Source organism: Tachyglossus aculeatus, chromosome 6 (assembly GCF_015852505.1).
Source record: "Tachyglossus aculeatus isolate mTacAcu1 chromosome 6, mTacAcu1.pri, whole genome shotgun sequence".
NCBI classification, from domain to species: domain Eukaryota; kingdom Metazoa; phylum Chordata; class Mammalia; order Monotremata; family Tachyglossidae; genus Tachyglossus; species Tachyglossus aculeatus.
The window spans coordinates 40,034,385-40,095,332 of NC_052071.1; the positions used below are offsets into that span (position 1 = coordinate 40,034,385).

The 60,948-nt window shown below is 44.9% G+C and overlaps 4 protein-coding genes across 4 annotated transcripts; all 4 read right to left on the reverse strand.

The window, feature by feature from the left end:
* Window positions 1-9,177: 9,177 nt before the first annotated feature.
* Window positions 9,178-10,116, reverse strand: LOC119929495 (olfactory receptor 13H1-like). The gene has a single exon (XM_038747664.1). It carries the CDS (start codon window positions 10,114-10,116, stop codon window positions 9,178-9,180), a length of 939 nt encoding a protein of 312 aa, XP_038603592.1.
* Window positions 10,117-23,353: 13,237 nt separating this feature from the next.
* On the reverse strand, window positions 23,354-24,310 carry LOC119929571 (olfactory receptor 13H1-like). The gene has a single exon (XM_038747744.1). It carries the CDS (start codon window positions 24,308-24,310, stop codon window positions 23,354-23,356), a length of 957 nt encoding a protein of 318 aa, XP_038603672.1.
* An 11,893-nt stretch (window positions 24,311-36,203) lies between these two features.
* Window positions 36,204-37,160, reverse strand: LOC119929572 (olfactory receptor 13H1-like). Its single transcript, XM_038747745.1, has one exon. It carries the CDS (start codon window positions 37,158-37,160, stop codon window positions 36,204-36,206), a length of 957 nt encoding a protein of 318 aa, XP_038603673.1.
* A 13,382-nt stretch (window positions 37,161-50,542) lies between these two features.
* On the reverse strand, window positions 50,543-51,499 carry LOC119929573 (olfactory receptor 13H1-like). Its single transcript, XM_038747746.1, has one exon. The coding sequence runs from the start codon at window positions 51,497-51,499 to the stop codon at window positions 50,543-50,545; it is 957 nt and encodes a 318-aa protein (XP_038603674.1).
* Between the last annotated feature and the right edge of the window lie 9,449 nt (window positions 51,500-60,948).

Below are 60,948 nucleotides of genomic sequence, written 5' to 3' on the forward strand. Positions count from 1 at the left end.
CCTAGAAACCTTCTCAGCCTTCTAAGTTAGACTCAAACAGATTTTCCATCTTGGAGACCATTTCTGGAGGATGAATTTTCCTAAACCCAGTGTTTTTAACTCTTTCGAAAATTGATGGTTACATCTGCTGATGGAAAGATGCCCCCACTGCAGAAACTAAAATGACAAATACAGAGGGAGAGAAGGTTTTTCTAATCACCAATCTCATACCCTCCTAGACTAAAAATGAATTCTACGTTGGGTTGTTTTTGGGGGTGGGGGTAGGGAAGGACTCTACTCTGCCTCTGCACTGATAAAGTAAAATATGTTCTCATTCGATGAAATCTAAGCTGCTCAATGGGTTATTGGCTGAACTCCTTTGGACCTCATTCTAATCCCAGCTTCTCCACTTGAGCAAATCACTAAACTTTTCTGTGCTTCAGTTCCCTCATTCTCAAAAAGGGGATTCAATATCCATTCTCCCTCCCACTTAGACTGTGAGCCCATGTGGGAGTGTTGAGTACAGTGCTTGGCACATAGTAAGCACTTAAGAAATGCCACAGTTAATATTATTAATAGTTTTCTTGGGTATTTGATGTTCTTTCACTCCTTAGAAGCCCAGAGATACAGGATGAATGTAATAATTTCACTAACTCTTTTGGGGGCTGGGGGGAGGGGACGTGAAGAGAAGGCTGTTTTCTAAGCTCAGCCAACATAGTTGTCTCTCAAAATAACATCCCATTTATATTAAGTGATATTTAGCCAGAAAATACATTTAAATGTTATACAAAAATGTACCTGAAGTTAGAGTATGTCAAAAGTTTGAAAGATAGCTGTGCCTATTTGGGAAGCCACAGATTTGGTCTGACTTCAGAAGCTGGAGCTCTCAGCCACCAAGGAACTACCGACTTTCCAGTGAGTCAGCCAAATGGAATTCCAGGGGTGACTGTAGGAAATACAAGATAATGCAGATATTTTTATTCCCGATGGTTACCATCTAGAATTAAAATGTAAAGTCCTCCATTAGTTTAAGAGGTAGGAAGGAAATGAATTAGATCCTTTTTAAAAATAATCAAAAAGCTGGAATGGGCCTTCAGGTTGTGAAGGAGACCAAACACTCACTGAATTCTATAGCTTCCAAGGTAACTGCTGCTGAAAATGTAGTCCTTTCAAAGTAACAATAAAATCCACAGATAGCCTTTGGTCAGAGATTGGTCACCAAAGCATCTAGCCCAGCCTGGTTTAAGGGTGGTAAAATTGGTTGGTTTTTCTTTGGTTCCTCACAAACCCAGCGGGAGAAAAGGCATCTTTGCATGTCCATTGATGAATTTGCTTGCCTGTATTAAATCCCTGAAGTAACCCTAAGAAACAAATTGAATTACTTAGAATGTCATTTTCTTATTTTATAAGCTGACTCCATATTTGTAGGGCACTTAGAAGGAATCAATCAATCAGTGATATTTATTGAGCCCTTACTATGTGCAGAGTATTGTACTAAGTACGTGAGAGAGTACAACAGAGTTAGCAGACACATTTCCTGCTCACAATGAGTTTATAGTCTAGTATGTAATAACATCAAATCCCAATTTGATAGAAATTCAAGCAGTACATTCAACATTGTATCATGGTCATTTTTTTAAGGGAGGGTGGCTAATATAAATGTATCTCTTACCTTGACTTCAAAATTTTGAATGATATGAGGCCAGATCTGCTCTCTAAGGCTGGCTGATGCATTACACTCTCCAAGGCAAACAACAAAGAAGATTTAATATAATATAGCTTAGATCAACTGGCAAGAGGGATACGATACTGGTTCTTGCACTCACCTTGAGAGAAAAACCTGCATATCACTGAAATCCAAATCCACTACCTAGAACAGGAAGACATTAAATATCTCAAGACCCCAGAGCTCATGATTTCAGGCTACAGGAGACTCCAGGGATCATATCCCCAATAGGCAGTGTAATTCCACCAATGGGAAGTGGATTGAAGGGACCAGCAATGTGTTGACGTGCCCTCTGAGAAAATGATACTTTTTTTCAGTTGTAGATCATTAAAGCCAAGGAGAGTCTTTTTTTTCTCTTGTAATGAGTCTCTGATACATGCAAGTGAAACTTTTTACAGAGACTCGGTTACTAGATGCAAGTGAGGGTGGACAATTACGTGAGCTATAGTTAGAAAATAACTTTTCGATAATGGTCTGAGCCTATGGAGACCATTTTTCATTTGGAGTATGGGGCTGGAAAGGGATCAGGGATTTTGTGGGAGATGAGGATTGGGAGAGGAAAGTCTCTAAATACCTAAAAAGCCAGAAGGCCACCATTTTCCACACTACTATGAAGACAGGAATTGATCACGAAATAAAGTCTGGCAGAGTCTCACAGTTCCTCAAGCCCCGGCATTCAATTCCCTTCACAATTCCCAAGTATTTTTGAAAACTTGGAGAGGGAAATCAGAAATGAGCTTTGAGATTAATGAAGATTTTAAAGTTTGACAAAACCCTTTATATTTCCTGTTGCTGGGCTACCCAGAGAGGTTGAACTTGAGTAATTGTCCAGTGAACTTGATCAGAGTGGATAACCAAGCTGGAGAACTACAAGTCTTAATTTACCTTTGTTCTGTGTAGACAGAGACAGACTGTAGCTGGGCAGAAGATTCCCGGGTTAGTGGTGGGAACAGTAGGACATTTGGAAAGAGAAAGTGGCCCTGCCCCTGTTCTGGGAGGGACTGCTGCTGCTGGGGACATCATTCTTATTATTATTATTATCGTCATCTTCATCATATTTGTTAAGTGCTTACATTGTGTCAAGCATTGTTCTTAGTGCTGGGGTAGATACAGGTTAATCTGATTGGACACAGTCCCTGTCCCACTTGGGGCTCACAGTCTAACTAAGAGGGAGAACAGGCATTGAATTCCCATTTCACAGATGAGGAAACTGAGGCACAGAGAAGTTAAGTGACCTGCCCAAAATCACACAGGAAGCAGGAGCTGGAGCTGGGATTAGAACCCAGGTCCTCTGACTCCCAAGCCCGGGCTCTTTCCACTGACCCGTGCTGATTGAGAATGTGAGCCCATTGTGGGACAGGGACTGTGACCAACCTGATTAATCTGTATCTACTCCAGAGCTTAGCAAAGTGCCTGGCACATGGTAAAAGTGCTTGACAAAAACCAAAAAAAAAAAAAAAAAGGAGCAAAAAGTAGAGTATTTCCCTGGCAGAAGACATGACTCTTCCTAAAGGTACCTGTGAAGAAGGGTAATTTATGAGTGCTAACCTATTCCCAGTCATATTAGCAAAGTGATTATCACCTGAGTAAGGGCTTTCTTTTGTTGTGATTTAATGTTATCTGATATGCTAAAAGACAGGGGTGTGAGAAACTCTGAGAAACAGTAATAGTGAGCAGAGTTGTGTATGGCTTGACTCCACAGTTTTCAGTTTTAATGTGATAGGAATACTTTGGGTTTGTTTTCCAGCATGGAATATTTATATGCTCCATAAAAATATATATCAAAATGGTAAAATTAATCGCTGTAATGAAAATGAATTTTTAAAAGGTTAATAACTAAGTGAAAAATATAAGCTCATGTCATTAATTTCTCAGGGGTTCTAGAAAAAGTCAGCCTTCAATAATCTTATAGATGGCTTATTATCCATAACTCTTTAAATGAAAGATTAATTTTCCCATGGTAAAATAAAAATATACTAAAATATCAAAAGGACTCGGCATGCATTCTTACGATATAAGCACACGTGAAATCCAGCATTTAGTGTGAACAGCACAGGGCAGTTAACTTTAGCCATATCTCCCCTTCTAGACTGGAAGCTTCTTGAGGGCAGGAATCATGTTTCCCAACTCTGTTGTATACAATAAATACTTTTAATGAATTGATATAGGATTCTGGCAAGGAATTTTTCATTTGAAAGGGAGACTGCAAGCTCGTTATGGACAAGGAACATGTGTGCTAATTCAGTTGCATTGCTCTCTCCCAAGTGCTTTCTAAGATGCTCTGCTGACAGTAAGTGCTCAATAAATACGATTGATTAAATAAGATTGATTTCCTTTGAAATTCTAGTAGCTCCTGTCGGCTTCCTGGCTGAAGTTCAATAAAGCATTTCTTGTTTGTGCTGCATACCTGCTCATAAAAATCATTAGAGTCACCTGAAAAAAATCCATAACATGAAATAGTAAATAGAACATGTGCAAGCAATAAAGAAACACATAAAAATAAAAAGGGTCTCTGATCGAGGATTGTAGGTAATGTAATGTCTGCTGGTCTGGGGGCCGGGACAGAGTTGAGGCAGAGTCATAAAGGAAAGGAAATCTGTTTTTCTCCCCGGGCTACATCACATCCCCCACAACTTCCCTTTGATTCCTGACTGCACCTCATCTTCTCCCAGAACAGGTAGTAACGAATACAAGCTACTTTTTATTCGGCTTCTTCGGCACCTGAGGCCTTTGGTTAGTGAATGATGAGGGCCTGACTATTCTCCCCATCCCCTTCTCTTTTTCACCCCTTTGCCTTCCATACCCCTTTTCCTGAAGGTAGGCTGAGATGAAGGGCAGCCAAGGGCTACCAACCGACACCCCACTTTCCTCCTCCTGGAACCCAGCTCTATCCCTGGGGAAGGGTGACCTCCTAAATAATAATAATGACAGTGCTAGAATTTGTTAAACGCTTACTCTGTGCCAAGTACTGTGCTAAACCCCGAGGTAGATATAGACTAACCAGATAGTACTCTGATCAGACTTGAGAAGGAATGTAGCCTGGTGGATAAAGCACAGACCTGGGAATCAGGAGGATCTGGGTTCCAATCCCCACTCTGCCACTTGTCTGCTGTGTGACCTTGGGCAAGTCACTTTCCTTCTCTGGGCTTCAGTTACCTCATTTATAAAATGGGGATTAATACTGTAAGCCCCACGTGGGATATGGACCTTTTCCAGGCTGACTAGCTTTTGTCTACCCCAGCGTTTTGAACGGTGCCTAGCACATAGTAAGTGCTTAACAAATACCAACCCTCTCTTCTCCCCTCACCCCCAGAAAAAAAAAAAAAACAACCCTAAGAAGACCTGACTCAATCCATATCCCACACAGGGCTCATAGACTAAGCTATATTGAATCATCATTTTACAGATGAGGAAACTGAGGCCCGGAGAAGTGAAATGACTTGTCCAAGGTCACCGCAAACAAGTGACAGATTTGGGATTAGAACCCAGGTCCCCTGATTCTCAACCCTGTGCTCTTTCATCATCATCAATCGTATTTATTGAGCGTTTACTATGTGCAGAGCACTGTACTAAGCGCTTGGGAAGTACAAATTGGCAACATATAGAGACAGTCCCTACCCAACAGTGGGCTCACAGTCTAAAAGGGGGAGACAGAACAAAACCAAACATACTAACAAAATAAAATAAATAGAATAGATATGTACAAGTAAAATAAATAAATAAATAGAGTAATAAATATGTACAAACATATATACATATATACAGGTGCTGTGGGGAAGGGAAGGAGGTAAGATGGGGGGATGGAGAGGGGGACGAGGGGGAGAGGAAGGAAGGGGCTCAGTCTGGGAAGGCCTCCTGGAGGAGGTGAGCTCTCAGCAGGGCCTTGAAGGGAGGAAGAGAGCTAGCTTGGCGGATGGGCAGAGGGAGGGCATTCCAGGCCCGGGGGATGACGTGGGCCGGGTGTCGATGGCAGGACAGGCGAGAGCGAGGTACGGTGAGGAGATTAGCGGCGGAGGAGCGGAGGGTGTGGGCTGGGCTGTAGAAGGAGAGAAGGGAGGTGAGGTAGGAGGGGGTGAGGGGATGGACAGCCTTGAAGCCCAGGGTGAGGAGTTTCTGCCTGATGCGCAGATTGATGCTCTTTCCATTAGACCATGCTGTTGCTTTGAGTGGACATTTTGTGGGGGATCTTCAGTCAGCTGGTTTGGGGTGAGGCAGGGGTGCGGAGGGAGCGGTGAGAGCTCCCTCCTCCCCCATCGATGTAAAGGACCCCGCTCCCTAGTCCACCCCTGCCCCATCCCCCAGGCTTTTCCCAGCCACTGTATCAGGCGAGAGGTCCGGGGCATAGACTGGACCAAGAAAAAAGGGGATAAGAGTCACCAGCAGAACGGGGCCAGGGGCAAGTTCAGGGTACCAAGAGGAATTGTATTCTCCCAAGCGCTTAGTACAGTGTTCCGCATTGCAAGCGCTCCATAAATATTGATGATGATGATGATATTCATTCATTCATTCAATCGCATTTATTGAGCGCTTATTGCGTGCAGAGCTCTGTACTAAGCTCTTGGGAAGCACAAGTTGGCAGCATGGAGAGATGATCCCTACCCAACAACGGGCTCTCAGTCTAGAAGGGGGAGACACACAACAAAACAAAACATGTACAGTGCTATGCACACAGTAAGCGTTCAATAAATACGATTGAATGAATGAATGTAGACAGGCGTCAAAACCATCAGAGTAAATAGAATTTTAGCTATATGCACATCATTAACAAAATATGTACAAGTAAAATAAATACAGTAATAAATCTGTACAAATATATACAAGTGAGGTAGGGAGGGGAAGGAGGTAGGGCAGAGGTTGTGGTGGGGCTGGGAAATGGTCTAGTGGATAGAACAGGGGCTTGGGAGTAAGAAGGGCCTGGGTCCTAATTCCAACTCCACCACTATGTTTCCACTAAGTGACCTTGGGCAAGTCACTGAACTTCTCTGTGTCTGAGTTACCTCATATTTAAAATGAGGCTAAGACTGTGAGCCCCATGTGGGACAAGGACTATGTCCGACCTGATTAACTTGTCACATAAGAAATGATTAACAAATACTATTATAATTATCATTATTATTATTATAAAAAAGATTAAAGCATCTACCGAAGGGTACAGTGAAGAGGGGCTGATGTTAGGGACCTCGGAGGGGATAGGGCCAATGTGAGCTCGCTGTGGGCTGGGAATGTGTTTGATGTTATATTGTATTCTCCTAAGCCCTTAGTACAGTGCTTTGCACATAGTAAGAGCTCAATAAATACGATTAATAGTTATAATGATGCAATGGGGTTCTCAGGCAGAGTGAGCCTCAGCCTAGTAGGTTTTCAGAACCATCTCCAGAGCTGGGTTTCCTGGCCTTTCCTCCATTCCATTGCACTGACTCGCTCTCGTCCTAGCTGTTGCATTTCCTTTGTTTCTTTGATACAGATGCCAACTCCTACTGGCAGAGGGCAGGGAGGAAGGGGGAGACCCAGCCTCAAAAGTTAGCGCAGAGCCCAGGAGGGGTGAAATATTGTGAAGCTGAGGCCAAGTCTCCGTGGGAAACTCCGCATGCACCTCGTCCCCCACCAGAGAGTGTCTCTCAGATGATGTGAGAACATTGGGTTGAGGGTCGTCAGCGACGGAGTGGGGGTGGCTCTGAGGCTCAGGGCTGGGGAGGGGAGGTTACCATGCTGAAGGCCATCAAATGGAAATCTTGGGGTTAATCCAATGGCTTTACTGGAACAGAACTAAAGCCGGGGGATAGGGCTCTCAACCAACCTCTCTTTGCCTCAGTTCCCTCAGCGCCTTGCCCTAAGTCGCATTGCAAAACTGGGACTAGAATCTGAGCCTTCTGACTCTCCCTCTTTCCACTCTGCCTCCCTGGAATAAAACCTGACCCCTTGGCTGGATAGCTTCAGGATGACCTCTTGTCACCCCCCATCCACACTCCAAACTGCAAAGAACCACTGGATGAGTCACAGAAGACTGGCCCTTCTGCAAGAAGGCTTGCAGTTGGGATGAAACGTAAGTCTGGTGGAGAAGTTTCCTGCTGGGCTAGGTGTGTTTTTTTCTTCCCCAAATCAGGTACCAGAGGGCCTGCAGAACAGAAATGCCTCCTGTTTCCTTTATGCATCTATCTCTCCACAGCTCAACTCCCTGCAGGAACATTTGGAGAGCTTCATGCGGCACTGAAGGGGTGGGAGTGGCCCTGGCCTAGGCCAAGATGACTTCAGAGTTTTTCTTCTAGTTGGTGTTGTGGGTATCCCTTGGACTGAAGCTGAGAGGAAATGTGGCTGGGTTTACACTTGGTTGTCTCCCCTTCCCACCTTCCCCACAAACCTACCCCAGATCCTGAAAGATTTAAAAGGGGAAAAACCCCAATTCTTTGGACTTGGTTAACCTGAGAGGACTCACCCGAGAGATTATTTCTGAAATAAAATTTCACTGTTCTTATCGCTAATCAGGTCCTTCCTATTTAGATCTGTGGGTAACTTCCAGCATCTCTGAGTTTCCCTTCTTTGGAGTTAGGTTCTCTAATTCCCCTAATCAGGGGCATTATAAGATCTGTTCCTCCTTCCTCGGGGCCCCCCCAAAAGGGAGAATTGCCCCATCTTCCTATTTTCATTGGCCGCTAGACAGGTTCCAGCTCCGGAATCCCCTAGTCTTCTGGGGACTAGGAATAGAGGAGGATTTTAAGGAAAAACAAAGAGGAAGAGGGAGGTGGGTAGTGGGCTCCAGGGACAGGAGGTAGCCCTCAGTTACCTTGTTCTTTTCTGTCTAGGTGGAGGGCACTCTTTCCAACTCACTAGGTGTCTCTGCTTTTGCTAGGTCTTATGTTTCTGCTGCTCCATGCTGAATGAAAACACACACACACAGACACACAGAATACCACCCTCCCACCCCCCAGCTCCCCTCTGCCCAACCCCTTCCTACACTGGGAAGAATAACAAGAGTGGTATTGAAGCACTTACTATAGATTGAGCACTGTGGGCTAAGTGCTTGGGAGCATATGATGCAACAGAGTTGGCAGCACGTTCCTTTCTTAGAACAAGCTTATATTCCAGAGTGGGAGAGAGACATTAATATAACTATGTAATTTATAATATATCATTTCATCATAATAATTGTATTTGTTACACGCTTATGGGCAAAGTAGTGTATTAAGCACTGGAGTAATCAAGTCTCTGACCAACATTGGGCTCACACTCTAAGAAGGACAGAGAATAGGTATGGAATCCCCATTTTGCAGATAAGGAAACTGTGTCACAGATGAATTCAGGTACTTGCACAAGGCCCCACAGCAAGGGGAGGAGCCAGACTTAGAGTGGCAGCCCTCCAAATGCCCTTATGGATCAATTCTAGTTCATTTCTCTCCTGTACTGAATTATACCTGTTTCTCAAGTCAGCCTCAACTCAGAGTTACATGTCACAGAATTCACACCGACAGACTAACTTACTTGGTTTTCCCAGCTGCCTTTCTCAAGGCTCCTATCATGTCCTTATTTTTCAGCGTATAAATGAGAGGGTTGATCATGGGGATCACTATTCCATAAATTATAGAGATGATTTTGTCCTGGTCCTTGCTGTCTTCGTTCTGAGGTTTGAGATACATGGAGATGAGGGTCCCGTAGTAGATGGTCACCACGGTCAGGTGCGATCCACAGGTGGAGAAAGCTTTCCTCCGCCCAGCTGTGGAGCGGATTTTCAAGATGGCCACCAAGATCCGGATATAAGAGAGGAGGATGAACAGAAAGGGGAGGGGCAAGACGAAGAATGTGATTATCCACATCAGGATCTCACTGACAGTGGTGTCTGAGCAGACCAGCTTTAAGATGGCTTCTGCTTCACATACAAAATGGTTCACTACATTGTGCCCTGCACAAAACCGAAGCGGTATGGTGACCACAGGAAGTAGGGCCAGCAGGAAGCTACTTATCCACATGGTAACGGCAATCTGGAAACATGCCCTCATTGTCATGATCAGTGTGTAACGCAAAGGGCTCGATATGGCGACGAATCGGTCGTAAGCCATGACGGCCAGTAGGCAGCACTCGGTGATGCTCCAGAAGATGGAGATCGTCATTTGGGCGTAGCAGTCATTGTAGGTGATAGTGGGACAGTCTCTCAGGCAGTTCACAAGGATCAGAGGCACCGCAGTGGTGGTGGAACACAGGTCAACAAAGGACAGATTACAAAGGAAGAAATACATGGGGGTGTGAAGTCGTGGCTCTTTCCACACTACCGTGATGATGAAGATATTTCCCATGATGGTTCCCAGATAGAGATGGAGGAAGATACAGAAGAAAATAATTTGACTTTTGGGCTGATTGGAAAGTCCAACCAGGATGAATTCTGTGACCTCAGTGTAGTTGGTTCCTCTCAGCTTATTCATTTTCTCTTACCTGTGGAACCAAGACAAAGGAAAGAGAGCTTGAATTTTAGGAAGTACAAGCCCAGTGAGTTCTGACTCTAAGGGGGATGGATGGGAGTTAGTTGGTGTCTTCCCCAGGATACCTGGTAATTAGTCATCATCTGGCAAGGAGCAGATGGTATAATTTCCAGGAGGTACCCAACACAAAACTTTTTATTCCTCAGAGCTGGGATCTGTGGATGACCTTGTCTCTAGTCTGAGGTCATTAGGTTACTGAGGGCAGCTCAAATTAGGGTGGAATTAGCTTTTGTTGATCAGGAAAGGTAAGTGAAGTCTCTGCTTTTTTTGTAGTCAGTGGAACTTCAATTGTCACTACTGTTTCCTCCTGTTTTTATTTTCTTTATTCCAAATGAGGAAATCCCCTGCTAGGATAGTGGTACCTCCGGGTAGCCTACAAGATTCAAAGTTTTGAAGGAAATTGGTGCCAGATGAGTTATCTTAATTTAGCCTTTCACTTTTCATGGATAATCAAATAAGCCAAATCTCTATCCAGTGATGGGGAAGGAGCTGACAGAATTTGCTCGAAGAGTGAACATCCTAGAACACTTCTCAGCCTTTTTAAGTTAAACTTGAATGGATTCTCCATCTTTGAGATGGAGGATGAATTTTCCTAAATCCAGTGTTTTTAACCCTTTTGAGAATTGATGGTTATATCTTCTGATGGAGCAGATGCCCCCAGTGCAGAAACTAAGGTCATAAAGACAGAGAGAGAGACGATTTTTCTAACTAGCGATTTCATCCCCTCCTAAACTAAAAATGAGTTCTATGTTGGGATTTTTTTGGGGGGTGGGGAGGGGAGGAAGACTCTACTCTGGCTCTGACTGCACTGGTAGATTTCATCGAATGGGAATATATTTTTCTTTATCTAGTCTCTCAGTGGGTTATTAGCCCCTCAAAAATCTCCAGTGGCTACCAATCAACCTATGCATCAGGCAAAAACCCCTCACTCTCGACTTCAAGGCTTTCCATCACCCCGCCCCCTCCTACCTCACCTCCCTTCTTTCCTTCTACAGCCCAGCCCGCACCCTCCGCTCCTCTGCCGCCGCAAACCTCACTGTGCCTCGTTCTCGCCTGTCCCGCCGTCGATCCCCAGCCCACGTCCTCCCCCGGGCTTGGAATGCCCTCCCTCCACACATCCGCCAAGCTAGCTCTCTTCCTCCCTTCAAAGCCATACTGAGAGCTCACCTCCTCCAGGAGGCCTTCCCAGACTGAGCACCCTCCTTCCTCTCCCCCTCCCCATCCCCCCATCCTACCTCCTTCCCCTCCCCACAGCACCTGTATATACATTTGTATTTATTTTACTTATACATATTTACTATTCTATTTATTTTATTTTGTTAATGTTTTGTTTTGTTGTCTGTCTCCCCCACCTAGACTGTGAGCCCGCTGTTGGGTAGGGACCATCTCTATATGTTGCCAACTTGTACATCCCAAGCGCTTAGTACAGTGCTCTGCACACAGTAAGCGCTCAATAAATATGATTGAATGAATGAATGAATGAACTACTTTGGACCTGGGTTCTAATCCCAGCTTCTCCACTTGTCTGGTGGGTGACATTTGGCAAATCAGTAAACTTCTCTGGGCTTTAGTCCCTTATTCTCAAAAAGGGGATTCAATACTCATTCTCCCTCCTACTTAGACTGTGAGCCCATGTGGGACTTGATTTTCTTATATCTAGCCTAGTGCTGAGTACAGTGCTTCGCACATAGTAAGCACTTAACAAATACCATATTTTATTAAGGCACTTGCTGTTCCTTCACTCCTTAGAGGCCCAGAAATACAAGATGAATGCAATATCTTAATTTCACTAACTCTTTTAGCGGCAGGAGGGAGAGAACATGAAGAGAAGGCTACTTTCTAACCTCAGCCAACATAGTTCTCTCACAGAATAACTACCCATTTATCTTGTGATATTTAGCCGGAAAATATGTTTAAATTTTATGCAAAAAATGTACCTGGATTTAGAGTATTTCAAAAGTTTGGAGGATAGCTGTGCCTATTTGGGAAGGTACAGATTTGGTCTGACTTCCCCAGCTGGAGCTCTCAAGCACCCACCACCTTCATTTCAAAGGAACTACCGACTCTCCAGTGAGTCAGCCCAATGGAATTCCAGTGGTGACTGTAGGAAATACAAGATAATGCAGATATTTTTATTCCCAATGGTTACCATCTAGAATTGAAATGCAAAGTCCGCCATTAATTTAAGAGGTCGGAGGACATGAATTAGATCCTTTTTTAAAATAATCAATAAGCTGGAATGGGCCATCAGGTTGTGAAGGAGACCAGATACTGACTGAATTCTATAGTTTCCAAGGTAACTTCTGCTGGAAATGTAGTCCTTTCAAAGTAACAGTGAAATCCACAGGTAGCCTTTGGTCAGCAATGGGTCACCAAAGCATTCAGCCCAGCCTGGTTTAAGGGTGGTCAAATTGATTGGTATTCCTTTGGTTCCTCACAAACCCAGCGGGAGAAAAGGCATCTTTACACATCCAGTGATGAATTTGCTTGCCTGTAATTGAATCTTTGAATTAACCCTAAGAAACAAAACTAATTATTTGGAACATCATTTTCTTATTTAAAATCTGACTCCATATTTGTAGGGCACTTAGAGGGACTCAATCAATGATGTTTATTGAGCCCTTACTATGTGCAGAGTCCTGTACTAAGTACTTGGGAGAGTACAATACAACAGTTAGCAGACATGTTTCCTGATCACAGTGAGTTTATAGTCTAGAATAGTACATGAAATCCTGAGTTGATAGAATTTCAAGCAGAACATTCAACACTGTACCAAAGCCATTTTTCTAAGGGCTGTTAGCTAGTATAAAAATGTCTCTTACCTTGCCTTCAAAATATTAAATGATTTGAGGCCAGATCTGCTCTCTCTGAGTGGCTGATACATTACACTCTCCAAGGCAAACAACAAAGATGATTTAGTATGATATAGTTTAGATCAACAGGCAAGGATATGATAGTGGTTAGATAGCTTAGATCAACAGGATATGACAGTGGTTCTTGCACTCACCTTGAGAGAAAAAACTGCATATCACTGATATTCAGAACACTACCAAGAACAGGAAGACATTAAATATTTCAAGAAGACTCCAGGGTTCATATCTCTAATAGGCAGTGAAATTCCACCAATGGGAAGTGGATTGAAGGGACCAGCAATGTGCTGACGTGCCCTCTAAGGAAAAGATACTTTTTTTCAGTTGTAGATTATTAAAGCCAAGCAGAGTCTTTTTTTTCCCTCTTGCAATGAGTCTCTGATAGGAACAAGTGAAACTGTTTACAGAGACTCACTTGGTTACTAGACACAAGGGAGGGTGGAGATTTACGTGAGCTATAGTTAGAAAATAAGTTTTCGATAATGGTCTGAGCCTATGGAGACAATTTTTCATTTGGAGTATCGGGCTGGAAAGAGAGCCGAGATTTTACGGCGGATGAGGATTGGGAGAGGAAAGTCTTTAAAGACCTAAAAAGCCAGAAGGCCACCATTTCCACTCTACTGTGATGACAGGAATGGATCACAAAATCAAGTCTGGCAGAGTCCCACAGTCCCTCGAGCCCTGGCATTCAAGTCCCTTCAGAATTCCCAAGTTATTTTTGAAAACTCGGAGAGGGAAATCAGAAATGAGCTTTGAGATTAATGAAGATTTTAAAGTTTGAGGAAAGCCCTTTTATTTCCTTTTGCTGGGCTACCCAGAGATGTAGAACTTGAGTAATTATCCATTGAAGTTGTTCAGAGTGGCTAATGAAGCTGGAGAACTCCAAGTCTTAATTGACCTTTGTGCTGCTTAGACAGAGCCAGATGTAGCTGGGCAAAAATACTCCCGGGTGAGCGGTGGTGACAGTAGGACAGCTGGAAAGAGAAAGCAGCCCTGCCCCTTTTCTGGGAGGGACTGCTGCTGCTGGGGACATTATTATCATCGTCATCATCATCATCATTATATTTGTTAAGCGCTTACATTGTGTCAAGCATTGTTCTGAGTGCTGGGGTAGATACAGGTTAAGCTGATCGGACACAGTCCCTGTCCCACCTGGGGCTCACACTCTAAGAGGGAGAACAGGCATTGAATTCCCATTTCACAGATGAGGAAATGGAGGCACAGAGAAGTTAAGTGATTTGCCCCAAATCACACAGGAAGCAGGGGCCGGAGCTGGGGTTAGAACCCAGGTCCTCTGATTCCCAGTCCCAGGCTCTTTACACTACCTCATGCTGCTCCTTTTCCTTGGGGACTTTGAAGATGTGAAAAGAGGAGAAAGAAAAACATTCCCCCAATAAACTGAACCAAAAAAGCAGTAAACAAGTCTCTCAGCAGAGCTGAACTCCCTGAGACAGACACCCAAACCCGCCTCGTGATTGCCTGTGTCTCCCAGATAAAATTTAAAGGCCAAATCTCCTTTCCAAATGAGCATTTATGAGGGCACCACTGACAGCTGCCACATCCCAGGGGACGAAACCCAACTGTCACCTTCTTGACCTGATGGAATTGAGCCGTCTCCTTTGTAGCCCACTTGCACCGAGTGCAGGCCACCATGAAAATAAACACCAGCCCAAATGCCCAGGATCTCAAAGAATCAATGTGGACCCCAGGAGTATCCAGCAGCTTGTCTAAACGTAATTGCTTCCCCATGGACTCTGCTTCTTTTTCCCAGTTCAATTTTGTTAATGTTATTTGTAAAGCCTTACTATGTGCCTGACTCTGTACTAAGCACTGGGATAGACACGAGCAGTCTCTTTTCTGCATAGGGTTCACAGTCTTAATACCCATTTTGCAGATGAGGGAAATGAGATACAGAGAAGTTAAGAGAGTTTCCCCAGGCCACACAGCAGTCACGTGGCAGAGCTGAGATTAGAACCCAGATCCTTCTGTTTCCCAGGCCCATACACCTCTATTCACTAGGCCACACCTTCTCATATTCTCCTCCTCCTCCTCCCACTAATTTCAAACCATTTCCAACCATCCATCACCCCCATTAGATTGAAACTCCTACAGGGCAGGTGACATGTTGTCCTCTACTAAATACTTAGTACGGTGCATTAGCTACTATTGATTGCCTTGTCCCCGAGCTGCAGGGAGAGACATGGGATCCCTTGAGCTAGTAGGGTGGGGGGATAGAGAAAGAGGTGAGGGTACCGAGGAGGGGAAGACGTAACCGTGGCAGAAGGAACACCGGCACAACCAATCAGCTCCAGCAGGACCCAGGCCATCCGGCCGCTGGATCGGCTGCCCTGGCTACTGTTCTGAGGACCATCTTGCCGAAGGATTTTAATGTGTCCTACCCAGATCGATGGAGCCCCTAAAATAAAGCACCGGGGGAAATAACACAGTGACTAGGTGGGAATGGGCCCGTGACAATCTTTACAACACCAAAATCCTCCTCAATCGTGGGCACCGTCTCACTGAGCCCGACTCGAGGCCCACAATCCAAGTGGCTCTGAGAGGTCTCGTCCCACCTCCTGAGACTACCCACATTCAATATGCTCATCCCCTTTGAAATATTCTCAATCGCTTCCTCGGACCGGGGTCAGAGGTCCGAGGCCACCTGTCAGTATCTCCAGAGAGGAGAGCAATCTATGACCTGAATGGCAAAGGAGTCTATTCCTTCTCTGAAGCTATACCTGGCAGATATTAGTTGTTCAAGCATTTACAATTTGTCAGGTAGCGGAATGGATACAAGATAATCTGGTTGGACACAGTTCCTGTCCCATGCGGGGTTCTCAGACTAGGTGTGAGGGAGAACGGCTAATGAATCCCCATCCTACAGATGAGGAACCCGAGGTACAGAGAAGTTAAGTGACTTGCCCAGCGTCACACAGCAAAGAAGTAGCAGAGTGGGATTAGAACCCAAATCCCCTCATTCTCAGCCCCATCCTCTTTCCACTAAGCCACACTGCTTCTTACACACACCCACACCCCCCACACTCATCCTCCCCCACTCACCCCCCCTCACTCACCCCCACAACACACAAACTTGAAAGCCATGCATATACTCACCAGGTGCTTCATCTTTGCGGCTAGTTGCAGCAGGCCACCCCCAATTCACTCTAATGTCAAAGAGGTGTTCGGGACCTTGTTCCAGAAGTAGCTAATTCTGAGCTGTCTGGGGGCTGGCGGTGTTGCCTGGTGGGAGGGGCACCTTTAAAATGCTCAGCCAGCCATCCACCCCCATGTTATAGAGCTTCCTCACCGTTGCCTGCCTGGTTTCATAGAAAGAGCATGGGCTTGGGAGTCAGAGCTCCTGGGTTCTAATCCCAGCCCTGTCACTTGTAAGTTGTGTGACTTTGGACAAATGGCTTAACTTCTCTTGGCCTCGGTTACCTCACCTGTGAAATGGGGACTAAGACTGTGAGGCTTATGTGGGACTACCTGATTACCTTGTATCTACCCCATTTCTTAGAACAGTGTTTGGCACATAGTAAGTCACCATCATCATCATCAATCATATTTATTGAGCACTTACTATGTGCAGAGCACTGTACTAAGCGCTTAACAAATACCATCATTATTATTATTATCGTGGCCTGCTAAAGGAAGAAGGAGGAGTTAGAGCTGTTGATGATGGTTCAGTAATTATAGAGGTTGGATCTATTTTCTCACCCACACTTAACCCAAGCACACTCAGCTTGGCCAGAATGCACAATTTCCCTCCAAGTTTTGGCCAGACTGTGATGATGGAAATAGTGAAGGACCTAACAAAACAGGCTCTGTCCTGCTCTGATATCTGTACCTGTGAGATCTTGGTCTCTGCCTTTGGTGGGTTTATTCTACTAAGTTCTCTGTCGATTGTACTGATCTCCTACCTATTCATTATCATCACCATCCTGCAGATCCGGTGTCCTGACGGGAAACTCAAAAGCTTCTCTACCTGTGCCTCACACTTGGGTGTGGTCAGCTTATTTTGTGGGATGCTTATATTCATCTACCTACGACCTACCTCAAAGCTACTCCCTGGATCAGGATTTAGTGGTCTCTGAAATTTACACAACAGTCATCCCCATGCTGAATCCCCTATCAACAGCTTGAGGAATTGGGAAGTGAAGGAGGCGCTGAAGAAACCTGTATATAAAGGCTCTTGAGGAGCTTGTAGAGGGGTAGCAGGCTTTAAAGACAATACAGGGTGACTGATTCAGAAATCAGAAGCAGGCTAGGGAGTTGGGAGGTAGCATTAGATTTGGGGTGCCTGGGGATGGGGCAAAGGGGAAGGGAGACCCTCACTCATGTCTGAAAAGTGGGTGATCTGAAATTATGATAACTAGAAGGAAAAGAACTCAAAAAGCACAGGTTGGGAATTTTGGGGGAAGAGATGTATCATGGCTTAGTGGACAGAGCACGGGCCTGAGAGTCAGAAGGACCTGGGCTCTGATTTGGCTCTGCCACTTTTTTGCTGTGTTTCCTTGTGCAAGTCACTTAACTTCTCTGGGCCTCAATTACCTCATCGGTAAAATGGGGATTATTAATAATACTAAAAATAATGATGGTATTTATTAAGTGCTTACTATATGCCAAGCACTGTTCTAAGCACTGGTGGGGGGGGGGGAATAAAATCTGATCAAGGTTGTCCAACATGGGTCACAGTCTTAATCCCCATTTTATAGATGAGGAAACTGAGGCACAGAGAAGTGAAGTGACTTGCTCAAAGTCACACAACTGACAAGTGGTGGAGCAGGGATTAGAACCCATGCCCTCTGACTCCTGAGCCCGGGCTCTTTCCACTGAGCCACGCTGATTACGACTGTGAGCCCCATATGGGACAGGGACTGTGAACAACCTGATTAATTTGTATCTAGTCCAGCACTTAGCACAGTGCCTTGCACATGGTAAAGTGCTTAACAAATACCAAAAAAAAAAGGCGAGTAGAGTATTTCCATGGCAGAAGACATGACTCCACCTAAAGGTACCTGTGAAGAAGGGTAGTTAACCTATTCCCAGTCATATTAGCGAAGCGATTATCACCTGAGCAAGGGCTTTCTATTGTTGTGATATAATGTTATCCGATATGCTAAAAGACAGGGTGTGAGAAACTCTGACACAGTAATAGTGAGCAGAGTTGCGTATGGCTTGACTCCACAGTTGTCAGTTTTAATGTGATAGGAATACTTTGGGTTTGTTTTCCAGCCTGGAATATTTAAAAGCTCCATAAAAATATTAGTAAAATGGGAAAATTAATCGCTGTAATGAAAATTAATTTTTAAAACGGGAATAGCTAAGTGAAAAATATAAGCACATGTCATTAATTTCTCAGGTGTTCTAGAAAAAATCTGCCTTCAATAATCTTATAGGTGGCTTATTATCCATAGCTCTTCAAATTAAAGGTTAATTTTGCCATGGTAAAATAAAAATATACTAAAATATTAAGAGGACACGGCACGCATTCTTGCAATAATAACACACCTGAAATCCATTATTTAGTGTGAACTGCACAGGGCAGTTAACTTTAGGCATAGCTCCCCTCCTAGACTGAAAGCTTCTCGAGGGCAGAAATCATGTTTCCCGACTCTATTGTATGCAATAAATTCTTTTAATGAATTGATATAGGATTCTGGCAAGGAATTTTTCATTTGAAAGGGAGACTGTAAGCTCGTTATGGTCAGGGAACGTGTGTGCTAATTCAGTTGCAGTGTTCTCTCCCAAGTGCTCTGTAAGATGCTCTGCACATAGTAAGTGCTGAATACATACGATTGATTAAATAAGATTGATTTCCTCTGAAATTCTAGTAGCTCCTGTCGGCTTCATGGCTGAAGTTCAATAAAGCATTTCTTGTTTATGCTGCATACCTGCTCATTAAAATCATTAGAGTCAAATGAAAATAAATCCATACCATGAGACAGCAAATAGAACATGTGCAAGCAATAACTAAATGTATAAAAATAAAAAGGGGCCCTGATTGAGGATTCTGGGTAATGTCTGCTGGTCTGGGGGCCGGGACAGGGTTGAGGCAGAGTCATAAATGAAAAGAAATCCGTTTTTCTTCCCGGGCTACATCGCATCCCCCACAACTTCCCTGGGATTCCTGACTGCACCTCATCTTCTCCTGGAACAGGTAGAGACGAAACCGAGCCACTTTTTATTCGGCTTCTTCGACGCCCGAGGCGTTTGGTTAGTGAATGATGAGGGCCCGACTAGTCTCCCCATCCGCTTCTCTTTTTTGCCCCTTTGCCTTCTGTACCCCTTTTCTTGGAGGTAGGCTGAGATGAAGGGCAGCCAAGGGCTACCAACTGACACCCCACTTCCCTCCTCCTGGAACCCAGCTCTATTACTGGGGAAGGGTGACCTCCTTAATAATAATAATAATGATGGTGTTAGAATTTGTTAAACGCTTACTCTGTGCCATGCACTGTGCTAAATCCCAAGGTAGATATAGAATAACCAGATAGTACTCTGATCAGACTTGAGAAAGAATGTGGCCTGGTGGATAAAGCACAGACCTGGAAATCAGGAGGATCTGGGTTCCAATCTCCACTCTGCCACTTGTCTGCTGTGTGACCTTGGGCAAGTCACTTTCCTTCTCTGGGCTCAGTTACCTCATTTGTAAAATGGGGATTAATACTGTAAGCCCCGTGTGGGATATGGACCGTATCCAACCTTTTGTAGCTTTTGTCTTCCCCAGCGTTTTGAACAGTGCCTAGCACATAGTAAGTGCTTAACAAAGACCAACCCTCTCCTTCCGCCTCCCCCCCACCCCCCACCCCAAAAAAGCCTAGGAAAACCTGACTCAATCCATATCCCACACAGGGCTCATAGACTAAGCAATATTGAATCATCATTTTACAGACGAGGAAACTGAGGCCCAGAGAAGTGAAATTACTTGTCCAAGGTCACCGCAAACAAGTGACAGATCGGGATTAAAATCCAGGTCCCCTGATTCCCAGCCCCGTGCACTTTCCATTAGAGCACAATGTTGCTTTAAGAGTGGACATTTTGGGTGGGTCTTCAGCTGGTTTGGGGTGAGGCAGAGGTGCGGAGGGAGAGCTCCCTCCCTCCCTTCCTCCCCTGTCCCTGTAAAGGCCCCCGCCCCCCCCCCCCCCCCCCGGCTCTACTGTCGCTCCCTAGTCCATCCCTTCCCCACCTACCAGGTTTTTCCCAGCCACCTTATCAGCCGAGAGGTCCAGGGCACAGACTGGACCTAGAAAAAAGGGAACAAAAGTCACCAGCAGAACGGGGACAGGGACGAGTTTAGGGTGAGGAGAGGTATTGTACTCTCCCAAGCACTTAGTACATTGTTCTCCATGGCAAGCGCTCAATAAATATTGATGATGATGATGATGATGATATTCATTCATTCAATCGTATTTATTGAGCTCTTACTGTGTGCAGAACACTGTACTAAGCGCTTGGGAAGTACAAGTCGGCAGAAGGTAGAGACGGTCCCTACCCAACAACCGGCTCACAGTCTAGAAGGGGGAGACACACAACAAAACACAACTTGTAGACAGGTATTAAAAATGTCAGAATAAATAGAATTTTAGCTATATGCATGTCATTAACTAAACAAAATAGTAAATATGTACAAGTAAAATAACTAGAGTAATAAATCTGTACAAATATATACAGGTGCTGTGGGGAGGGGAAGGAGGTAGGGCAGAGGTGGGAGTTGGGGGTGGGGAATGGTCTAGTGGACAAAACGAGGGCCTGGGAGTGAGAAGGGCCCTGAGTCCTAATTCCAACTCCACCACTATTTGCTATGTGACCTTGGGCAAGTCACTGAACTTCTCTGTGTCTCAGTTACCTCTCCAGTAAAATGAGGCGAAGACTGTGAGCCCCATGTGGGACAAGGACTGTGTCTGACATGATTAACTAGCCACATAAGAAATGCTTAACAAATACTATTATTATTATTATCATTATTATTACAAAAAACATAAAAGCATCCACAGAAAGGCAAAGTGAAGGGGGGCTGATGTTAGGGACCTTAAAAGGAATTGGGGCCAATGCGAGCTCCTTGTGGGCAGGGAATGTGCTTGATGTTATGTTGTATTCTCCTAAGCCCTTAGTACAGTGCTTTGTACATAGTAAATGCTCAATAAATACGATTCATAATTACAATGATGCAATGGGGTTCTCAGACAGAGTGAGCCTCAGCCTAGTTGGTTTTCAGGACAATCTCCGGAGCCGAGTTTCCTGGCTTTTCCTCCATTTCGTTGCACTGACTCGCTGTCGTTCTAGGTGTTGCATTTCCTTCCTCTCTTTGAGACAAATGCCAACTCCTACTGGCCGAGGGCAGGGAGCAAGAATTTTTGAGACTCAGCCTCAAAAATTAACACAGAGCCAGGAAGGGGTGAAATATCGTGAAGCTGAAGCCAAGTCTCCGCGTGCACCTCGACCCCCTCCAGAGAAGTGCCTCTCAGATGATGTGAGAAAATGGGGGTTGGGGGTCATTGTGGAGGGAGTGGGGATGGTAGCTCTGAGGATCAGAGATGGGGAGGAGAGATTACCACAATGAAGGCTATCGATTGGGAATCCTGGGGTTAATCGAAAGGCCTTACTGGAATAGAACTAAAGCGGGAGGGGGGGGGGGGACAGGGCTCTCAACCAACCTCTCTGTGCCTCAGTTCCCTCAGCGCCTTGCCCCAAGTCACGTTGCAGAACTGGGACTAGAATCTGAGTCTTCTGAATCTCCCTCTTTCCACTCTGCCTCCCTGGAATAAAACCTGACCCCTTGGCTGGATAACTTCAGGATGGCCCCTTGTCACCCCCATCCACACTCCAAACTGCAAAGAACCACTGGATGAGTCACAGAAGACTGACCCTAGGCTTGCAGTTGGGATGAAACGTAGGTCTGGTGGAGAAGTTTCCTGCTGGGCTAGATGTTTCCCCCCACCCCGCATCCCCAATCAGGTACCAGAGGGCCAGCAGAAATGCCTTCTGTTTCCTCTGTGCATCTATCTCTCCACAGCTCAACTCCCTGAAGGAACAGTTGGAGAACTTCATGCAGCAGTGAAGGGGTGGGAGGGGACCTGGCCTAGGCCAAAATGATTTCAGCATTATTCTCCCAGTAGGTGTAATGGGTATCCCTTGGACTGAAGCTGAGAGCAAATGTGGCTGGGTTTACACTTGGTTGTTGCCCCTTCCCATCTTCCCCACAACCTACTCCAGATCCTGAAAGACTTAAAAGGGGAAAACCCCTAATTCTTCAGACTTGGTAAACCTGAGAGGACTCACCTGAGAGATTATCTCTGAAATGAAATTTCACTGTTCTTATCGCTAGTCAGGTCCCTTGTATTTAGATGTGTGGGTAACCATCCAGCCTCTCTGAGTTTCCCTCCTTTGGGGTTAGCTTCTCTAATTTCCCTAATATGGGGAATTGTAAGATCTGCTCCTCTGTCGTAGGGGCCCCCCACAAAGGGAGAATTGCCCATCTTCCTATTTTCAAGAGAGCTCGGCCATTGGCCGCTAGACAGGTTCCAGCTCCGGAAGCCCCGAGTCTGCTGGGTACTAGGAATGGAGGAGAATTTTGAAGAAAAGCAAAGAGGCGGAGCTATGGGGCTAGTGGGCTCCAGGGACAGGAGGTAGACCTCAATTTCCTTGTTCCTTTCTGTCCAGTTGTAGGGTACTCTTTCCAACTCACTAGGTGTCTTTGGTTTTGCTAGGGCTCATGTTTCTGCTGCTCCATGCTAAGTGAAAACACACACACACACAGACACAATACCCTCTCCCCCCTACTCACCTCTGTCTAACCCCTCTCTACACTGGGAAGAATAACAACAGTGGTACTGAAGCACTTACTATTGAGCACTGCGGGCTAAGTGCTTGGGAGCATATGATGCAACAGAGTTGGCAGCAAGTTCCCTGCTTAGAACAAGCTTACATTCCAGAGTGGGAGAGAGACATTAATATAACTATGTAATTTATAATATATCATTTCATTGTAATAATTGTATTTGTTACGCGTTTATGGGCCAAGTAGTGTACTAGGCACTGGAGTAATCAAGTCTCTGTCCCACACTGGGCTCACAGTCTAAGAAGGACAGAGAATAGGTATGGAATCCCCATTTTACAGATAAGGAAACTGAGGTACAGAAGAATTCAGGTACTTGCACAAGGCCCCCACAGCAGGTGGAAGAGGCAGACTTAGAGTGGGAGCCCTCCAAATGTCCTTATGGATCAATTCTAGTTCATTTCTCCCCTATAATGAATTATATGAGTTATACCTTTTTCTCGTCAGTCTCAACTCGAACTGTATGTCATAGAATTCACACCGACAGACTAACTTGCTTGGTTTTCCCAGCTGCCTTCCTCAAGGCTCCTAACATATCTTTGTTTCTCAATGTATAAATGAGAGGGTTCATCATGGGGATCACTATTCCATAAAATATAGAGATGACTTTGTCCTGGTCCTTACTGTCTTTGTTCTGAGGCTTGAGATACATGGAGATGAGGGTCCCATAGTAGATGGTCACCACGGTCAGGTGCGATCCACAGGTGGAGAAAGCTTTCCTCCTCCCAGATGAGGAGCGGATTTTCAAGATGGCCACCACAATCCGGATATAAGACAGGAGGATGAACAGAAAAGGGACGGGCAAGATGAAGATCGCGTCTATCCACATCAGGATCTCACTGACAGTGGTGTCTGAGCAGACAAGCTTCAAGACGGCTTCCACTTCACATGCAAAATGGTTCACTACATTGTGGCCTGCACAAAACCGCACCGGTATGGTGACCACAGGAAGTAGGGCCAGCAGGAAGTTACTTATCCACATGGTAGCGGCAATCTGGACACAAGTCCTCATTGTCATGATCAGCGTGTAACGCAAGGGGTTCGATATGGCGACGAATCGGTCGTAAGCCATGACGGCCAACAGCCAGCACTCGGTGATGCTCCAGAAGATGGAGATGGTCATTTGGGTGTAGCAGTCATTGTAGGGGATAGTGGGGCAGTCTCTCAGGCAGTTGACAAGGGCCAGAGGCACAGTGGTGGTGGTGGAACACAGGTCAAGAAGGGACAGATTACAGAGGAAAAAATACATTGGGGTGTGAAGTCGAGGCTCTTTCCACACTATCATGATGATGAGGATATTTCCTACAACGGTTCCCAGATAGAGATGGAGGAAGATACAGAAGAAAATGATTTGACTTTTGGGCTGATTGGAAAATCCAACCAGGATGAATTCTGTGACCTCAGTGTAGTTGGTCCCTCTCAGTTTATTCATTTTCTCCTACCTGTGGAACCAAGACAAAGGAAAGAGAGCTTGAATTTTAGAAAGTACAAGCCCAATGAGTCCTGGCTCTAAGGGGGCTGGATGGGAATTATTTGGTGTGTTCCCCAGGATTCCTGGTCATTAGCCATCATCTGGCAAGGAGCAGATGGTATAATTTCCAGGAGGCACCCAACACAAAACTGTGTATTCCTCAGAGCTGGGATCTGTGGGTAACCTGGTCTGTAGCCTGAGGGCTTTAGGTTACTGAGGGCAGTTCAAATTGGGGTGGAATTAGCTTTTGTTCAACAGGCAAAGTCAGTGAGTTCTCTGCTTTTTTTGTAGTGGGTGGAACTGAAGTTCTCACTACTGTTATCTCCTGTTTTAATTTTCTTTCTTCCAAATGAGGAAATCTACTACTAGGAAAGTGGTACCTCTGGGTAGCCTACAGTATTCAAAGTTCTGAAGGAAATTGTTGCCAAAGAAGTTATCTTAATTTAGCCTTTGACTTTTCATGGATAATCAAATAAGCCAAATCTCTATCCAGTGATGGGGAAGGAGCTGACAAAATTTGCTCGAAGAGTGAACATCCTAGAACCTTTCTCAGCCTTCTAAGTTAAACTTGAACGGATTCTCCACCTTTGAGACGGAGGATGAATTTTCCTAAATCCAATGCTTTTAACCCTTTTGAGAATTGATGGCTACATTTGCTGATGGAGCAGACGCCCCCAATGCAGAAACTAAGGTCATAAAGGCAGAGAGAGAGAGAAGATTTTTCTAATTAACAATCTCATCCCCTCCTAAACTAAAAATGAGTTCTCTGTTGGGATTTTTTGGGGGGTGGGGAGGGGAGGAAGACTCTACTCTGGCTCTGACTGCACCGATAGATTTCATCAAATGGGAATATATTTTTCTTTATCTAGTCTCTCAGTGGGTTATTAGCCCCTCAAAAATCTCCAGTGGCTACCAATCAACCTATGCATCAGGCAAAAACTCCTCACTCTTGGCTTCAAGGCTCTCCATCACCTCGCCCCCTCCTACCTCACCTCCCTTCTTTCCTTCTCCAGCCCAGCCCTCACGCTCCGCTCCTCTGCCGCCGCTAACCTCCTCCTGTGCCTCGTTGTCACCCGTCCCGCCTTCGACCCCAAGCCCAGGTCCTTCCCCTGGCCTGGAATGCCCTCCCTCCGCACATCCGCCAAGCTAGCTCTCTTCCTCCCTTCAAAGCACTACTGAGAGCACACCTCCTCCAGGAGGCCTTCCCAGGCTAAGTGCCCTCCTTCCTCTCCCCCTCCCCATCCCCCCACTCTACCTCCTTCCCCTCCCCACAGCACCTGCATATATGTTTGTACAGATTTATTACTCTATTTTACTTGTACATATTTACTATTCTATTTATTTTATTTTGTTAATATGTTTTGTTTTGTTGTCTGTCTCACCCACCTAGACTGTGAGCCTGCTGTTGGGTAGGGACCGTCTCTAAATGTTGCCAACTTGTACTTCCCAAGCGCTTAGTACAGTGCTCTGCACACAGTAAGCGCTCAATAAATATGATTGAATGAATGAATGAATGAACTACTTTGGACCTGGGTTCTAATGCCAGCCTCTCCACTTGTCTGGTGGGTGGCATTTGACATATCACTAAACTTCTCTGGGCTTTAGTCCCTTATTCTCAAAAAGGGGATTCAATACTTGTTCTCCCTCCTACTTAGACTGTGAGCCCATGTGGGACTAGATTTTCTTATATCTACCCTAGTGCTGAGTACAGTGCTTTGCACATAGTAAGCACTTAACAAATACCATATTTTATTAAGGCACTTGCTGTTCCTTCACTCCTTAGAGGTCCAGAGATACAAGATGAATGCAATATCTTAATTTCACTAACTCTTTTGGGGGCAGGAGGGAGAGGACATGAAGAGAAGACTACTTTCTAACCTCAGCTAACATAGTTCTCTCACAAAATAACATCCCATTTCTCTTGTGATATTTGGCCGGAAAATACGTTTAAATTTTATGCAAAAATGTACCTGGATTTAGAGTATTTCAGAAGTTTGGAGGATAGCTGTGCCTATTTGGGAAGCTACAGATTTGGTCTGACTTCACCAGCTGGAGCTCTCAGGCACCCATCACCTTCATTTCAAAGGAACTACCGACTCTCCAGTGAGTCAGCCCAATGGAATTCCAGGGGTGACTGTAGGAAATACAAGATAATGCAGATATTTTTATTCCCGATGGTTACCATCTAGAATTAAAATGCGAAGTCCTCCATTAATTTAAGAGGTGGGAAGGACATGGATTAGATCCTTTTTTAAAATGATCAAAAAGCTGAAATGGGCCAACAGGTTGTGAAGGAGACCAGATACTGACTGAATTCTATAGTTTCCAAGGTAACTCCTGCTGGAAATATAGTCCTTTCAAAGTAACAGTGAAATCCACGGATAGCCTTTGGTCAGCGATGGGTCACCAAAGCATCCAGCCCAGCCTGGTTTAAGGATGGTCAAATTGATTGGTATTCCTTTGGTTCCTCACAAACCCAGCATGAGAAAAGGCACCGTTGTACGTTCAGTGATGAATTTGCTTGCCTGTAATTGAATCTCTGAATTAACCCAAAGAAACAAAACTAATTATTTGGAACATCATTTTCTTATTTTAAAATCTGACTCCATATTTGTAGGGCACTTAGAGGGACTCAATCAATGATATTTATTGAGCCCTTACTATGTGCAGAGTCCTGTACTAAGTACTTGGGAGAGTACAACAGTTAACAGATTCGTTTCCTGCTCACAGTGAGTTTATAGTCTAGAATAGTACATCAAATCCTGAGTTGACAGAATTTCAAGCAGTACATTCAACACTATACCACAGCCATTTTTTTAAGTGATGTTAGCTAGTATAAACATGTCTCTTACCTTGCCTTCAAAATATTAAATGATTTGAGGGCAGATCTGCTCTCTCTGAGTGGCTGATACATTACACTCTCCAAGGCAAACAGCAAAGATGATTTAGTATGATATAGCTTAGATCAACAGGCAAGAGGGATACGATAGTGGTTCTTGCACTCACCTTGAGAGAAAGACCTGCATATCACTGATATTCAGACCACTACCAAGAACAGGAAGACATTAAATATTTCAAGAAGACTCCAGGGATCATATCCCTAATAGGCAGTGAAATTCCACCAATGGGAAGTGGATTGAAGGGACCAGCAATGTGTTGACGTGTCCTCTAAGGAAAAGATAACTTTTTTTCAGTTGTAGATTATTAAAGCCAAGCAGAGTCTTTTTTTTTCCTCTTGCAATGAGTCTCTGATAGGAGCAAGTGAAACTGTTTACAGAGACTCTCTTGGTTACTAGGTAAAAGGGATGGTGGACAATTACGTGAGCTATAGTTAGAAAATAACTTTTTGATAATGGTCTGAGCCTATAGAGAAAATTTTTCATTTGGAGTATGGGGCTGGAAGGGAGCAGAGATTTTCCGGGGGATGAGGATTGTGAGAGGAAAGTCTTTAAAGACCTAAAAGCCACTCTACTATGATGATGGGAATGGATCACAAAATAAAGCTTGGCAGAGTCCCACAGTCCCTCGAGCCCCGGCATTCAAGTCCCTTCAGAATTCCCAAGTTATTTTTGCAAACTCGGAGAGGGAAATCAGAAATGAGCTTTGAGATTAATGAAGATTTTAAAGTTTGAGGATAGCCCTTTTCTTTCCTTTTGCTGGGTTACCCAGAGATGTAGAACTTGAGTAATTATCCAGTGAAGTTGATCAGAGTGGATAGCGATGAAGAATTCCAAGTCTTAATTTACCTTTGTGCTGCTTAGACAGACTAGCTGGGCAAAAATACTCCTGGGTGAGCGGTGGTAACAGTAGGACAGCTGGAAAGAGAAAGCAGCCCTGCCCCTGTTCTGGGAGGGACTGCTGCTGCTGTGGACATTATTATCATCATCATCATATTTGTTAAGCGCTTACATTGTGTCAAGCATTGTTCTGAGTGCTGGGGTAGATACAGGTTAAGCTGATCGGACACAGTCCCTGTCCCACCTGGGGCTCACACTCTAACTAAGAGGGAGAACAGGCATTGAATTCCCATTTCACAGATGAGGAAATGGAGGCACAGAGAAGTTAAGTGACTTGCCCCAAAATCTCACAGGAAGCAGGGGCCGGAGCTGGGGTTAGAACCCAGGTCCTCTGATTCCAAGTCCCAGGCTCTTTCTGCTACCCCATGCTGCTCCTTTTCCTTGGGGACTTTAAAGATGTGAAAAGAGGAGAAAGAAAAACATTCCTCCAATAAACTGAACCTAAAAAGCAGTAAACAAGTCTCTCAGCGGAGCTGAACTCCCTGAGACAGACACCCAAACCTGCCTCGTGATTGCCTGTGTCTCCCAGATCAAATTTAAAGGTCAAATCTCCTTTCCAAATGAGCATTTATGAGGGCACCACTGACAGCTGCCCAATCCCAGGGGCTGAAACCCAACTGTCACCTTCTTGACCTGATGGAATTGAGCTGTCTCCTTTGCAGCCCACTTGCAACAAGTGCAGGCCACCATGAAAATAAACACCAGCCCAAATGCCCAGGATCTCAAAGACTCAATGTGGACCCCAGGAGTATCCAGCAGCTCATCTAAACCTAATTGCTTCCCCGTGGACTCTGCTTCCTCTTCCCAATTCAATTTTGTTAATGGCATTTGTAAAGTCCTTACTATGTGCCCGGCTCTGTACCAAGCACTGGCATAGATACGAGCAGTCTCTTTTCTGCACAGGGTTCACAGTCTTAATCCCCTATTTGCAGATGAGGGAAATGAAGCACAGAGAAGTTAAGAGAGTTTCCCAAGGCCACACAGCAGTCATGTGGCAGAGCTGGGATTAGAACCCAGGTCCTTCTGTTTCCTAAGCCCATACTCCTCTATTCACTAGGCCATGCTGCTTCTCATATTCTCCTCCTCCTCCTCCCACTAATTTCAAACCATTTCCAACCATCCATCACCCCCATTAGATTGAAACTCCTAGAGGGCAGGGGACATGTTGTACTCTCCTAAATAGTATGGTGCATTAGCTACTACTGATTGACTGGTCCCTGAGCTGCAGGGAGAAACATGGGATCCCTTGATCTAGTAGGGTGGGGGGCTAGAGAAAGAGGTGAGGGTACCGCGGAAGGGAAGACATAACCGTGGCAGAAGGAACACTGGCACAACCAATCAGCTCCAGCAGGACTCAGGCCACTCAGCCGCTGGATCGGCTGCCCCGGTTACCGTTCTGAGGACCATCTTGCCGAAGGATTTTAATGTGTCCTACCCTGATCGACGGAGGCCCTAAAATGAAGCACCGGGGAAAATAACGCAGTGACTAGTTGGGAATGGGAACATGACAATCATTGCAACACCAAAATCCTCCTCAATCGTGGGCACCGTCTCACTGAGCCCAACTCGAGGCCCACAATCCAAGTGGCTCTGAGAGGTCTCGTCCCACCTCCTGAGACCGCCCCACATTCAATATGCTCATCCCCTTTGAAATATTCTCAATCGCTTCCTCGGACCAGGGTCAGGGGTCCGAGGCCACCTGTCAGTATTTCCAGAGACGAGAGCAATCTGTGACCTGAATGGTAAAGGAGTCTATTCCTTCTCTGAGCTATACCTGGCAGACGTTAGTTGTTCAAGCACTTACAATTTGTCAGGTAGGGGAATGGATACAAAATAATCTGGTTGGACACAGTTCCTGTCCCATGCGGGGCTCTCAGACTAAGTGTGAGGGAGAACAGCTAATGAATCCCCATCCTACAGATGAGGAACCCGAGGTACAGAGAGGTTAAGTGACTTGCCCAGTGTCACACAGCAGAGAAGTAGCAGAGTGGGATTAGAACCCAAGTCCCCTCATTCTCAGCCCCATCCTCTTTCCACTAAGCCACACTGCTTCTTACACACACCCACACCCACCTACTCACTCCCCACACCCAAACTTGAAAGCCATGCATATGCTCACCAGGTGCTTCATCTTTGCAGCTAGTTGCAGCAGACCACCCCCAATTCACTCTAAAGACAAGGAGGTATTGGGGACCTCGTTCCAGAAGTAGCTAATTCTGAGCTGTCTGGGCGCTGGAGGTGTTGCTTGGTGGGATGGGCACCTTTAAAACGCTCAGACAGCCATCTGCCTCCATGATATAGAGCGTCCTCACCGTTGACTGCCTGGTTTCGTAGAAGGAGCACGGGCTTGGGAGTCAGAGCTCCTGGGTTCTAATCCCAGCTCTGCCATTCGTCAGCTGTGTGACTTTGGCCAAATGGCTTAACTTCTCTTGGCCTCGGTTACCTCACCTGTGAAATGGGGACTAAGACTGTGAGGCTCATGTGGGACTACCTGATTATCTTGTATCTACCCCATTTCTTAGAACAGTGTTTGGCCCATAGTAAGTGCTTAACAAATACCATCATCATTATTATTATCATTGCCTGCTAAAGGAAGAAGGAGGAGTTAGAGCTGTTGATACTGGTTCAGTAATTATAGAGGTTGGATCTATTTTCTCACCCACGCTTAACCCAAGCACACTCGGCTTGGCCAGAATGCACAATTTCCCTCCAAGTTTTGGCCAAACTGTGATGATGGAAATAGTGAAGGACCTAACAAAACAGGCTCTATCCTGCTCTGTTGCCTGTACCTGTGAGATCTTGGTCTCTGCCTTTGGAGGGTTTATTCTACTAAGTTCTCTGTCAATCGTACTGATCTCCTACCTATTCATCATTATCACCATCCTGCAGATCCGGTGTCCTGATGGGAAACTCAAAAGCTTCTCTACCTGTGCCTCACACCTGGGTGTTGTCAGCTTATTTTATGGGATGCTTATATTCATCTACCTACGACCTACCTCGATTTACTTCCTAGATTAGGATTTAGTGGTCTCTGAAATTTACACAACAGTCATCCCCATGCTGAATCCCCTGTCTACAGCTTGAGGAATTGGGAAGTGAAGGAGGCAGTGAAGAGAACTGTATATAAAGGCTCTTGAGGAGCTTGTAGAGGGGTAGCAGGCTTCAAAGACAATACAGGGTGACTGATTCAGAAATCAGAAGCAGGCAAGGGAGTTGGGAGGTAGCATTAGATTTGGGGGTGCCTGGGGATGGGGCAAAGGGGAAGGGAGACCCTCAGTCATGTCTGAAAAGTGGATGATCTGAAATTATGATAACTAGAAGGAAAAGAACTCAAAAAGCACAGGTTGGGAATTTTGGAGGAAGAGATGTAACATGGCTTAGTGGACAGAACACAGGCCTGAGAGTCAGAAGGACCTGGGCTCTGATTTGGCTCTGCCACTTTTTTGCTGTGTTTCCTTGTGCAAGTCACTTAACTTCTCTGGGCCTCAATTACCTCATTTGTAAAATGGGGATTATTAATAATACTAAAAATAAAGATGGTATTTGTTAAGTGCTTACTATGTGCCAAGCACTGTTCTAAGCACTGGGCGGTGGGCAGGGGAGAACAAGGTAATCAAGGTTGTCCCACATTGGTCACAGTCTTATTCCTCATTTTGCAGATGAGGAAACTGAGGCACAGAGAAGTGAAGTGACTTGCCCAAAGTCACACAACTGACAAGTGGTGGAGCAGGGATTAGAACTCATGCCCTCTGACTCCCGAGCCCGGGCTCTTTCCACTTAGCCACGCTGATTAAGACTGTGAGCCCCATGTGGGACAGGGACTGTGAACAACCTGATTAATTTGTATCTAGTCCAGCACTTAGCACAATGCCTGGCACATGGTAAAAGTGCTTAACAAATACCAAAAAAAACGAGAGAAAAGAAGAGTATGTCCGTGGCATAAGACATGACTCTTCCTAAAGGTACCTGTGAAGAAGGGTAGTTTACGAGTGCTAACCTATTCCCAGTCATATTAGGGAAGTGATTATCACCTGAGCAAGGGCTTTCTTTTGTTGTGATTTAATGTTATCCTATATGCTGAAAGACAGGGGTGTGAGAAACTCTGAGAAACAGTAATAATGAGCACAGTTGTGTATGGCTTGACTCCACAGTTGTCAGTTTTAATGTGATAGGAATACTCTGGGCTTGTTTTCCAGCCTGGAATATTGAAAAGCCCCATAAAAATATCTATTAAAATGGGAAAATTAAATCGCTGTAATGAAAATTAATTTTAAAAACGTTAATAACTAAGTGAAAAATATAAGCTCATGTCATTAATTTCTCAGGTGTTCTAGAAAAAGTCTGCCTTCAATAATCTTATAGATGGCTTATTATCCATAACTCTTCAAATTAAAGGTTAATTTTGCCATGGTAAAATAAAAATATACTAAATTATTAAGAGGACACGGCACGCATTCTTGCGATAATAACACAGCTGAAATCCATTATTTAGTGTGAACTGCACAGGGCAGTTAACTTTAGGTATATCTCCCCTTCTAGACTGGAAGCTTCTCGAGGGCAGGAATCATGTTTCCCGACTCTATTGTATGCAATAAATTCTTTTAATGAATTGATATAGGATTCTGACAAGGAATTTTCATTTGAAATGGAGACTGTAAGCTCATTATGGTCAGGGAACGTGTGTGCTAATTCAGTTGCAGTGTTCTCTCCCAAGTGCTTTGTAAGATGCTCTGCACCTAATAAGTGCTGAATAAATACGATTGATTAAATAAGATTGATTTCCTCTGAAATTCTAGTAGCTCCTGTCGGCTTCCTGGCTGAAGTTCAATAAAGCATTTCTTGTTTGTGCTGCATACCTGCTTATTAAAATCATTAGAGTCAAATGAAAAAAAAATCCATACCATGAGACAGCAAATAGAACATGTACAAACAATAAATAAATGTATAAAAATAAAAAGGGGCCCTGATTGAGGATTCTGGGTAATGTCTGCTGGTCTGGGGGCCAGGACAGGGTTGAGACAGAGTCATAAATGAAAATAAATCTGTTTTTCTCCCCGGGCTACATCGCGTCCCCCACAACTTCCCTGGGATTCCTGACTGCACCTCATCTTCTCCCAGAACAGGTAGAGACAAATCCGAGCCACTTTTTATTCGGCTTCTTCGATGCCCGAGGCGTTTGGTTAGTGAATAATGAGGGCTCGACTAGTCTCCCCATCCCCTTCTCTTTTTCGTCCCTTTGCCTTCTGTACCCCTTTTCCTGGAGGTAGGCTGAGATGAAGGGCAGCCAAGGACTACCAACCTACACCCCACTTTCCTCCTCCTGTAACCCAGCTCTATCCCGGGGGAAGGGTGACCTCCTTAATAATAATAATAATTATGACAGTGCTAGAATTTGTTAAACGCTTACTCTGTGCCACGCACTGTGCTAAACCCCGAGGTAGATATAGACTAACCAGATAGTACTCTGATCAGACTTGAGAAGGAATGTGGCCTGGTGGATAAAGCACAGGCCAGGAAATCAGGAGGATCTGGGTTCCAATCCCCACTCTGCCACTTGTCTGCTGTGTGACCTTGGGCAAGTCATTTTCCTTCTCTGGACTTCAGTTACCTCATTTATAAAATGGGGATTAATACTGTAAGCCCCATGTGGGTTATGGACCGTATCCAACCTTTTGTCTACCTCAGCGTTTTGAACGGTGCCTAGCACATAGTAAGTGCTTAACAAATACCAACCCTCTCCTCCTGCCTCCCCCGCAACCCCAAAAAAGCCTAGGAAAACCTGACTCAATCCATACCCCACACAGGGCTCAGACTAAGCAATATTGAATCATCATTTTACAGATAAGGAAACTGAGGCCCAGAGAAGTGAAATGACTTGTCCAAGGTCACCGCAAACAAGTGACAGATCGGGATTAAAATCCAGGTCCCCTGATTCCCAGCCCAGTGCTCTTTCCATTACAGCACAATGTTGCTTTAAGAGTGGACATTTTGGGGGTGGGTCTTCAGCTGTTTTGGGGTGAGGCATGGGCACGGAGGGAGTGGTGAGAGCTTCCTCCCCTATCCCTGTAAAAGACCCTCGACTCTACCGTTGCTCCCCAGTCTATCCCTGCCCCACCCACCAGGCTTTTCCCAGCCACTGTATCAGCCGAGAGGTCCTGGGCACAGACTGGACCGAGAAAAAAGGGAATAAAAGTCACCAGCAGAATGGGAACAGGGACGAGTTTAGGGTGCCGAAAGGTATTGTACTCCCCCAAGCGCTTCGTACAATGTTCCCCGTGGCAAGCTCTCAATAAGTATTGATGATGATGATATTCATTCATTCATTCAATCGTATTTATTGAGCTCTTACTGTGTGCAGAGCACTGTACTAAGCGCTTGGGAAGTACAAGTCGGCAGCAGGTAGAGACAGTCCCTACACAACAACTGGCTCACAGTCTAGAAGGGCGAGACAGACAACAAAACAAAACTTGTAGACAGGTGTCAAAACCGTCAGAATAAATAGAATCTTAGCTGTATGCACATCATTAACAAAATAAATAGAATAGTAAATATGTACAAGTAAAATTAATGCAGTAATAAATCTGTACAAATATATACAAGTGCTGTGGGGAGGGAAAGGAGGTAGGGCAGAGGTGGGGAGGGTGGGGAATGGTCTAGTGGAAAGAACATGGGCCTGGGAGTGAGAAGGGCCTGGGTTCTAATTCCAACGCCACCACTATGTGTCTGCTATGTGACCTTGTGCAAGTCACTGAACTTCTCTGTGCCTTAGCTCCCTCATCTGTAAAATGAGACTAAAACTGTGAGCCCCATGTGGGACAAGGACTGTGTCCGAACTGATTAACTTGTCACATAAGAAGTGTTAAACAACTATTATTATTATTATAATTACTATTCTTATTAGAGAAGCAGTGTGGCTCAGTGGAAAAGAGCCCGGGCTTTGGAGTCAGAGTTCATGGCTCTGACTCGCCAATTGTCGGCTGTGTGACTTTGGGGAAGTCACTGGACTTCTCGGGACCTCAGTTACCTCATCTGTAAAATGGGGATTAAGACTGTGAGACCCCCTGTGGGACAACCTGATCACCGTGTAAACTCCCCAACACTTAGAACAGTGCTTTGCACATAGTATGTGCTTAATAATAATAATTATTATTATTATTATTACAAAAAAGATAAAAGCATCCACCGAAGGGCACAGTGAAGAGGGGCTGATGTTAGGGACCTCGGAGGGGATGGGGCCAATGTGAGCTTGTTGTGGGCAGGGAATGTGTTTGATGTTATATTGTATTCTCCTAAGCGCTTAGTACAGTGCTTGGCACATAGTAAGCACTCAATAAATACGATTAATAATTATAATTATAATAATGCAATAGGGTTCTAAGGCAGAGTGAGCTTCGGCCTAGTCGGTTTTCAGAACCATCTCAGGAGCTGAGTTTCCTGGCCTTTCATCCATTCCATTGCACTGACTCACTCTCGTTCTAGGTGTTGCATTTCCTTCTTCTCTTTGAGACAAATGCCAACTCCTACTGGCAGAGGGCAGGGAAAAAGGGGAAGACACAGCCCCAAAAGTTAGCGCAGAGCACTTATTATAGGTTGATCACTGTGGGCTAAGTGCTTGGAAGCATATGATGCAACAGAGTTGGCAGCAAGTTCCCTGCTTACAACAAGCCTACATTCCAGAGTGGGAGAGAGACATTAATATAACCATGTGATTTATAATATATCATTTCATTGTAATAATTGTATTTGTTATGCATTTATGGGACAAGTAGTGCACTAAGCACTGGAGTAATCAAATCTCTGTCCCACACTGGGCGCACAGTCTAAGAAGGACAGAGAATAGGTATGGAATCCCCATTTTACAGATAAGGAAACTGAGGTACAGATGAATTCAGGTACTTACACAAGGCCCCACAGCAAATGGAGGAGCCAGACATAGGGTGGGAGCCCTCCAAATGCTCTTAGGGATCAATTCTAGTTCATTTCTCTCTTGTAATGAATTATATGAATTATACCTCTTTCTCAAGTCATTCTCAACTCAGAATTATATGTCATAGAATTCACACTGACAGACTAACTTGCTTGGTTTTCCCAGCTGCCTTTCTCAAGGCTCCTAACATATCCTTGTTTCTCAGTGTATAAATGAGAGGGTTCATCATGGGGATCACTATTCCATAAAATATAGAGATGATTTTATCCTGGTCCTTACTGTCTTTGTTCTGAGGCTTGAGATACAGGGAAATGAGGGTCCCATAGTAGATGGTCACCACAGTCAGGTGCGATCCACAGGTGGAGAAAGCTTTCCTCCGCCCAGCTGTGGAGGGAATTTTCAAGATGGCCACCACGATCCGGATATAAGAGAAGAGGATGAACAGAAAGGGGAGGGGCAAGATGAAGATCGCGTCAATCCACATCAGGATCTCACTGACAGTGGTGTCTGAGCAGACCAGCTTTAAGACAGCTTCCACTTCACAAACAAAATGGTTCACTACATTGTGGCCTGCACAAAATCGAACCGGTATGGTGACCACAGGAAGTAGGGCCAGCAGGAAGTTACTAATCCACATGGTAGTGGCAATCTGGAAACAAGCCCTCATTGTCATGATCAGCGTGTAATGCAAGGGTTTCGATATGGCGACAAATCGGTCATAAGCCATGACGGCCAATAGGCAGCACTCGGTGATGCTCCAGAAGATGGAGATCGTCATTTGAGCCAAGCAGTCATTGTAGGTGATAGTGGGGCAGTCTTTCAGGCAGTTCACAAGGATCAGAGGCACCCCGGTGGTGGTGGAACACAGGCTAAGAAAGGACAGATTGCAAAGGAAGAAATACATTGGGGTATGAAGACGAGGCTCTTTCCACACTACCATGATGATGAAGATATTTCCCATGATGGTTCCCAGATAGAGATGGAGGAAGTTACAGAAGAAAATGATTTGACTTTTGGGCTGATTGGAAAGTCCAACCAGGATGAATTCTGTGACCTCAGTGTAGTTGGTCCCTCTCAGTTTATTCATTTTCTCTTACCTGTGGAACCAAGACAAAGGAAAGAGAGCTTGAATTTTAGAAAGTACAAGCCCAGTGAGTTCTGACTCTAAGGGGGATGGATGGAAGTTACTTGGTGTGTTCCCCAGTTTTCCTGGTCATTAGCCATCACCTGGCAAGGAGCAGATGGTATAATTTCCGGGAGGCACCCAATACAAAACTGTGTATTCCTTAGAGCTGGGATCTGTGGATAACCTGGTCTCTAATCTGAGGTCATTAGGTTACTGGGGGCAGTTCAAATTAGGGTGGAATTAGCTTTTGTTGATCAGGAAAGGTCAGTGAGGTCTCTGCTTCTTTTGTAGTGGGTGGAACTTCAATTCTCACTACAGTTTCCTCCTGTTTTTATATTCTTTCTTCCAGATGAGGAAATCCCCTGCTAGAAAAGTGGTACCTTTGAGTAGCCTACAGGATTCAAAGTTCTGAAGGTAATCGGAGCCAAAGAAGTTATCTTAATTTTGCTTTTCAGTTTTCATGGATAATCAAAATAAGCCAAATCTCTATCCAGTGATGGGGAAGGAGCTGACAAAATTTACTTGAAGACTGAATGTCCTAGAACCCTTCTCAGCCTTCTAAGTTAGACCCAAACGGATTCTCCATCTTTGAGACTATTTCTGGAGGATGAATTTTTCTAAATCCAGTGTTTTTAACCCTTTTGAGAATTGATGGTTATATCTGCTGATGGAGCAGACGCCCCCAATGCAGAAACTAAGGTCATAAAGACAGGGAGAGAGAGAAGATTTTTCTAATCAGCAAGCTCATCCCCTCCTAAACTAAAAATGAGTTCTCTGTTGGGATTTTTTTGTGGGGCAGGGAGGGGAGGAAGACTGTATTCTGGCTCTGACTGCAGTGATAGATTTCATCGAATGGGAACATATTTTTCTTTATATAGCCTCTCAGTGGGTTATTAGCTGAACTACTTTGGACCTGGGTTCTAATCCCAGCTTCTCCACTTGTCTGGTGGGTGACATTTGGCAAATCACTAAACTTCTCTGGGCTCTAGTTCCTTATTCTCAAAAAGGGGATTCAATACCCGTTCTCCCTCCTACTTATACTGTGAGCCCATGTGGGACTTGATTTTCTTATATCTACCCTAGTGCTGAGTACAATGCTTGGCACATAGTAAGTGCTTAATAAATGCCATATTTTATTAAGGCACTTGCAGTTCCTTCACTATTTAGAAGCCCAGAGATACAGGAGGAATGCAATATCTTAATTTCATTAACTCTTTTGGGGGCAGGAGGGAGGGGACATGAAGAGAAGGTTACTTTCTAACCTCAGCCAACATAGTTGTCTCACAAAATAACATCCCATTTCTCTTAAGTGATATTTAGCTGGAAAATATATTTAAATCTTGTGCAAAAATGTACCTGGAGTTAGAGTATGTCAAAAGTTATGAAGATAGCTGTGCCTATTTGGGAAGCTACAGATTTGGTCTGACTTCACCAGCTGGAGCTCTCAGGCACCCATCACCTTCATTTCAAAGGAACTACCGACTCTCCAGTGAGTCAGCCCAGTGGAATTCCAGTGGTGACTGTAGGAAATACAAGATAATACAGATCTTTTTATTCCTGATGGTTACCATAGAATTAAAATGTAAAGTCCTCCATTAATATAAGAGGTGATAAGGAAATGAATTAGATCCTTTTTTAAAATAATCAAAAACCTGGAATGGGCCTTCAGGTTGTGAAGGAGACCAGATACTCACTGAATTGTATAGTTTCCAAGGTAACTCCTGCTGGAAATGTAGTCCTTTCAAAGTAGCAATGAAATCCACAGATAGCTTTGGTCAGCGATGGGTCACCAAAGCATCCAGCCTAGCCTGGTTTAAGGATGGTCAAATTGATTGGTATTCCTTTGGTTCCTCACAAACCCAGAGTGAGAAAAGGCGCCTTTGCACGTCCAGTGATGAATTTGCTTGCCTGTAATTGAATCTCTGACTTAACCCTAAGAAACAAAACTAATTATTTGGAACACCATTTTCTTATTTTAAAATCTGACTCCATATTTGTAGGGCACTTAGAGGGACTCAATCAATGATATTTATTGAGCCCTTACTATGTGCAGAGTCCTGTATTAAGTACTTGGGAGAGTACATTACAACAATTAGCAGACACGTTTCCTGCTCACAGTGAGTGTATAGTCTAGAATAGTACATCAAATCCTGAATTGATAGAATTTCAAGCAGTACATTCACACTGTACCAAAGCCATTTTTCTAAGGGATGTTAGCTAGTATAAACATGTCTCTTACCTTATCTTCAAAATATTAAATGATTTGAGGCCAGATCTGCTCTCTCTGATTGGCTGATACATTACACTCTCCAAGGCAAACAACAAAGATGATTTAGTATGGTATAGCTTAGATCAACTGGCAAGAGGGGTATGATAGTGGTTCTTGCACTCACCTTGAGAGAAAAACCTGCATATCACTGATATTCAGATCCACTACCAAGAACAGGAAGACATTAAATATTTCAAAAAGACTCTAGGGATAGGGATAGGGAAGACTCCCTAATAAGCAGTGAAATTCCACCAATGAGAAGTGGATTGAAGGGACCAGCAATGTGTTGACGTGCCCTCTGAGGAAAAGTTACCTTTTTTTCAGTTGTAGATCATTAAAGCCAAGCAGAGTCTTTTTTTTCCTCTCATAATGAGTCTCTGACATGTGCAAGTGAAACTGTTTACAGAGACTCACTTGGTTACTAGATGCAAGGGAGGGTGGAGATTTACGTGAGCTATAGTTAGAAAATAACTTTTTGATAACAGTCTGAGCCTATGGAGACAATTTTTCATTTGGAGTATGGGGCTGGAAAGGGAGCAGAGATTTTACGGGAGATGAGGATTGGGAGAGGAAAGTCTTTAAAGACCTAAAAAGCCAAAAGGCCACCATTTCCCACTCTACTATGATGACGGGAATGTATCACAAAATCAAGTCTGGCAGAGTCCCACAGTCCCTCGAGCCCCGGCATTCAAGTCCCTTCAGAATTCCCAAGTTATTTTTGAAAACTCGGAGAGGGAAATCAGAAATGAGCTTTGAGATTAATGAAGATTTCAAAGTTTGAGGAAAGCCCTTTTATTTCCTTTTGCTGGGCTACCCAGACATGTAGAACTTGAGTAATTATCCAGCGAAGTTGATCAGAGTGGATAACGAAGCTGGAGAACTCCAAGTCTTAATTGACCTTTGTGCTGCTTAGACAGAGCCAGACTGTAGCTGGGCAGAAAGATTCTCGCGTGAGCGGTGGTAACAGTAGGACAGCTGCAAAGAGAAAGCAGCCCTGCCCCTGTTCTGGGAGGGACTGCTGCTGCTGGGGACATTATTATCATCATCATCATCATCATCATCATCATCATATTTGTTAAGTGCCTACATTGTGTCAAGCATTGTTCTGAGTCCTGGGGTAGATACAGGTTAAGCTGATCGGACACAGTCCCTGTCCCACCTGGGGATCACAGTCTGACTAAGAGGGAGAACAGGCATTGAATTCCCATTTCACAGATGAGGAAATGGAGGCACAGAGAAGTTAAGTGACTTGCCCCAAATCACACAGGAAGCAGGGGCCGGAGCTGAGGTTAGAACCAAGGTCCTCTGATTCCCAGTCCCAGGCTCTTTCCACTACCCCATGCTGCTCCTTTTCCTTGGGGACTTTGAAGATGTGAAAAGAGGAGAAAGAAAAACATTCCTCCAATAAACTGAACCTAAAAAGCAGTAAGCAAGTCTCTCAGCAGAGCTGAACTCCTTGAGACAGACACCCAAACCTACCTCGTGATTGCCTGTATCTCCCAGATCAAATTTAAAGGTCAAATCTCCTTTCCAAATGAGCATTTATGAGGGCACCACTGACAGCTGCCCAATCCCAGGGGACAAAACCCAACTTTTACCTTCTTGACCTGATGGAATTGAGCTGTCTCCTTTGTAGCCCACTTGCACCAAGTGCAGGCCACCATGAAAATAAACACCAGCCCAAATTCCCATGATCTCAAAGAATCACTGTGGACCCCAGGAGTATCCAGCAGCTCGTCTAAACGTAATAGCTTCCCCGTGGACTCTGCTTCCTATTCCCAATTCGATTCTGTTAATGGTATTTGTAAAGTCCTTACTATGTCCCCGGTTCTGTACCAAGCACTGGGATAGACACGAGCAGTCTCTTTTCTGCATAGGGTTCACAGTCTTAATCCCCATTATGCAGATGAGGAAAATGAAGCACAGAGAAGTTAAGAGAGTTTCCCCAGGCCACACAGCAGTCATGTGGCAGAGCTGGGATTAGAACCCAGGTCCTTCTGTTTCCCAGGCCCATACTCCTCTATTCACTAGGCCATGTTGCTTCTCATATTCTCCTCCTCCTCCTCCCACTAATTTCAAACCATTTCCAACCATCCATCACCCCCATTAGATTGAAACTCCTTGAGGGCAGGGGACATGTTGTACTCTCCTAAATACTTAGTACGGTGCATTAGCTACTATTGATTGCCTTGTCCCCGAGCCGCAGGGAGAAACATGGGATCCCTTGATCTAGTAGGGTGGGGGGCTAGAGAAAGAAGTGAGGGTACCACAGAGGGGAAGACGTAACCATGGCAGAAGAAACACTGGCACAACCAATGAGCTCCAGCAGGACTCAGGCCACCCGGTTGCTGGATCGGCTGCCCTGGCTACCATTCTGAGGACCATCTGGCCAAAGGATTTTAATGTGTCCTACCCAGATAGACGGAGCCCCTAAAATAAAGCACCGCGGAAAATAACACAGTGACTAGATGGGAACGGGCACATAACAATCATTGCAACACCAAAATCCTCCTCAATCATGGGCACCATCTCACTGAGCCCGACTCGAGGCCCACAATCCAAGTGGCTCTGAGAGGTCTCGTCCCACCTCCTGAGGCCACCCAATGTTCAATATGCTCATCCCCTTTGAAATATTCTCAATCGCTTCCTTGGACCAGGGTCAGAGGTCCGAGGCCACCTGTCAGTATCTCCAGAGAGGAGAGCAATCTGTGACCTGAATGGCAAAGGAGCCTATTCCTTCTCTGAGCTACACCTGGCAGATGTTAGTTGTTCAAGCACTTACTATTTGTCATGGGAATGGATACAAGATAATCTGGTTGGACACAGTTTCTGTCCGACGTGGGGCTCACAGACTAATTGGGAAGGAGAATAGGTAATGAATCCCCTTTCTACAGATGAGGTACAGAGGTACAGAGACGTTAAGTGACTTGCCCGGTGTCACACAGCAGAGAAGTACCAGACTAGTACTAGAACCCAGGTCCCCTGATTCTCAGCCCCATTCTCTTGCCACTAAGCCACACTGCTTCTTACACACACACACACACACACACACACACACACACACACACACACACACACACACACACACACACATCTTGAGAGTCATGCATATACTCACCAGGTGACTCACTGTTGTGGCTAGTTGTAGCAGGCCACCTCATATTCACTCTGGTGTCGAGGAGGTATTGAGGACCTGGTTCTGGAAGTAGCTATTTCTGAGCTGTCTGGGGGCTGGCTGTGCTGCTTGGTGGGAAGGGCACCAGTTAAAACGCTCAGCCGGTCATCCACACCCATGTTATAGAGTTTTCTCACTGTTGCCTGCCTGGTTTACTGGAAAGAGGACGGACTTGGGAGTCAGAGCTCCTGAGTTCTAATCCCAGCTCTGCCACTTGTCAGCTGTGTGACTTTGGCCAAGTCCCTTAACTTCTCTTGGCCTTGTTTACCTCACCTGTGAAATGGAGATTAAGACCGTGAAGTCCGTGTGGGACAACCTGATTACCTTGTATCTACCCCATTTCTTAGAACAGTGTTTGGCACACAGTAAGTGCTTAACAATAATAATGATAATGATGGCATTTATTAAGTGCTTACTATGTTCAAAGCACTGTTCTAAGCGCTGGGGAGGTTGCAAGGTGATCAGATTGTCCCATGTGGGGCTCGCAGGCTTAATCCCCATTTTACAGATGAGGTAACTGAGGCACAGAGAAGTTAAGTGACTTACCTGAAGTCACACAGCTGACAAGTGGCAGAGCCAGGATTTGAACCCATGACCTCTGACTCCAAAGCCAATGCTCTTTCCACCGAGCCATGCTGCTTTTCTCTTTGCCTGACAAAGGAAGAAGGAGGAGTTAGAGCTGTTGATGCTGGTTCAGAAATTATAGAGGTTGGATCTATTTTCTCACCCACACTTAACCCAAGCACACTCAGCTTGGCCAGAATGCACAATTTCCCTCCAAGTTTTGGCCAGACTGTGATGAAGGAAACAGTGAAGGACCTAACAAAAGAGGCTCTGTCCTGCTCTGATATCTGTACCTGTGAGATCTTGGTCTCTGCCTTTGGAGGGTTATTCTACTAAATTCTCTGTCGATCATACTGATCTCCTACCTATTCATCATCATCACCATCCTGCAGATCTGGTCCCCTGAGGGGAAACTCAAAAGCTTGTCTACCTGTGCCTCACACCTGAGTGTTGTCAGCTTATTTTATGGGATGCCTATATTCATCTACCTACGAACTACCTCAAGCTACTCCCTGGATTAGGATTTAGTGGTCTCTGAAATTTACATGACAGTCATCCCCATGCTGAACCCCACTATCTACAGCTTGAAGAATTGCAAAGTGAAGGAGGTGCTGAAGAGAACTGTATATAAAAGGCTCTTGAGGAGCTTGTAGAGGAGTAGCAGGCTTCAAAGACAACACAGAATGACTGATTCAGAAATCAGAAGCAGTCTAGGGAGTTGGGAGGTAGCATTAGATTTGGGGGTGCGTCGGGATGGGGCAAAGGGGAAGGGAGACCTCCCCACTCATGTCTGAAAAGTGGATGATCTGAAATTATGGTAACTGGAAGAAAAAGAACTCAAAAAGCACAGGTTGGGAATTTTGGGGGAAGAGATGTAGCATGGCTTAGTGAACAGGGCATGGGCCTGAGAGTCAGAAGGACCCAGCTTCTGATTTGGCTCCTCCACTTGTTTGCTGTGTGTCCTTGGGAAAGTCATTTAACTTCTCTGGGCCTCAATTACCTCATTGGTAAAATTGGGATTAATAATAATAATAATAATAATGATGATGACGGTATTTGTTAAGCACTTACTATGTTCCAAGCACTGTTCAAAGCACTGAGGGGGATACAAGGTAATCAAGGTTGTCCCACATGGGGCTCACAGTCTTAATCCCCATTTTGCAGATGAGGAAACTGAGGCACAGAGAAGTGAAGTGACTTGCCCAAAGTCACACAACTGACAAGTGGTGGAGCAGGGATTAGAACCCATGCCCTCTGACTCCCAAGCCCAGGCTCTTTTCACTGAACCACGCTGATTAAGACTGTGAGCCCCATGTGGGACAGGGACTGTGAACAACCTGATTAATTTGTGTCTAGTCCAGCGCTTAGCACAGTGCCTGGCACATGGTAAAAGTGCTTAACAAATACCAGAAAAAAAAAGGAGAGAAAAGTAGGGTATTTCCATGGCAGCATGGCTCAGTGGAAAGAGCACAGGCTTTGGAGTCAGATGTCATGGGTTCAAACCCCCCCACTCTGCCAGTTGTCAGCTGTGTGACTTTAGGCAAGTCACTTCACTTCTCTGGGCCTCAGTTACCGCATCTGTAAAATGGGGATTAAGACTGTGAGCCCCCCACCCCCGCCGTAAAACAACCTGATCACCTTGTAACGTCCCCAGCACCTAGAACAGTGCTTTGCACATAGTATGCACTTAATAAATACCATCATTATTATTATTATGACTCTTCCTATGGTACTTGTGAAGAAGGGTAGTTTACGAGTGCTAACCTATTCCCGGTCATATTAACGAAGTGATTATCACCTGAGCAAGGGATTTCTTTTGTTGTAATTTAATGTTATCCGATATGCTGAAAGACAGGAGTGTGAGAAACTCTGAGAAATTGTAATAGTGAGCAGAGTTGTGTATGGCTTGACTCCACAGTTTTCAGTTTTAATGTGGTAGGAATACTTTTGGTTTGTTTTCCTGCCTGGAATATTTATATGCTCCATAAAAATATATATCAAAATGGGAAAATTAATCTCTGTAATGAAAATGAATTTCTAAAAGGTTAATAACTGTGTGAAAAATATAAGCTCATGTCATTAATTTCTCAGGGGTTCTAGAAAAAGTCTGCGTTCAGTACTCTTATAGATGGCTTATTATCCATAACTCTTCAAATTAAAGATTAATTTTGCCATGGTAAAATGAAAATATACTAAAATATCAAAAGGACTCGGCATGCATTCTTGGGATAATAACACGCCTGAAATCCAGCATGTAGTGTGAACTGTACAGGGCTGTTAACTTTAGCCATATCTCCCCTTCTAGACTGGAAGCTTCTCGAGGGCAGGAATCGTGTTTCCCGACTCTGTTGTATATAATAAATACTTTTAATGAATTGATATAAGATTCTGGCAAGGAATTTTTCATTTGAAAGGGAGACTGTAAACTCTTTATGGACAGGGAACGTGTGTGCTAATTCAGTTGCAGTGTTCTCTCCCAAGTGCTCTGTAAGATGCTCTGCACATAATAAGTGCTGAATAAATACGATTGATTAAACAAGATTGATTTCCTCTGAAATTCTAGTAGCTCCTGTCTGCTTCTTGGCTGAAGTTCAATAAAGCGTTTCTTGTTTGTGCTGCATACCTGCTCATAAAAATCATTAGAGTCACCTGAAAAAATCCATAACATGAGACAGCAAATAGAACATGTGCAAGCAATAAATAAATGTATAAAAATAAAAAGGGTCCCTGATCAAGGATTGTGGGTAATATCTGCTGCTCTGGGGGCCGGGACAGGGCTGAGGCAGAGTCATAAATGAAAGGAAATCTGTTTTTCTCCCCGGGCTACAACGCATCCCCACAACTTCCCTGGGATTCCTGACTGCACCTCATCTTCTCCCAGAACAGGTAGAGACGAATCCAAGCCACTTTTTATGCAGTTTCTTCGGCGCCCAAGGCGTTTGGTTAGTGAATGATGAGGGCCCTACTATTCTCCCCATCCCCTTCTCTATTTTGCCCCTTTGGCTTCCGAACCCCTTTTCCTGGAGGTAGGCTGAGATGAAGGGCAGCCAAGGGCTACCAACCTACACCCCACTTTCCTCCTCCTGGAAGCCAGCTCTATCCCCGGGGAAGGGTGACCTCCTTAATAATAATAATGACAGTGCTAGAATTTGTTAAACACTTACTCTGTGCCAAGCACTGCGCTAAACCCCGAGGTAGATATAGACTAATCAGATGGTACTCTGATCAGACTTGAGAAGGAATGTAGCCTGGTGGATAAAGCACAGACCTGGGAATCAGGAGGATCTGGTTTCCAATCCCCACTCTGCCACTTGTCTGCTGTGTGACCTTGGGCAAGTCACTTTCCTTCTCTGGGCTTCAGTTACCTCATTTGTAAAATGGGGATTAATACTGTAAGCCCCATGTGGGATATGGACAGGATCCAACCTGACTAGCTTTTGTCTACCCCAGCGTTTTGAACAGTGCCTAGCACATAGTAAGTGTTTAAACATCCACCTCTCCTCCCCCGCCCCCCCCACAAAAAACTCAGAAAACCTGACTCAATCCATATCCCCCACAGGGCTCATAGACTAAGCAATACTGAATCATCATTTTACAGATGAGGAAACTGAGACCCGGAGAAGTGAAATGACTTGTCCACGGTCACAGCAAACAAGTGACAGATCTGGGATTAGAACCCAGGTCCCCTGATTCCCAGCCCTGTGCTCTTTCCATTAGAGCACAATGTTGCTTTAAGAGTGGACATTTTGGGTCGGTCTTCAGTGATCGGGTTTGGGGTGAGGCGGGGTGCAGAGGGAGTGATGAGAGCTCCCTTCCTCCCTCCCTTTCTCCCCCGTCCCTGTAAAAGACCCCCCTGCTCTACCGTCGCTCCCTAGTCCATCCCTGCCTCACCCCCCAGGCTTTTCCCAGCCACTGTGTCAGCCGAGAGGTCCGGGGCACAGACTGGACCGAGAAAAAAGGGAATAAAAGTCACCAGCAGAACGGGGCCAGGGGCGAGATAAGGGTGCCAAGAGGTATTGTACTTTCCCAAGCGTTTAGTACAGTGTTCTGCATGGCAAGCGCTCAATAAATATTGATGATGATGATTCAATCATTCAATCATATTTATTGAGCGCTTACTGTGTGCCGAGCACTGTACTAGGCGCTTGGGAAGTACAAGTCGGCAACATGTAGAGACGATCCCTAACCAACAACGGGCTCAGTCTAGAAAGGGGAGACAGACAACAAAGCAAAACATGTACAGTGCTCTGCACACAGTGAGCGCTCAATAAATACGATTGAATGAATGAATGTAGACAGGTGTCAAAACCGTCAGAATAAATAGAATTTTAGCTATATGCACATCATTAACAAAATAAATAGAATAGTAAATATGTACAAGTAAAATAAATACAGTAATAAATCTGTACAAATACATACAAGTGCTGTGGGGAGGGAAAGGAGGTAGGGCAGAGGTTGGGGGGGTGGGGTGGGGAATGGTCTAGTGGATAGAACACGGGCCTGGGAGTGAGAAGGGCCTGGGTCCTAATTCCAACTCCACCACTATGTGTCTGCTATGTGACCTTGGGCAAGTCACTGAACTTCTCTGTGTCTCAGTTACCTCATCTGTAAAATGAGGCTAAGACTGTGAGCCCTATGTGGGACAAGGACTGTGTCTTACCTGATTAACTTGTCACATAAGAAGTGATTAACAAATACTATTATTGTTATTATCATTATTATTATAAAAAAACATAAAAGCATCCACAGAAAGGCACAGTGAAGGGGGACTGATGTTAGGGACCTAGGAGGGGACGGGGCCAATGTGAGTTTGCTGTGGGCAGGGAATGTGTTTGATGTTATATTGTATTCTTCTAAACCCTTAGTACAGTGCTTTGCACATAGTAAGCGCTCAATAAATATGGTTAATAATTATAATTATAATGATGCAATGGGGTTCTCAGGCAGAGTGAGCCTTGGCCTAGTCGGTTTTCAGAACCATCTCCGGAGCCGAGTTTCCTGGCCTTTCCTCCATTCCGTTACACTAACGCTCTGTCGTTCTAGGTGTTGCATTTCCTTCATCTCTTTGAGATAAATGCCAACTCCCACTGGCAGAGGGCAGGGAGAAGGGGAAGACTCAGCCTCAGAAGTTAGCACAGAGCCAGGAAGGGGTGAAATGTCGTGAAGCTGAGGCCAAGTCTACATGGGAAACTCCATGTGCATCTCCTCCCTCGCCAGAGGAGTGTCTTTCAGATGATGTGAGAAAATGGGCATCGACGGTCATCGGGGTAGGAGCGGAGGGTGGCTTTGAAGTTCAGAGCTCGGAAGGGGAGGTTACCATGCTGAAGGCTAACAAATGGGAATCCTGGGGTTAATCCAAGGACCTCACTGGAACAGAACTAAAGCCGGGGGTCAGGGCTCTCAACCAACCTCTCTGTGCCTCAGTTCCCTCAGCGCCTTGCCCCAAGTCACGTTGCAGAACTGAGACTAGAATCTGAGCCTTCTGACTCTCCCTCTTTCCACTCTGCCTCCCTGGAATAAAACCTGACCCCTTGGCTGGATAGCTTCAGGATGGCCCCTTCTCGCCCCCATCTGCACTTCAAACTGCAAAGAACCACTGGATGAGTCCCAGAAGACTGGCTCTAGGCTTGCAGTTGGGATGAAATGTAGGTCTGGGAGAAGTTTCTTGCTGGGGTAGATTTTTTTTTTCCCCCAAATCAGGTACCAGAGGGCCTCCAGAAATGCCTCCTGTTTCCTCTGTGCATCTATCTCTCCACAGCTCAATGCCCTGGAGGAACAGTTGGAGAGCATCATGCAGCAATGAAGGGGGGTGGAGGGGCCCTGGCCTAGGCCAAGATGACTTCAGCGTTTTTCTCCCAATTGGTGTAGTGGGTGTCCCTTGGACTGAAGCTGAGAGCAAATGTGGCTGGGTTTACAATTGGTTGTCTCCCCTTCCCAACTTCCCCCAAAACCTACTCCAGATCCTGAAAGGGGGGAATTAGAGGGGAAAACCTCTCATTCTTTGGACTTCATTAACCCGACTGGGCTCACCCGAGAGATTATCTCTGAAATAAAATGCCACTGTTCTTATTGCTAGTTAGGTCCCTTGTATTTAGGTCTGTGGGTAACCATCCAGCCTCTCTGAGTTTCCCTTCTTTGGGGTCAGCTTCTTTAATTCCCCTAATCAAGGGAATTATAAGATCTGCTTCTCCATCCTAGGGGGTCCCCCATAAGGGGAGAATTGCCCCATCTTCCTATTTTCAAGAGAGCTCGGCCATTGGCCACTAGACAGGTTCCAGCTTGGGAAGCCCCTGGTCTGCTGGGGGCTAGGAATAGAGGAGAATTTTGAGGAAAAACGAAGAGGCGGAGGGAGGGGGTTAGTGGGCTCCAGGGACTGGAGGTAGCCTTCAGTTACCTTGTTCCTTTCTGTCCAGTTGTAGGGCACCCTCTCCAACTCACTAGGAATCTCTACTTCTGCTAGGCCTCAGGTTTTTGCTGCTCCATGCTGAGTGAAAACACGTAGACAGAGACACACAGACACACCAACACAATTCCAACCCCCACCCCTCCCTATCCCGGGAAGAATAACAAAAGTGGTATTTAAGCACTTATTATGGGCTGAGCACAGTTTCCTAAGTGCTTGGGAGTGCTCAATACAAGAGAGTTGGCAGCACGTTCCTGGCCTAAAGTAAGCTTACATTCCAGAGTGGGAGAGAGACATTAATATAACTAGGTAATTTCTAATACTACTACTAATAATGGTGATGGTATTTGTTAAGCACTTACTATGTGCCAAGCACTGTTCTAGGAGCTGGGGCAAATACAAGGTAAACAGGTTATCCCATTTGGGGCTAACACTCTTAATCCCTATTTTACAGATGAGGTAACAGATAAGGCATGGAGAAGTTAAATAACTTGCCCAAACTCATGCAGCCATCAAGTGGCAGTGTTGGAATTAGAACCCATGACCTCTGACTCCCAAGCCCGTGCTCTTTTGAGTAAGCCACAATATGTACTTTGTAATAATTGTATTTGTTATGCACTAATGGGCCAAGTAGTGTACTGAGAACTGGGGTAATCAAGATAGTCATGTCAGACACAGTCTCTGTCCCACATTGGGCTCACAGTCTAAGTAGGACAGAGAATAGGTATGGAATCCCCATTTTACAGATAAGAAAACTGAGGCATAGATAAATTCAGGGACTTTCCCAAGATCCCACAGCAAGTGGAAGAGCCAGACTTAGAATCCTGGCCCTCGAAATGATCTTACAGATCAATTGTAGTTCATTTCTGTCCTATTATGAATTATACCTGTTTCTCAAGTCAGCCTCAACTCAACATTATATGTCATAGAATTCACACTGAAAGCCTTACTTGCGTGGTTTTCCCAGCTGCTTTTCTCAAGGCTCCTATCACGTCCTTGTTTCTCAATGTATAAATGAGAGGGTTCATCATGGGGCTCACTATTCCATAAAATATAAAGATGATTTTGTCCTGGTCTTTTCTGTCTTTGTTCTGAGGTTTGAGGTAAATGGAGATGAGGGTCCCATAGTAGATGGTCACCACAGTCAGGTGCGATCCACAGGTGGAGAAAGCTTTCCTCCGCCCAGCTGTGGAGGGGATTTTCAAGATGGCCACCACAATCCGGATATAAGAGAGGAGAATGAACAGAAAGGGGAGGGGCAAGATGAAGAATGAGCTTAGCCACATCAGGATCTCACTGACAGTGGTGTCAGAGCAGACCAACTTTAAGACGGCTTCCACTTCACATACAAAATGGTTTACTACATTGCGCCCTGCACAAAATCGAACCGGTACAGTGACCACAGGAAGTAGGGCCAGCAGGAAGTTACTTATCCACATAGTAGCGGTAATCTGGAAACAAGCCCTCATTGTCATGATCAGCGTGTAATGCAAGGGGTTCGATATGGCGATGAATCGGTCGTAAGCCATGATGGCTAGTAGGCAGCACTCGGTGATGCCACAGAAGAGGGAGATGGTCATTTGGGCATAGCAGTCATTGTAGGGGATAGTGGGGCAGTCTCTGAGGCAGTTGACAAGGGCCAGAGGCACATTGGTGGTGGTGGAACACAGGTCAACAAAGGACAGATTACAGAGGAAGAAATACATTGGGGTATGAAGTCGAGGCTCTTTCCACACTACCATGATGATGAGGATATTTCCCACAACAGTTCCCAGATAGAGATGGAGGAAGATACAGAAGAAAATGATTTGACTTTTGGGCTGATGGGAAAATCCAACCAGAATGAATTCTGTGACCTCAGTGTAGTTGTCCCCTCTCAGTTTATTCATTTTCTCCTACCTGTGGAACCAAGACAAAGGAAAGAGAGCTTGAATTTTAGAAAGTCCAAGCCCAATGAGTTCTGACTCTAAGGGGGCTGGATGGGAATTACTTGGAGTGGTCCCCAGGATTCCTGGTCATTAGCCATCATCTGGCAAGGAGCAGATGGTATAGTTTCCAGGAGGCACTCACCACAAAATTGTGTATTCCTCAGAACTGGGATCTGTTGATAACCTGGTCTCTAGTTTGAGGTCATTAGGTCACTGAGGGCAGTTCAAATTAGGGTGGAATTAAGGTTTTCTTGATCAGGAAAGGTAAGTGATGTCTCTGCATTTTTTGTAGTGGGTGGAACTGAAGTTCTCACTACTGTTTCCTCCTGTTTTTATTTTCTTTCTTTCAAATGAGTAAATCACCAACTAGGAAAGTGGTACCTCTGGGTAACCTTCAGCATTCCAAGTTCTGAAGGAAATTAGTGCCAAAGAGGTTAGTTTAATTTAGCCTTTCACTTTTCAGAGATAATCAAAATAAGCTGAATCTCTATCCAGTGATGGGGAAATTAGCTGAAAAAATTTGCTTGAAGAGCAAACATCCTAGAACCCTTCTCAGCCAAGTTCGATTTAACCAGATTTTCCATCTCTGAGACCATTTCTGGAGTATGGATTTTCCTAAATCCAGTGTTTTTAACCCTTTTGAGAATTGATGGTTACATGTGCTGATGGAAAGACTCCCCCAGTGCAGAAACTAAGATCATAAATACAGAGGGAGAGAAGATTTTTCTAATCACCAATCTCGTCCCCTCCTAGACTAAAAATGATTTCTATGTTGGGTTTTTTTGGGGGTGGGGGTGAGGGAGGACTGCCTCTGAGTGCACTGATAGATAAAGAAAAATATGTTCTCATTCAATGAAATCTAAGCTGCTCAATGGGTTATTAGGTGAACTCCTTTGGACCTGGGTTCTAATCCCAGCTTCTCCACTTGAGCAAATCACTAAACTTCTCTGTGCTTCAGTTCCCTCATTCTCAAAAAGGGAATTCAATACCTGTTATCCCTCCTACTTAGACTGTGAGCCCATGTGGGAGTGTTGAGTACAGTATATGGCACATAGTAAGCGCTTAAGAAATACTAAAGTTAATATTATTAATACTTCTCCTGGGCACTTGATGTTCTTTCACTCCTTAGAAGCCCAGAGATACAGGATGAATGTAATATCTTAATTTCACTAACTCTTTTGGTGGCGGAGGTGGGGGGAGGGGATGTGAAGAGAAGGCTGTTTTCTAAGCTCAGCCAACATGGTTGTCTCACAAAATAACATCCCATTTCTCTTAAGTGATATTTAGCCTGAAAATGCATTAAAATCTTATGCAAAAATGTACCTTGAGTTACAGTATGTTAAAAGTTTGGAAGATAGCTGTGCCTATTTGGGAAGCCACAGATTTGGTCTGACTTCACCAGTTGGAGCTGTCAGACACCAATCACCTTCATTTCAAAGGAACTACCGACTCTCCAGTGAGTCAGCCAAATGGAATTCCAGGGGTGATTGTAGGAAATACAAGATAGTGCAGATATTTTTATTCCCAATGGTTACCATCTAGAATTAAAATGTAAAGTCCTCCATTAATTTGAGAGGTGGGAAGGAAATGAATTAGATCGCTTTTTTAAAAAATCAAAAAACTGGAATGGGCTTTCAGGTTGTGAAGGAGACCAGGCACTCACTGAATTCTGTAGCTTCCGAGGTAACTGCTGCTGGAAATGTAGTCCTTTCAATGTAACAATAAAATCCAAAGATAGCCTTTGGTCAGAGGTGGGTCACCAAAGCATCCAGCCCAGCCTGGTTTAAGGGTGGTCAGATTGGTCGGTTTTTCTTTGGGTCCTCACAGACCCAGCAGGAGAAACGGTATCTGTGCACGTCCAGCGATGAATTTGTTTGCCTGTATTAAATCCATGAAGTAACCCTAAGAAACAAAACAAATGATTAGTAACGCCATTTTCTAATTTTAAAAGCTGACTCCATATTTGTAGGGCACTTAGAGGGAATCAATCAATCAGTGATATTTACTGAGCCCTTATTATGTGCAGAGTACTGTACTAAGTACTTGGGAGAGTACAACAGAGTTGGCAGACATGTTTCCTGGTCACAATGAGTTTATAGTCTAGTATGTAATAACATCAAATCCCAATTTGTTAGAAATTCAAGCAGTACATTCAACACTGTATCATGGTCATTTTTTTTTAGGGGAAGGTGACTAGTATTTTATACTCTTACCTACTCCTACATATCTTAAGATATGTATCTCTTACCTTGACTTCAAAATTTTAAATGATATGAGGCCAGATCTGCTCTCTAAGATTGGCTGATACGTTACACTCTCCAAAGCAAACAATGAAGATGATTTAATATAATATAGCTTAGATCAACTGGCCAGAGGGATACGATACTGGTTCTTGCACTCACCTTGAGAGAAAAACCTGCATATCTTGGAAATCCAAATCCACTACCTAGAACAGGAAGACATTCAATATTTCAAGAAGACCCCAGAGCTCATGATTTCAGCCTTCAGGAGACTTCAGGGATCATATCCCCAATATGCAGCGAAATTCCACCAATGGGAAGTGGATTGAAGGGACCAGCAATGTGTTGATGTGCCCTCTGAGGAAATGATACTTTTTTTCAGTTGTAAATCATTAAAGCCAAGCAGAGTCTTTTTTTTTCTCTTGTAATGAGTCTCTGATACGTGCAAGTGAAACTGTTTACAGAGACTAACTTGGTTACTAGATGCAAGGGAGGGTGGACAATTATGTCAGTTATAGTTAGAAAATAACTTTTCAATAATGGTCTGAGCCTATGGAGACAAATTTTCATTTGGAGAATGGGGCTGGAAAGGGATGAGGGATTTTAGTCGGGATGAGGATTGGGAGAGGAAAGTCTCTAAAGACCTGAAAAGCCAGAAGGCCACCGTTTTCCACTCTACTCTGAAGACAGGAATTTATCACAAAATATAGTCTGGCAGAGTCCCACAGTCCCTCAAACCCCGACATTCAAGTCCCTTCAGAATTCCCAAGTTGTTTTTGAAAACTAGGAGAGGGAAATCAGAAATGAGCTTTGAGATTAATGAAGATTTTCAAGTTTGAGGAAAGCCCTTATACTTCCTTTCGCTGGGCTACCCAGAGATGTAGAACTTGAGTAATTATCCAGTGAACTTGATCAGAGTGGATAACCAAGCTGGAGAACTCCAAATCTTTATTTACCTTTGTGCTGTGCAGACAGAGTGAGACTGTAGCTGGGCAGAAGATTCCCGGGTAAGCAGTGGTAACAGTAGGACATTTGGAAAGAGAAAGCGGCCCTGCCTCTGTTCTGCGAGGGACTGCTGTTGCTGGGGACATCATTATTATTATTATTATTATTATCGTCATCATAATCATATTTGTTAAGTGCTCACGTTGTGCCAAGCATTGTTCTAAGTGCTGGGGCAGATGCAGGTTAATCTGATCGGACACAGTCCCTGTCCCACATGCGGCTCACAGTCTAACTAAGAGGGAGAACAGGCATTGAATTCCCATTTCACAGAAGTGAAGTGACTTGTCCAAAATCACACAGGAAGCAGGGGCCAGAGCTGGGATTAGAACCCAGGTCCTCTGGCTCCCAGCCCCTTGCTCTTTCCACTACCCCATGCTGCTCCTTTTCCTTGGGGACTCAGACTTCTCTTTACGAATTATTATGATTATATACTAATTGTATTATATAATTATTGTAGATGCAATTATTGTAGTCTTTGATGTCTATGTGCCAAGCACTCTATTAGGTGCTGAGATTAGGTAAAAGATAATCAGATTAGCCACAGTCTGGGTCCCACGTGGAGCTCACAGGCTAAGGGGGAGGGAAGACAGTTGTTTTATCACAGTTTTACTTAAGAGGATACTGAGGTTCAGCAAAGTTAAGTGACTCACCCAGAAAAATCACACAACTGACAAGTGGCAGAGATGGGATTCGAACCCAGGTCCTTCTGATTTCCAGGCCTGTGCTTTATCCACAAGGCCCCCCAGGAATCATGTCTCCCCACTCTATTACCTTGTATTCTTGCAAGCACTTAGTATACTCAGTAAGTACTCAATACATACTATTGACTGATAAAATTGTTATTTAGTATAGGACAGAGTCATCTGCACCTACTCTGAAATTTACCCAGTAGAAGACCTCATCTGCCTTTCAGCCAAGGTGACAAAGAGCTTGCCTTAGCCTTGGGTATGGTGAATCTCCTTTGGCATAGCTGGTCTTCTTCGGCATGGTAGATCTCCATCAGCTCGGCGGTCCCAGTGATGTGGAAATAGGAGGGGAAGATGCAGGAGCAGGGCTGGTGCAAGGCGAAGGGTCTACAGGTGAGAATCATCAGCTCAGGAATGCGGTGGTGAGAACCAGCCAGTTTGATGAAGGAGGGGACATCACAGGCAAAGCAGACGATGGTGTTGGACTCACGGAAGCAGAGCTGCAGCTACAGGGTGAGGAGGACGGTTGGCAGGAGGGGTACCCCCCCAACCAGGTGGCCGCCACACCAGGTGGCCGCCACCTGCCCACGCACCTGATGGCTCACGATCAGTGGGAAGCTCAAGGAATTGCAGATGGCAACAAAGAGTGGCAAGCCCGACGACGAACGGATGGTGTTCCTTCTTGGCCAGGAAGAGGAAGATGCCCATCTGGGGGAAAGACAGCTCGGGTCCAGGAGGATGGACGGGCACAGAGGCTGATGAATGGCAGAGGTCCAGGAATGACAAGTTGCTGAGGAAGAAGTACGAGTGGGTGTGGAGGTGAAGGTCACCCCAAATGAGGACAATGACGAGGCTACTTCCCAGCAGCATGGCAAGGTTAGTCATCAGCATCAAGATGAAGAAGACAACCCACCATTAGAGGTGTCAGAGATCCCGACAAGGACTGATTTGGACAACGGGGTAACACCTCCTCCCATGATGCTCACTTTCAGTGTCCTTCAATAGTAATTCTGCTATTGCCTGGGTCCTGCCTGCAAGGTGAGGAAACAGGTGGAAGGGCACCAAGAGAAGTGAGGAGCAGATGCAGAGCGAGGCTCAGGTATCTTCTGCCCCATCCTGGGGGAATGGCAGGGATTCATGGGTTCAATACCTGAGATCGGTGCTGGAATCAGAGACCCATAATATAATGATGGCATTTATTAAGCGCTTACTATGTGCAAAGCTCTGTGCTAGCGCTGGGGTGGATACAAGGTGATTAGGTTGTCCCACATGGGGCTCACAGTCTTCATCCCCATTTGACAGATGAGGTAACTGAGGCCCAGAGAAGTTAAGTGACTTGCCCAAATTCATACAACTGACAATTGGCGGAGCCAGAATTTGAACCCACAACCTCTGACTCCCATGCTCATGCTCTTTCCACTAAGCCAGGCTGCTTCTCACAATACTCATTTAGGGTGTATTATGTGCCAAGGACTGTACTAAGCGCTAAGGACTGCACTATGTACTGTGCTAAGCACTAAAGGAGATCAAAGTAAGTGCTCTGCACTTACTGTGTGCAGAGCACCATACTTGGACTTGGGAAAGTAATAATAATAATAATGATAATAATTATTATCATATTATTATAATATATATCTTCTAATCTATTATATTATAATATTATTATATTATTAATGATAATAATGATGGTATTTGTTAAGTGCTTACTATGTGCCAAGCACTGTTCTAAGCACTGGGATAGATACAAGGTAATCAGGTTGTCCCACGTGGGGCTCACAGTCTTAATCCCCATTTTACAGATGAGGGAACTGAGGCAGAGAGAAATGAAGTGACTTGCCCAAAGTCACCCAGCTGACATGTGGCAGAGCCAGGATTAGAACTCACAACCTCTGACTCCCAAGCCCAGGCTTCTCTGAAGGGGGTACTACGGGCCTTGGGATAGGCAGGAGGCTAAGTATAATACAGAGTTTATTTATTTTATTTGTGCATATTTATTCTATTTATTTTATTTTGTTAATATGTTTTGTTTTGTTGTCTGTCTCCCCTCCCATCAGTGTAGCAACTTCACATCCAGCAAAACACACTGCACACGACATTTTTCCTGTTAAGGAGAATGAAAGGAAAATATTTCCTGTTCACCACCCTTCCTCCTTGTTCTTTGAGCTGCTGGAACAGGCTTCCTGTCCTCGTCCCCAGACCCTCAAACATCACCCCCCAACACAACTCCTCCCACCCACACTGGGCTCCTTTTTAAGCTAGTGGCAGAGAGGGATCTTCATAAAAATAAATTGAGATGGACATTTTAGAAACAGAATTAGTACTCCCTGAAGAAGAGGTAGCATAATTTAGGGGCTGAACTAGATTTCCCAAGGTATTTAAGTCCTGGGATTCTGTGGAAAATCATCGGCCATCAGCGACATTTTTTACCTCTAAAAGGGAACGAACGAGCCACGTTCCTGACACTGAGGACAAAGAATCTGTTCAGTGGAATTGATTCTGGTACTGGAGGTTTGCACAGCCCCACTCACCCTCTTTTCTCCCTGTCAATCACGAGCAACAAGCAGGCACAGGGCAGGGGGAAGTGCAGGGATTGTCAAATCCTGTGAGGAATTAAGTTGTTTGCTCTCACAATCCCTTTTCATCTCTCTCTAATTTATAATAATAATAACGATGGCATCTGTTAAGCACTTACTATGTTCAAAGCACTGTTCTAAGTGCTGGTGGGGGGATACAAAGTGATCAGGTTGCCCATGTGGGGCTCACAGTCTTAATCCCCATTTTACAGGTGAGGTCACTGAGGCAAAGAGAAGTTAAGTGACTGGCCCAAGGTCACAGAGCAGACACGTGGCAGAGCTGGGATTAGAACCCATGATCTCTGCCTCCCAAGCCTGGGCTCTTTCCACTGAACCATGCTGCCTCTCTGACAGTGGCTACTTTGAGACCAGATGTGCCTCAATTTGAGCCCCTTAAGGTGGTGGCTCCCCACAGAGGGCATTTCTCACTGAGCTCTGGGATATGAATGATCTCAGAAAACAGAGCTCAGTTGAGCCACTCACAGCAGCGACTTGCAGACTTTGGAAAGATGCAATCATCATAACAAATATAATTGTTGATCCAAGTCTGCCCAAGACAAAAACCTAACATTCCAAGCCAACCTAATGCCAGTGGGATTGCACAGTGCCAGCAGGGATGTTTTAGGAACCGGGTACCCCTGGGCTGGGTCCGGGCCCATTCCAGCAATCCTGAAGTCATTCATTCATTCAGTCGTACATAGAGCACTATACTAAGCACGTGGGAGAGTACAAGACGACAATGGACTGACACATTCCCTGTCCACAATGGGCTTACAGTGTAGAGGGAGGAGATTATTATTATTAATTAAAAGTCATTAATATAAATCAATAAATTACATATATTTAGATAAGTGCTGTGGGCCTAAGAGGAGGGATGAATGAGCTCTCTAAAGAAGGAGGTTTCATAACTTTCTTTGGTAGCTCCCAGGCAGATGACTGATGCTACCAAACCCAAATCCTTCATGCTTCCTTTTCCAGCGAAGCAGCATGGCCTACTGGACAGAGCCCGGGCCTGGGAGCCCGAAGACCTGGGTATCCTGGCTCCACCACCTGCCTGTTGGGTGACCTTGGGCACGTCATTTCATTTCTCTGCCTCAGTTTCCTCATCTGTAAAATGGGAATTCAATACCTGTTCCCCTTCCTTCTTAGTCTGTGAGTCCCCCGAGGGACAAGGGACCCCAAGGATGTCCAACCTGATTAACTTGTATCTACCCCAGAGCTTAAAACAGTGTTTGACCTAGAGCAAGTTCTTAATAAATGTCATTATTATTATCATCATTTTGTACCTCTGCCCACTTCTCGTATGGGGTAGAAAGAAGACAGTCAAGCCAAGACAAGCGTTCCCTGATTAATTTTCCTGGGTCCTTAAGCCATATCCTCCTTTACACCAACTGTAGCACTTATGAACTTTACCCAATCTCCCCTCAGCATTCAGGTATACATGTCCACACAACTGAAAGTTGTAAATACTTTCATGTTGGTCCCTCCCCCCGCAACCCCTCGACATTGCAGTGTAAGCTCCTTGAGGGCAGAAAATGTGTCTTTCTATTCTGGGGAAAGATCAAGAAGGGAGGCAATAGCAGTGACTCTGTTGTCTCTGGGAAACGGTGTGGCCTAGTGGAAAGAACATGAGACTGGGAGTCAGGGGACCTGAGTTCTAATCCTGGCTCTGCTACCTAGTGCTGTATGGCATTGGGCAAGTTATTAAGCTTCCCTGTGCTTCAGTTTCCTCACCTGTAAAATGGGGTTTAAATACCTATTCCTCCTCCCACTTGGAGACTGGGAGCCCCATGAGGGGCAGAGACTTTGTCTAACCCAATAATCTCATATTTACCCCAGCACCTAGTACGGTGCTTGGCACGTGGTAAGCGCTTAACAGGTACCATAATAATAATTACTAGAAATCTACCTCTTCTGCAGAAGTGGCAACAGTAGCTGTCACTACTGCCACCATCACCATACAGCAGGGGGTCCTTTCCCACCCACCCAGGCCAAAAATAAGACCCTGAAAGGGTCCTGCAAAAAACTGCCAAACGGTGGGGCAGAACCCCAAATGACCGTTGTGGGATGTTGTAGGGTCACTCTCGGCTAAACACAGTCCATCTCTCTGTTGTCCCACTGTTTGTCTGAGACTGGCCTTGCTCCGGTCACTGGGGAAGACTAGTTATTAAGTTAGGTGCCAGTACAGGAGAGGAAGATTACAGGTGGGTGGCAACATAAGCAGGAGGATTTGCGACCACCGGAGAGTGAGTTTCCAGTGCACAACCGTGGAGGGGCCGGAGTTGGAAATGTGACTGGAGTTTGTGATGCTACAATGCTGAATCTCTCTCTGTCGGGTTGGAGCCAAAACCGTTCTCATTTCCTCCGAAAAATCAAAACTTGAGGTAGAGGAGACTCAGAGAGGCAGGGGTCACTGCTGAATTCAAATTTAAACTAGTAATAATAAAGTCATCCCTCCCAATTCCCCCCTGATGTTTTCTAATCAAAGAAACATATCTTAGTTTTCCCCATCAGAAACAGAAGAGGAAAAAGATAATCTTTGTATTACCAGGGAAATATGTTTGCTTTGATTCAAATACCCAGCTGGGAACCCGACTTTTTAAGAAACCATAATCTTCTTGGAAAAGCATGTGTATATTTTCCTTTTCTTAATGTGTTCTTCCTTCCTAGGCTTTTATTTTTCAGCCTTTCATTGAAAGGGGTGAAATCCTCTCATGATTATCTTACTCAGAGAGGTTTGTTGAGCATTAATAGGCTCGTTGGGCATTGCTTATTACCAATGCAGCGAACAGAGTGGAGCAATTAAAACCACTTTTTGCAAACACCCAGACACCCCACTCTGGGCATTATTAAGGAGACAACAAACTTGGCACTTCTTCGCCAGAAACTTTTCAGCACAGTAATAA

Excerpts from the sequence above, each read along its gene's own strand:
- LOC119929495 (XM_038747664.1), bottom strand. The coding sequence starts at position 10,116 with ATGAATAAGCTGAGAGGAACCAACTACACTGAGGTCACAGAATTCATC.
- LOC119929573 (XM_038747746.1), bottom strand. The coding sequence starts at position 51,499 with ATGAATAAACTGAGAGGGGACAACTACACTGAGGTCACAGAATTCATT.
- LOC119929571 (XM_038747744.1), bottom strand. The coding sequence starts at position 24,310 with ATGAATAAACTGAGAGGGACCAACTACACTGAGGTCACAGAATTCATC.
- LOC119929572 (XM_038747745.1), bottom strand. The coding sequence starts at position 37,160 with ATGAATAAACTGAGAGGGACCAACTACACTGAGGTCACAGAATTCATC.